The following is a 72,089-nucleotide window of genomic DNA, read 5'->3' on the forward strand; positions in this document are numbered from 1 at the left end:
TTTTGTAAAAACAAAAAAGTTATACAGTGTACAAAATGTCAAAACCAGTGAGCTTAATATCTTTGCCCACATAGTATAATACCTGCACATCTACTGCTGGCGCAAAAAAAAACTGTTAATTCTGTGGGAATTAGATTTTATATAGTCAGTAAACAACCTCATTGTACAAGATGTGCTCCAAGCTGATTATGTGTTTTGGCACTTTTTTTTTGCCTACTACTTCAAAATTTAAAAAAATACTGCACTGAGAGAAAAGGGAAAAGCTAAGAAAGGTCAAATGTATCAAAAAAGACCCCTCCGCCCTTCTTTATGAAGAATTCAAGTATTTACTGAAATAGGCAAGTCAGGATGGCAGTAGCGATCGCTCATCCCCATAATGTGAAGGTGATTGCTACATGCAGAAGGAGCTCCCACCTCCTCTGACGAGCAGGCAATTATCAGGAATGAGTGGACCCTTCTTGATAATTGCCTGCTCAGTGAGGCAGTGTAAATCTGCCTTTAGATTCTGTACCCAGGTTGAGCCAGCATAGAGGATTCACTGCTGCACCAGCAATGTAACATGGTCTCTAGTTTGGCTCAGATCCCTGGCTCTTTAATAGGTCGGACTTTGGCTAAAAGGATACTTATCATAGGTCGCTCTAAAGATAATTTTCTTTCATCTTAATAAAGAAGTAGTAGTTTTCTAGGGTTAGATACAATGTACACTCACCTAAAGAAATATTAGGAACACCATACTAATACAGTGTTGGACCCCCTTTTGCCTTGAGAACTGCCTTAATTCTACGTGGCATTGATTCCACAAGGTGCTGATAGCATTCTTTAGAAATGTTGGCCCATATTGATAGGATAGCATCTTGCAGTTGATGGAGATTTGAGGGATGCACATCCAGGGCACGAAGCTCCCGTTCCACCACATCCCAAAGATGCTCTATTGGGTTGAGATCTGGTGACTGTGGGGGCCATTTTAGTACAGTGAACTCATTGTCATGTTCAAGAAACCAATTTGAAATGATTCGAGCTTTGTGACATGGTGCATTATCCTGCTGGAAGTAGCCATCAGAGGATGGATACATGTTCTCATTCTGTTTACGCCAAATTCGGACTCTACCCTTTGAATGTCTCAACAGAAATCGAGACTCATCCGACCAGGCAACATTTTTCCAGTATTCAACAGTCCAATTTTGGTGAGCTCGTGCAAATTGTAGCCTCTTTTTGCTATTTGTAGTGGAGATGAGTGGTACCCGGTGGAGTCTTCTGCTGTTGTAGCCCATCCACCTCAAGGTTGTGCGTGTTGTGGCTTCACAAATGCTTTGCTGCATACCTCGGTTGTAACGAGTGGTTATTTCAGTCAACGTTGCTCTTCTATCAGCTTGAATCAGTCGGCCCATTCTCCTCTGACCTCTAGCATCCACAAGGCATTTTTGCCCACAGGACTGCCGCATACTGGATGTTTTTCCCTTTCCACACCATTCTTTGTAAACCCTAGAAATGGTTGTGCGTGAAAATCCCAGTAACTGAGCAGATTGTGAAATAGTCAGACCGGCCGTCTGGCACCAACAACCATGCCACACTCAAAATTGCTTAAATCACCTTTCTTACCCATTCTGACATACAGTTTGGAGTTCAGGAGATTGTCTTGACCAGGACCACACCCCTAAATGCATTGAAGCAACTGCCATGTGATTGGTTGACTAGATAATTGCATTAATGAGAAATAGAACAGGTGTTCCTAATAATTCTTTAGGTGAGTGTATATCATGCCTTAAATGGATTTCAAACTTCCATTTTTACCCAACACACAAAATAAGGATGTCGTCTATGTAACGCACACTTCTATTTGTTCTTGTACTTTTGTGGTGAAGGTTGAAATTAAAGAAGTCTTCAAGGCTCCTGATATTGATGATTTATCTTCAGGATAGGTTATTAATATCCGATCGGTGGAAGTCCAACACTAGGGATGAAACATCCGAAGTAGATTCGCATAGAACTTCGTTCCAATACTGTACAGAGCAGAAGCGCCATACAGTATTAGAAAGTATTTGCTCCGATGAGCCGTAGTTATTGCTTCATGAAGTCTCGCGAGACTTCAGGTAATAACTTCATAAATTAATTTGTAATGTAAAAAAAAACATTTCCCGAACTCGGGTTCGGGTCCTAGGTACCACTTGGGAGTATCTTTATTGAGTTCCTATGTCCATTGGGTTTATTGAAATATATACCATGGAAATGATTTTACAAAACTCTTTAAATCCCTCAGCCTACAAAGTTTTTTTTTTTTTTTGAGTTTATAACCATGGAGACAAATACCGAATGTCCGCGTAGGTGCTGAATACACAAAACAATATAAAATTTTTAAACAAGGCTATTTATTAATTTACAGCAAAAAAATGTGTGAATATACTCAGATATACAATAGCTAAAAATAAAATAGAAAATGAACAATTATTTAACCAGCAACAGTTGATATCGGATGTAATGTATGGCAGAGAAATCACGTATCTACAGGTATGACTCAGCACAACCTGCGCTCTATTAAATGTTGGTGTTCTTCAGTGCCTTTTCGTGTCATTTTATTTCAGTGTAATGAGTGAACTCAACTTTGCTTCCTTTGACTCATCCGACACAGGAAATGTTGCAAAATGCATATTCTGGGTCTACATTAAGGATTCTCTCCAGCGTGACAAAGCCTTATCTCATGGAACAGAAAAATTGAGAAGTTATTTTTATACTGAGGGATGAAAAATATACCAAGTGTTTGCTCAGCACTGCGCCCTTTGTAGTCCTGCAAGAAGACGCGAATATCAAATATGAAGTTTTACCAGAAAACTTGCTTTACTTTTCAGCTGTTTTTGTTTGTTTGTGCGACCAAAGTCAAATCAGGTAAGTACACCGCCACCAGGAGCGCCTCGGAGGTAGCAAGGTGGGGTTTAGGGGGAAATGGGAGAAATTGTTGTAAACACTGTTGAGAAATGTGTAGTGATATTTCTACTTGACTAGTATTAACCCTACTACTAATACTACTACTACTACTACTACTACACAATTACTACTAGAACTAGTACTAATACTCTACAACTAGTACAATTACAACTAGTACTAAGGCTACTACTAATACAACTAGTACTAATATAACTAGAACTAGTAATAATATTGCTACTAAAACTAGTACTACTACTATTATATCTAGTACTACTACTATTAATACTACAATTACTACTAGTACTAATACAATTGCAACTAATTCTACTACAACTACTACTAGCACTACTACAACTACTACTAGCACTACTACAACTAGTATTAATACTACTACAACTAGTACTAACACTACTACAACTACTAGTACTAATATTACTACAACTAATACTAATACTATTACAACAACTACTACTAGTACTAATACTATTGCAACTACTACTAGTGCTAATACTACTACAACTACTGCTAATACAACAACTAGTACTTATACTAATGCTACTACTAACACAATTATGACTAGTACTAATACCACTGCTGATACAACTACAACTAGTACTAATACTACGAATACAACTACTGTACCACTAGTACTAATACTACTCCTAAAGCAACAACTACTACTAATACTAATTATATTGCTACCACTAGTAATAATACTACTACAACTACTACTAATACTAATAATACAATTGCTACTACTAATACAACTACCACAACTAGTACTAATACTACTAATTAGTGTTGAGAGAATCAATGTTAACAAAGTGGAATTCAATCAGAATTTCAGGAAGAATTGGATTTGCCACAAATCTGAATTTCTTGGCACATTTTTCCTGAAATAGTTGTAAAAATCAAACAGAAAACAACATACTCACCTCATCCATTTGATCACGGAGAAGCCGTTGCAGCCATCTTGATTGAAGAGAACGCGCCAATTCGTGCTCACGCTGATGTGTAAAGTCCTCAGTCCACCTCCTTCTCTCCCTCCTCCATTAGGTCCATTACCACCTTCACATCCGGTAAATCATCCACGGATATACCCAACCTCATGCACTCAGCAGCATCATTTAATTTAAAAAATGAATGCCATTTCAATTTACGAGAAAACAGACGCAAATCCTTTACCGAAGTAAATGCATTAAGCCCTGCCATGTGGACCGACAAACTTCAGAACCTGATCAATGAGTTCATTCCATCTCCTTCCATAGGTATACATAGGGTATACGGGCACAGAAAGTATGTCCCAGAAAAATCTAATCCCCTTCCTTAGAAATGCCCCAACCTGGAAAGCATTAAAATTGACAATTTAGAGTGGGTTTGAGTAATCATTGCCCCTTTTATGGTCCATTTCCAGGGCATGTTCCCGCAAAATCCAAACCAACAAGTACTGTATGCTATACGGTTAATTCATTTCATAGTATATCTTTATAGGGATATTATATTGGTTTTTCTGATATAGAGCTCCATGGGGAGAGGTGATATATCATGATGGGACTTTTTAAAGTCACTTTTGATTTGCCTTTGATTTGACGAAGGTTTGACAAACTTATCAAATGTTGCACGATATTTGTTAAATTTTGCGCATCTTTAAACTGTCTACAACTGCAAGTTCAATATTCCTATGCTATCTCCTACGGGAGTGATTTTGTGATATTTTTTTTTTAAGTCTCAATAATAATTCTGGCATGAAATTAACCGTTAGGATACCGGAGGTTTTTTAGTTTTTGCGTTTTTATTTTTCTTCCCTATCTTCCTTGAGCCATAACTTTTTTATTTTTTCATTCACATAGCTGTACGAGGGTTTGTTTTTTTGTGGGACAAGTTGTACTTTTGAATGCCACCATTTAGTATGGCATACAATGTAGTGAGAAGCGGGGGAAAAAATTCTAAATGGGATAGAATTGGAAAAAAAACACATTTCCTCCACCGTTTTGTTCCCACAGCGTTTTGTTTTTGTAAAATGCCCTTCATTACAAGGGCAGGAAGAGCCCAGGCATGCCTCCTGCCACAATGTGTCCACCCACCCCTCCTACATCAGATTTAAGCCATAACTCTGCCCCCTTTTTCATGCTCCCAGCATGAGGGCGCGCCTGGGCTCCTTTCTGCAAGAGTGACGCCCCTCTGGGCACCTTACTGGCTCATTTCTATACCAAATAAACTGGATTTTCAGAGGATAAAAAACATCTATTGCTGGAAAAAAGGCACATCTGGGAATAAGGTACTAAGTGCTATTAGGCCACGGCTTTACTTCAATAACAATTGTCCTGGTGACAGATTTTCTTTAATCACCAATGTGACGTTTCAGCCCTCTTACCAGGACTTTTCTCACACAGTATTTTTACAATGCTTGAGAAAAGTCCTGGTAAGAGGACTGAAACGTTGCATTGAACAACTTTTGGGAGCAGCGTGGAATTTTCTTTTCTAGATAGATAGATAGATATATGAGATAGATAGATATTAGATAGATTACATTATATTTAGACAACTGTGTTCCTGGCAGCAAATAGCTCCTGTACATTCTCTGCAGGATGTCTCCCCTCCTGTTAGTCCGGAGTCTGGACTGTCCAGCTGCACCTGGAGGAGAGAGGGGCCGGCAGCACATATGTCAGGTCATTAGAGGGTGACATTCTGAACTCACCAGTAAACCTCCGGTGCAGAGGAGGCCATTACCTTGACAGTGCAGGGCCTCCGGTGAGAGAGAGGAAGGGGGAGGGGCCAAGTCTGCCTGACTGCAGTGGAGCCGGTGCTATGGATGCAGCACCCAGCTCCATAAGTATCCTGCGGGCTACAGTGGGTGGGAGACCAGGGACCAGCGCTCCTTGCTCTGCTGTCTGTGCTCTTCTCAGGTGCGGCCACCAGCTCTCTTCCACATCTGTCTGGGCAGCTGAGCATGGGGCCCCATTAAGGGAAGGGGGCTGTAAAGGGGGAATATTAATCGCCAATATTTATGCAAATATCAAGAATTAATATTCATAAATGGGAGGAGTCAACTATTGATAACTCCGCCCATTTATGCCTTTATATAACAATAACATACTTTCGCTATGCTTTACACTAATCACTATGCTAGCTGCATGCGCCTTACTAACTAACTATCGCCAATAACTACACGTTACACAGATAGTTACAAGTAACACAGTATTTATTACTTACAATACACTACGCACGCAATACACTAACAATACAGCACTAAATATACAATCCTAAACTACACTACACATTCCCATATTCCACCCATACACTAACTAGACAATTCACACATACAAGTAATATTCACAACCCACCCATCTAGTCCTATACTATCCCTATTGGTACGCCGAGGGTTAACGGTGGCCTTACAGGGGTGTAAGCCGACCACAAACACAAAGGGTTAACAATGGGGATAAAATCAGAACTGTACAGCAATGCAGGGGCTAAATACCCTGCAAGTGTACAGTGAGGGGGGGTGTGTGGCAGGGTTTAAGCAGGGGTTACCACCAGGGGTTAATCAGGGTAGGGAAAGGGTATATCAGGGGTTTCAGGGGCAAGGGTAGCCAGGGTGCACAGTAGGCAGGGACCAGGGTCAATCAGGGGTTACCAGCACACAAGGACCAGGGTAACTACCAGGGGTAATGCCTGGCAGGGAAAGTGGTAATAGTTGGTGGGATAAGGGTTGAATCAGGGCCCAAGGTGCACATCAGGGACACAAATATAGGGGTTACAGGACCAGGGGTGATATGTGAGGGGTAGGTAGGGGCTACACAGGTATACTTAGGCCTTTCAGCGTTCCCGGTGGTCATCATGGAGCTGCTCTCTCCCATGCATCTCTGATTCTAGTCTGGTTGCAAGAGAGGGCACCTCTGTCCGGTTTGGGTTATTATAGCCCCAAAACAGCCCCCTCCTCCTTCCTCAGGCATGTGACATCATAGTGTGGAAACAGGTTTTTGATGTCTCTGGTTAGAAGGTCCCCTCACAAACGGTGCCAAAGAGTCTGATTGCTTTGGGCCTGAACAAAAGGGGACTAGATGCTAATCAGCTATTATCCTACAGGCTATCAGCACAAGTTTTTCTCTAAACAACTCTGTTGATAACAGTTGGAATTGCATGCTGACATAAGTGTATATACATAGACACGTGTGCAAATACATACACACATATCTATATATACACACACCCTCGCATATATCTGGGGCATCACATACAGGGGACATGCATATGTCCCCACTTGCCATACAGGGCCAATATGTACACGGTCATACAGGAAATATATACTAACTATAAGGGGACACATATAAGGGGGCACATATATACTAATATAAGGGGGATTATAAGGGGGCACAGCTTCCAGGGACGACATATTTCCCACAGGGGCCACCATGAGCCCCTGGGGATCACCATGGGCAGACGTGCGCAGATGCTGGGCACATCTGCGCACATCACCCCATGATGCGGTGGTTAATGTATGCATATCTATACCATACATGCCCGCACGTGTTTGCAGGCATGCATGGATATATATGCATACGTCTCAACCCTTCCTCAACAATCCCCCTGTTGTCGGACTATATAATACGACAATATAATGGGGGAACGGGTTGAGATATATTTGCCCCCCTTCAACCCCATCTTTGGTGGAAGTTCAGGAAGAACTGTAGTGCACACTGATCTTTAGGTACTTAGACATCCCTAATCCAGCTTCCTCCGACCTGCCCTTCACCGTAACCTACTCCTCCGTCCACAGGATACACCGTCTTCTTTACACCTCCACAGTCTCTTTAACAGTCTTTTAGTGTCGGCCACCCCCACTTTGGAGTGACCACACCCCCACAGTCTCTCGGTAATTCTGCCGATCTTCAGGTATCTTTGTCCCCCCCAATTCTGGAGCGGGTTCACCCTCACAGTCTTTAACTGGCCTTTCTTTAACAGTCTCTTGGTGTCGGCCACCCCCACTTTGGAGTGACCACACCCCCACAGTCTCTCGGTAATTCTGCCGATCTTCAGGTATCTTCGTCCCCCCCAATTCTGGAGCGGGTTCACCCTCACAGTCTTTAACTGGCCTTTCTTTAACAGTCTCTTGGTGTCGGCCACCCCCACTTTGGAGTGGCCACACCCCCACAGTCTCTCGGTAGTTCTGCCGATCTTCAGGTATGGCCCGCCTCCAAGGCATCTGGAGCGGGTTCACCCTCACAACCTCAGTCACAACTTTCTTCTATCCAACGTCTGTTTCCATCTTGATGGGTGCTGTTCTCCCGTGGACAGATTAATAGGTCTTTACAAGGCAGGTCAAACTCTTAAGCGGTGATGTCATAGTACCTAAATTCTACTGCGGAGAACACCTCCACCACACTACACCTCCAGCCCTTCCCTTAAGAACCTCACCGTTCCAGGGTTCAAGGTGGCAAATGAATGATGCCTGTCCCTATCGTGACCTAACCTTATCCCCATTCACACAAAATACAGGTCACATCCCTCCCAACACCACCAAAATCATTATATGTATGTGTACCCATAGAGACTCATGCAACCTGGCATATCTCTACACCTCCAAAGACACAGGTAGGTCGCAGACCCCTGTGTCAATGGGAAACGACTATAGGATGCAAATGTGTACAGCCAAATATAGGCTGTCACACATTTGTACCTAGAGTGTCCATGGGTACACAATCAACCGACAAACAAAATCAATAAATACAATGTGCTATGGGGTTTCAGGGTAGTACAAGTTATACGTCCTGAACCCTCATAGGAAACAAAGTGTGTCCATACAATATTTGGCTACAGGAACAATGTTTGAGTTATGTCCTGAGCCTCCTCCTTTTGTTAGTTCGGTAAAGTTCTGTCAGGTTCTGGTGTATTCGGTCAATAAGTCCCTTGACCCTCCGATGACCAGAACCAGAAGAAGTTTCACTGGGTGAAACAAGTGAATAAGTTCTTCCACCCGAACGTCTCCCAAGTGTTCCTCCAGAGCCTTAAATAATGCTCCCGCTGGATTGTGGCAGTCTTTCATTTCTAGAACACCTCTAGGCAGAGGTCGCTTAGTTGCCAAAATCCAGTGAGATCCTCTGGAGCTTCACGACAGTGTCAGGGGGAATAGCTGGCCTCTTCTGTGGCATCTCCTGGGTTTTTCTTCCGCTCCATATAAAATCACACCTATGGCAGAAGAAAACACCAGGTGCTCCCGGGGGAATTTCTCCCCTAACAGTGCAATTAAATGTGAAAATTTCCAGCACCAATACCTTTGACCCATGGGAAGAGAAAGGTATTGGGCTGCCCTTTGTCTCACAGGGCTCCTCATCATCCCAACACTGGTGTCTGAACACCCTACCTTCAGAGGATTGCATCCTCTGCTACACATCCCTCTGCACCAACAGATAAGGATGGCCACCCTACTAGGTTAGGATAACTGGAGTTCTGTGGACAAAGCATCATCTTGTTATTGATGGCACCGCATCCCTGTCCACTCATGTGTACCCAGGCTGATTTCCCCCTGTGATCCCATCCTGTGGAGGCCCGCAGAACCAATGGCATAGGCATGCCCTGGCTCCCCAGGACCCCACAAGACAAGAACACAGTCCACACTCTGCTGCCAAACATTCTGCGTCCAATCCCTATCAGAGCTGTGCTGCCTGCTCGGACTAGAATTAAGTGCGCAGCACAACATTACACCGATGTTGTCTGTCCGCCCCAGTCCCCAGCGCAACACAGCCCTACCGAAAACCTTCAGCAAAACAGTGTTATCTGTATCGATCTGAGACCCTGGCTGCCCAGAATATTATCACATTATCCTTTGTGTGCTGCATGGAGAAGGTCCTTATGCCTTCTCCCGACCAGCAGGATTTCCCGTGTGATATTATCTGCTCGCGAACCTATACGTTCTCGATCCACAGTATAACACTGTTCCACTCCAAGGGGACACAGAATGAAACAAAGACAGCAGACGGTACTTACAACTACATAAATCAGCATGGTAGAACACATCCGTAGACCAGGACTACCACCAACATCAAGAAAAACTTACCAACAGATAACAAAAACACACAACATGGACATACACAGGGAACAAACTGTGTAACAAATAGTACAGGGGTGTCAAATGTTGCCTAGCCTAGCTTGGCCACTCTGACCCCTCAGCAGCTGGTGATGCTGCCAAGAGGTAACCCCGTTATGGCCAGGCTGACTAGACCCCACTGCACAATTTGTTACCTGGCTGATACTGTTGGACACATTGCAATTACTTGCACAAGGGCAATTCCTTGCAATGTGTCCTTTGTTCCCACACCTGAAACACGTGACTTGGTTTCCTGTCCTGTGTGTTTTGCAGTGTCTCGCTATGTGACCTAGGCCACCACATGCAAAACATCTGATGTTTGCTCTGCATGGCCCAGGTCCATCTACACTGCAGCCGTGCTCCCTTCTCCTGAATTGTTACATCCTCAGGGACGCACTCTTCACGACAGTTCTTTTTCCCAAAGTCAGGGAAAAATCTCTGTTAGTCTGGACCGGCTTGACCTGATGATTAGACCGGTCACAGACTACTCTCCCCCCTTGTGGCCCTGCACAGGGCAACATTTTGGGAGATTCCGACCCTGGCTTTACGGAAAAAGAAAGGGCCGGCACCAACTTGGTGATAACCTGTTGCATGCCAGACATTAGCTGGGACCTTACAGCAACCTCAGCCTTCAATTTGGCTACCGTCACGTTAGTAGAGGCAGTCCGCTCCTTGAAGGCCTTGACCTCAGTATAAGACTGAGTCAACTTAGCCTCAATTTCCTCCTTCTGCCTCTGCAGCTCTACTAACTGTGACTCTATCCTAGCCACCTGCGCATCTCGGTCAACAGTAGACTGCACATTCTCTGCCAGCTGTGCCTGCAATGCCGAAACCTGGTCCGAATTACTGGTACAGCACTGGCAGTGAATGGCCGGAGGAATTGTCTCCGTTGACTGAGACACCAGCGCCACTTCCTTTGGCTTACAGATGCTAGCCTCTAGTGTGTGAATTCTTCTATAGTTATCAACACAACAATTGCAGTGGAAGTTTGCTTTGTCCGCAACCTCCCCTGCCTTTCTTGTGCTGGCAAGTGTCTCTGTGTGTTCCGCCCTCCAAATGGTATCCTCATAGGAAAGAACCAATTTGGCTAGCATTTGGTGGTCTTGTTAAAGACACTCCTACTAATATAAACCCGGTCATGAGCGTACACCTGGTCCAATAAAGCGGACCACAGCAGCTCAGCGGATTTGTATGTAGTAGGAACAATGGGATTAAAAGTGCTGTTTTTGGCTAAGTGTTGGAGTGTGGGGAAGTCCATACTCACTGTTTGATGAGCGTCCATTTTCTCCTTGGGGCCGTACCTCTTCGTCCTTGCAGCTGCTTGGAAGAAGTCCATTTTCCCGGATCGCTTCTTCCCCAGCCGGACTTGTACGCCGCTCCCACGAAGATGGATCTCCTTCAGTGATGTGTGCTCTTCTACCTTGCAATCACTTGAGCGATGCTTGTTGGTGCTGTACTTTTCCGTGTCTTCTTCTCTTACCCCAGCGACGGTGACCGTGTAAAGCAAATACAAAAATATTAATTCACAGAACAATTATAGATTCTCTGCAAAAGATTTTGTTTTATTTCTGGTACTCTAAGGGAAGTATCGCTTCTCCTGTCCGAATTATCGGGTCCTAGACGCTCAGACACTCCGCTGACCGCGTCTCTCCTGCCCGCTAATTCACAGTACTAGCGACCCTCAGCCTTAAGACCAAAAATAAGCACAAAATCCACGCAGTGGGCCTGGCTCGCCAATGTAAAGGGGGAATATTAATCACCAATATTTATGCAAATATCAATAATTAATATTTGTAAATGGGAGGAGCCAACTATTGATAACTCCGCCCATTTATGCCTTTATATAACAATAACATACTTTCGCTATGCTTTACACTAATCACTATGCTAGCTGCATGCGCCTTACTAACTAACTATCGCCAATAACTACACGTTACACAGATAGTTACAAGTAACACAGTATTTATTACTTACAATACACTACGCACGCAATACACTAACAATACAGAACTAAATATACAATCCTAAACTACACTACACATTCCCATATTCCACCCATACACTAACTAGACAATTCACACATACAAGTAATATTCACAACCCACCCATCTAGTCCTATACTATCCCTATGGGGTACGCCGAGGGTTAACGATGGCCTTACAGGGGTGTAAGCCGACCACAAACACAAAGGGTTAACAATGGGGATAATATCAGAACTGTACAGCAATGCAGGGGCTAAATACCCTGCAAGTGTACAGTGAGGGGGGGTGTGTGGCAGGGTTTAAGCAGGGGTTACCACCAGGGGTTAATCAGGGTAGGGAAAGGGTATATCAGGGGTTTCAGGGGCAAGGGTAGCCAGGGTGCACAGTAGGCAGGGACCAGGGTCCATCAGGGGTTACCAGCACACAAGGACCAGGGTAACTACCAGGGGTAATGCCTGGCAGGGAAAGGGGTAATAGTTGGTGGGATAAGGGTTGAATCAGGGCCCAAGGTGCACATCAGGGACACAAATATAGGGGTTACAGGACCAGGGGTGTGGGTTAACCAGGGGAGAGATATAGCTTCGGGGGTCAAGGGATATACTTAATCCTTCCAGCGTTAGTAGGCCTTTTCCAGGCGGTCATCATGGAGCTGCACTCTCCCATGTGTCTCTGATTCTAGTCTGGTTGGAAGAGAGGGCACCTCTGTCCGGTTTGGGTTATTATAGCCCCAAAACAGCCCCCTCCTCCTTCCTCAGGCATGTGACATCATAGTGTGGAAACAGGTCTTTGATGTCTCTGGTTAGAAGGTCCCCTCACAAACGGTGCCAAAGAGTCTGATTGCTTTGGGCCTGAACAAAAGGGGACTAGATGCTAATCAGCTATTATCCTACAGGCTATCAGCACAAGTTTTTCTCTAAACAACTCTGTTGATAACAGTTGGAATTGCATGCTGACATAAGTGTGTATACATAGACACGTGTGCAAATACATACACACATATCTATATATACACACACCCTCGCATATATCTGGGGCATCACATACAGGGGACATGCATATGTCCCCACTTGCCATACAGGGCCAATATGTACACGGTCATACAGGAAATATATACTAACTATAAGGGGACACATATAAGGGGGCACATATATACTAATATAAGGGGGATTATAAGGGGGCACAGCTTCCAGGGACAACATATTTCCCACAGGGGCCACCATGAGCCCCTGGGGATCACCATGGGCAGACGTGCGCAGATGCTGGGCACATCTGCGCACATCACCCAATGATGCAGTGGTTAATGTATGCATATATATACCATACATGCCCGCACGTGTTTACAGGCATGCATGGATATATATGCATACGTCTCAACCCTTCCTCAACAGGGGCCCTGGGCAATCAGCCTGTTTGTTCCCCCCAATGCCGGCCCTGACTGTCTGCCTTCCTTGGCTTGGGATGTGACATACAATCCCATTTGCATTACAGAATAGATCACTGTGAGCCATTCTTCTAAGACAATCTGTATGTGCTGAGGTTCGCCGCTGTTTTCCTCTTGCTGTCATTCCAGTTCGCAGTTGATCTCCTAGCCACTGAGACACAGAATGTTGAGCAGACATCTCGGCCTAGGCGCTTACCTATCCACCAGTCCCTCAGTTCAGGATTTTGACCCATTGCACAATCATCTCACTTGACTTGATTTTTGAGGTTTCTTGTGGCTAAAAAACTTTCAATCTTCCCTTTATTGCTCTCCAACATGCCACAGATTGGAGCTAGGTGCTTAAAAATTTGACCATTTGCACATCTTAGCGACTCCTGCTACTTTTATAACCTTTCGGCTTTTCCTTCTTGTTTCATTTTTAATGTTGAGGAGTGTATATGGATAGGGTGAATCTTTACAAAAGTTATTTACAGAGGTATGTAACGGAAACAAAATCATGACATACATTTTAGAAGCAGATGCTGACTAAGCCTCAGCTAAAATATCTGCGGTTGAAAAAAATAAAAATAAAGATTTAAGGCTTACAGTAAAGTTCCCCATTTCTGAACAAACAATCAACTGATTGTTTCAGATTTTAGTCCATGTTGGCCTTAACAGTTGTTCAAACTGACCATATAGTACATGTTCAATGAAATCAGGTGGTGGATGAAAGATCTTTCTAGGAATGTTCTTTTAAAGGGCATCTGTCAGCAGTTTTGTACCTATGACACTGGCTGACCTGTTACATGTGTGTTTGGCAGCTGGAGACATCTGTGTTGGTCCCATGTTCATATGTGACAGCATTGCTGAGAAAAATAATGTTTTAATATATGCAAATGAGCCTCTAGGAGCAACGGAGGCGTTGCCATTACACTTAGAGGCTCTGCTCTCTCTGCAAATGCCACGCCCCCTGCACTGCAGGACCATACATGAGAGTACCAGTGAACCAGCTAGTGTAAATGAGATCACAACTGTCCCTGAGTTCTCCTAAAGTCTTGCGCTGCGCCAATGCACGTAAATATCTGACGCAGAGGTTCTTGTACTGCGAGCCTCTTTCTTCTACTGCACCTGTGCTGGATACTAAGGCCTCATGCACACGACCGTATTTTCTTTCCGTGTCCGTTCCGGGGGTTTTTGCAGCCCGCATGCGGAACCATTCACTTCAATGGGTCCGCAACAAAAAATGTAAATTACTCACTGTGCGTTCCATTTCCGTATGTCCGCAAGTCCGTTCCGCTTCTAACATGTCTTATTCTTGTCTGTTTTGCAGACAAGGACAGGCATTGTTACAATGGATCAGCATAAAAAATGGATGCAATACAGACGTCAAATGGATGTCATCCCTTTTTTTGCGGAACGGTCGTGTGCATGAGCCCTAAAACTCATGGTGCAGCACATGACTTTAGGAGAACTCAGGGCCAGGCGTGATCATGTTTGAATTCACTGGCCCTGTCAACCAAAGTGGAGATGGCGTGGCAGTTACAGAGAGAGCTGAGCCTCTAGGTGTAATGGCAACACCCCCGTTGCCCTTAGAGGCTCATTTGCATAAATTAAAACTTCATTTTTCTCAGTAATGCAGACACATATAAACATGGGACCAACACAGATGTCTTCAGTTGCCAAGTGCACATGCAACAGGTCAGCCGGTGTCATAGGTACAAAACGTTTGAAAGATTCTGTCCAGCCATTAGATTGTTTGGTGTTAAATTTTACCTAATGACCAATCATTCTGGTTCAAATTGGCAATTTTTATCAACTTTTGACTAATATGTATAGCCTTTTTAGTGCTATGATAAGTGACAACCTCACAGCCTCCAGGAGGCTTTAAACAGGTCTCATCCATTCCATATTTATGTGATATTTTACAATTAGGCTACCACATGAAGAGCTGCCTCTATCTGTTCTGTCTTCTTACACCTTCACACAGCGTGCAGTCTGACATTCAGCATAAACCATTCCTGTCTTCTAAATAAGAGGACTGTTCTTTGTAGTCTAACTTGTTATTGGTCAACAGGTTGTACCCTCTGTGCAGTGCGCGTGAGTGAGAGATTGTACATGTGATTGATTGGTAAAACTACAAGAATACAAATAGCATGTATAAGTATTAAGCATAAGATAGCATGTACTATAACATTCCCAATGACAGTGAAAGCACATGGTAAAATGGCTGCCTATACATAGCATTGCATGGCTAGCTAACAGTAATAACTCCCTGAGTAACAATTACAACTAGCTGAACAGCTCTGCATAACATGATGTCCCTGAAACAGAGGTAGATCTCTCACCACATATGCTTTTACAAGGATGATGGAGTTTGAGAAGGAGACATGCACAGGACAGCTCTGATGATGTGTCCTGGAGACTGGAGACTTCTCTTTCTCAGGATGCCTTGCAGTAATCCACAATGAATTGCATTGCCCACAATGCAGTAGTCTTTGTAACAAGAAAACAAAGTGTAATACAATTTAACACAGCTAGATGGTGGTATAACCACACTGAACACTCCTGAGATACCCTGACTTAGGCAGAGGTAAAATAAAATGATTTTCTAACCCGGCTGGGCAGAACACTATATCTCTATTATGTCCATTTCAACCTATATCTTATCCTTTTTTTTTTTTCAGATGTCTCGACTGTTCATCTGGGAGAAGTTGTTGTCCTCCACTGTGTCCACTCAATTGAGAACTTCAGTATTGTCTCCTGGACTATGGATTTTCATAATAAGTCTTCCTGTTATTTGTCCACTATGGGAAATGCTACTGAGGAGAGCTGCAACGGCCGAATGCATCTGGATATAGATAACAACAAAACATCTCTCAGGATACACAGTGGCGCAGTCTTCGATGATGGAAATTATACATGTCGTATTGTCAATAGGACAGGAACATTCCTCTACACTGTTGCGTTACAGGTACTAGGTAAGAGAACACTTCCAAAATGTATGCTTTTAGAACCCCCCCCCCAATACTTGACCACATACCTCTTACATCCAGGGACATCTCCTGTCATGTAGACCTTCTCTTTCCTCTTCTCCTCCGTTAGACCGCCATGAGAAATTCTTTCAGCCGCATCTCATCTCTGCAGAGTTTGTAACACAGACACGTTAGATTTCTCAATTTTTCCATCAACCTCTCCATCCTGGTGTCCCCACAGTGTCATCCTGCTGCCACCCCCAATACCTGTGCCCGTTGTGCCCCCCAATGCCCCAGGTACTATACTGCAGAAAAAATAGTGACCCTAATAGACATAATTGGAGTCCTTTATCAAACTGGTGTAAAGTACAACTGGATTTCCAAAAGAGCTGTCAAAAATGAAAGGTGGAATCAGATTATTTGCTATGGGCAACTAAGCCAGTTCTACTTCACACCAGTTTGATAAATGACCCCAAATGTTTCTATAGTGTCCACAGCAGCTATAACGTCCCCTAGAATGCCCCCAGTAATAATAATAACACCCTATATTGTGCTCCAGGTAATAACCCCTCTATAGTGTCCCAAGAAATATTAGACTGGTCACTACAGTGCCTCCCCAATAGCAAGGCCCCCATGCTGCCCCCACACAGTAGTGTCCCCCACACAGTAATTTCCCCCACACTGCCCCCACACAGTAGTGTCCCCCACACAGTAATTTCCCCCACACAGTAGTCCCCCCCACACAGTAATTTCCCCCACACTGCCCCCCACACAGTAGTGTCCCCCACGCTGTCCCCACACAGTAGTGTCCCCCATGCTGCCCCTCCCACACAGTAGTGTCCCCCATGCTGCCCCTCCCACACAGTAGTGTCCCCCACGCTGCCCCCACACAGAAGTGTCCCCCACATTGCCATCCCTCCCATAATAAATTGCCCCCCCCCCCACTGTGCCACACAGTATCCCACCATATTCCCCCCATGTCCTCCTGTGTGCACCCCCCTCATGTCCCCCAAAGTTGCCACATTATAATATAAAATAAAAGTTTGCCCCCACACGTCCTCTGTGCACCCCGGCCCCCTTATGTCCCCCCAGTTGGCACATAAAAGAAAAAAAAAAAAAAGAAGGAAACCCTAAAAGCTAAATACTTACCTGCGCTTGCTTGCAGAGTCCCGGCACTGTGCTGCTGAGTTCCGGCACAGGCGTGCACGATGATGTCATCATGCGCACCTGTGCCGGGATTTCGCTACCGCATAGGCTTCAGGCCTACTAGGCATGAAGCCTATGGCGGTGATCGGCGGCGGGGCAGGGAACTATGCACTCCGCTCCCTGCCCTGCCGCAGAAGAACATGCTGTAAACAAAGTTTTGTGCCTCTAGGGTCACCAGACCTATTGCAGCTACTGAAGTAAGGTTTGGTAGAGAAAGGGACAGACTGGCCTACAGAGAACGAGCGAGAGGCCTGAAAAGTGTCATCTTTGAAGTTTGATGAAAAGAGCCATAGTAGCCAGTTAGTATATGTTGTGGAGGGTTTGGAGCACCATGAGGCGCCGAGAGCAGTGGAACCAAATTGCGTACATTTGGGTGAATAGCCACCATTCTGAAAAATACCTTTAAGTCTCACTGAATAAAACAGTAACATTTTTTGTTTGCAGTCCCTGTGGGTTATCCCTTCTTTTGTTTACCAGTCCTGGACTCAGGATTGGCAGCAGCACAATAGTCACATTACTTGCCACTACCAGCCCTTGTAGTGCCCTGGAGCAAGAATACTTTGGACAATGGAGATTTGAAGATATTTGCCCTTATTGATACAATGTAAGGCCTTCAACTCACTACTTTATTGATTTATGCTGTTGTGTGCACTTATACTGTTCCTCAGGGCTCAGTACTAGGTCCTCTACTCTTATCCCTCTATACAGCCCCCATTGGACAGACTATCAGTAGATTTGGCTTTTGATACCATCTCTATGCTGACGACACCCAACTGTACACTTCATCCCCTGACATCACCCCTGCTTTACTCCAGTAATTGTCTGGCAGCTGTCTCTAACATCATGTCCTCTCTGTATCTAAAACTGAACCTCTCAAAAACTGAACTTCTTGTCTTTCTCCCATCTACCAACTCACCTAAACTTGATATTTCAATTTCGGTCTGCAGCACTATCATAACTCCTGTGCAACATGCCCGCTGTCTTGGGGCCACATTTGACTCTGATCTTTCCTTTGTTCCCCATGTTCAATCACTTACACGCTCTTGTTGTCTGCACCTCAAGAATATCGTCAGAATCCGCCCTTTTCTTACAGTGGAAACGGCAAAAACTCTTGTTGTTGCCTTGATTCATTCTCGTCTTGACTTCTGCAACGCATTACTAATCTATCTCCCTCTCACTAAACTATCCCCCCTTCAGTCTGTTCTAAATGCTGCAGCCAGGCTCATCTATCCATCCAACCGCTACACTGATGCTACTAGTCTGTGCCAGTCACTTCACTGGTTGCCCATCCACCACAGAATACAGTTCAAACTTCTCACCCTCATCCACAAAGCTCTGCACAGTGCTGCACCTCCATACATCTCCTCCCCCATGTCCATCTACCACCCTACTCGTGCTCTCCACAGTGCTGCACCTCCATACATCTCCTCCCTCACTCCATCTACCACCCTACTCGTGCTCTCCACAGTGCTGCACCTCCATACATCTCCTCCCTCATCTCCATCTACCACCCTACTCGTGCTCTCCGTTCTGTTAGCGACCTAAGATTAATAACCTCCATAATTCGTAACTTTCACTCCCGTCTTCAAGACTTTTCTCGAGCTGCACCTACTCTCTGGAATACTCTGCCCCGGAATATTAGGTCAATCCACAACTTCTCCACCTTCAAACGTGCCTTAAAAACACATCTTTTCAGGCAGGCTTATCAAGCTACCTAAAATTAGAGATGGCCTTGCAGTTTACCTGGCGGTCTTTCGCGGCGAACTTTGCGCGTTCGCGATTCGCCAAACATGCGAACATATGGAGATATTCGCGCCCGCCATATTCTTTTACATTGTGAAGAACTTTGACCCATGACACATCCATCAGGTGGTACAGGACAGCCAATTGAGACGTTTCAGCACATGGACATACCACCTGCCTTATAAATAAACCTGATCTGGCCGCCATTTTACATTCAGTCTTTTGCCAGTGTAGGGAGAGGTTGCTGTGTGGAGCAGGGACAGGCTGTTAGGGACACCAAACGCTAGGGACACAAAAGTCCTTTTAAGGACCGGTATAGGTGTGCTATCGATAGGTGTGATACACAGAGGGGTGTAATATACTTATAATATACTTTCTAACATAGAAAGTATATTATAGTGCATTTGTATTGCGCAGCAGTTGTGTGCGGTTCTGCTGCGTTACCGCAGCTATAAAAACGCTATTGGAACAACTAATTTCTACTGGTTTGATTTAACAGTTGCCCCCCCAAAAAAAATTATTGAAGCAGTACCAATAATATACTTTCTCTATAGTGCATTTAGGTAGTACGCCATTTGTCTGCGGTTTTGCTGCGTTACTTCAGCTACACAGAGTAACAAACACTATTGGAACAAATAATTTTTACTGGTCCGAAAGGACGTTCAGCGCAGCAGGGGAATCGTGACCGATAAGCGCACTCGCCTAGCTCGCGACAGTGTGGACTACCTCACATTTCTAAAAATAAATGAGGCATGGATTTCGGAGGAATTCAACACATGTGACGAGTAGACAATGTTTGATTGAATTGCCTCATGACAGCCCACAAATATCCGCCACCACCCAGAACAAATCATGGTCCCTGTCTTAGGTAAATACAGCGGCATAAAAGGCCTTTTATGTCCGTTGAATGACTAATTTTTGTGGCCTGTACTGGCCGACAGTTACATATTTATCCTATGACCGCCTAATGTACCTCCAGCCACAGAATCCTACAAAGTCGTGAGCTGTCAGGTGAATGCCTATTGGCTAATTTCTGTGGCCTTTTGTAAGCTCTTGCGAGCAGGGCCTTGACTCTTAGTGTTTCAGTTGCATATTAGCCAGTCACTTTTGTTTTGTACATGAACCCTATGAATTTGTAAAGCGCTGCAGAATATTGTGACGCTATATAAATAAATGTTATTATTATTATTAACCCCTTCAACCCCGGGCCTTTTTTCACCTTCCTTTTTTGAAAATCTGACATGTGTCACTTTATGTGGTAATAGTGTCACGGCTGAGGATGGGGAAAACCCTCAGCCGTGCGATGCCAGAAGATGGAAAGGTCGCTACTTGGCCAGAACCACAGAATTAGGGAGCAGGTCACCTCCTAGAGCTTCCCTAATCTGACCCTGACTCCTAGCTGCATGAGCCGCCCTTGAAGGTAGGAGGACTCATGCTCAGGAACCTCGGATCCCTTCTGACCCTCCGCCGATCCATGAACTAGGAGCTGGGTAGACAGCCCGTTCCTCCTGGACGCGGAGACACAGGAGTCTAAAGTGGCCAAGCTATAAAGAAAGGGGAACAGAAACAGACATATGGCAATGGCAGGTAAGTGCAACTAGTACCACACCTACCTGCCACAGACACAGAGACAGGAACCCAAGTATAAGTGCTGCTGTCCACAACAACACAAGAGACAGAGCACACACCACACAGGAACCCAGGAAACCATACGCTGCAATAAATAAGCATAACACAAACACATCTTCATAACATCGGGTATCACATTCTATGACCACAAGGGTGGCCCTCACTGGCAGATGGTATCTGAGACCAGGAGGGTGCCTCCAGCCCACTACAAGGCTGGAGTACCCCTCAGCTTCTGAAATATTCATTACCCTGATTAGGCGGTTTACAGAAACACACCACATGTGGTCGTAAACCGCTGTACGGTAACACGGCAGGGCACAGTAGTAAAGGAATGCCATACGGTTTTTGGAAGGTAGATTTAGCTGAACTGGTTTTTAGATGCCATGTCCGATTTGAAGCCCCCCTGATGCACCCCTACAGTAGAAACTCAAAAAAGTGACCACATTTTGGAAACTACGGGATAAGGTGCCAGTTTTATTGGTACTATTTTCGGGTACATATGATTTTTAATTGCTCTATATTACGTTTTTTTGTGAGGCAAGGTAACCAAAAAAATAGATGTTTTTTTTAACAACATTCATCTGACAGGTTAGATCATGCACTATTTTTATAGAGCAGGTTGTTACGGATGCAATGATATCAAATATGTCTACTTTCTATGATGTTTGTTTCAGTTTTACATAATAAAACATTTTTGAAAACAAAAATTAGGTTTTTGTATCTCCATTTTCTGAACGCCCTATTTTTTTCATTTTTCTGCCGATCGTCTTGTGCAGGGGCTTATATTTGCTGGAAGAGTTGACGTTTTTATTGGTACCATTTTTGGGTACTTATGATTTTTTTGATCATTCATTATTACACTTTATGGGTAGGGTGACCAAAAAATTGGTTGTTTTGGCGCAGTTTTTATTAAATTATTTTTACAGCGTTTACCTGAGAGATTGGGTCATGTGACTTTTTTATAGAGCAGATCGTTATTGACGTGGCAATACCTAATATGTCTACTTTTTTTATTTATTTAAGTTTTACACAATAATAGCATTTTTGAAATCACAATAATGATATTGTAGTGTATCCATAGTCTGAGAGCCATAGCTTTTTTATTTTTTCACCGATTCTCTTAAGTAGGGTCTTATTTTTTGCAGGATGAGGTGACGATCTGATTGGCACTATTTTGGGGGGCATACACCTTTTTGATCACTTGCTGTTGCAATTTTTGTGATGTAATGTGACAAAAAAGGCTTATTTTTATTTTTAATTTTTTAACGGTGTTCACGGATGTAACGATACCTAATATGTATACTTTTTTTAATTTATTTCACTTTAGCACAATAATAGCAGTTTTGAAGCAAAAATAATCATATTTTAGTGTCTCCATTGTCTGAGAGTGATAGCTTTTTTTATTTTTTATCCGATTCTCTTAGGTAGGATCTAATTTTTTGCGGGATGAGGTTACGGTCTGATTTGTACTATGGGGGGGGGATACGCCTTTTTGATCACTTGCTGTTGCAATTTTTGTGATGTAATGTGACAAAAATTGCTTCTTTTTTTACATTTTTTTTTACGGTGTTCACCTGAGGGGTTAGGTCATGTGATATTTTTATAGAGCTGGTTGTTATGGACGTGGCGATACCTAATATGTATATTTTTTTTATGTATTTCACTTTAGCACAACAATAGCAGTTTTGAAACAAAAAAATTATATTTTAGTGTCTCCATGTTCTGAGAGATATAGTTTTTTTATTTTTTGGGCGATTGTCTTAGGTAGGGCTCAATTTTTGTGGGATGAGGTGACGGTTTTATTGATACCATTTTGTGGGACATACGCGTTTTTGATTGCTTGGTGTTGCACTTTTTGTGATGTAAGGTGACAAAAATGGCTTTTTTGTACACCGTTTTTATGGTTTTTATTGAACATGTGATGTGAAGTGGCGATACCTAATATGTGTGTTTTTTTATGTTTTTTATTATAATAAAAGGGGAAAGGGGCGTTTGTTTTTTCATTTTTTACTTTATAAATTTTAAAAATGTATTAATTTTATTAAAAACACTTTTTTTAACTTTTTTCTTTTTACTTTATTTCTGATGTTTACTTTTGAGGGTCTGATCCCCTCTGAAATGCATTACAATTCATCTGTATTGTAATGCATTGCCTGTTAGTGTATGACACTGAGTCATACTCTAACAGGTTGCCTAGGAGACGGGTCTGAGGCTGGATCTCCTCGGCACCCGTAGAAGGCAGTTCCCAATGCCATGCAAGGCATTGGGCAGCCTCTGCACAGCATCGGGCTGCCTTGTCACACATCGGGTCTCCGCCACAGCAGCGCGGGGACTCGATCCGCTCACTCACCCGACACAAACCCCTTCTATGTCGCGGTCAGCGCGGACCGCGGCATAGAAGCGGTTAATCCGCCGGCATCGGCTTTTACAGCGATGCCACCGGATACAGCAGGGGCCCAGCTACCAGGGACTGCCGGGCCCCTGCAGTGATCGCGCGCACCGCTCCGATGCCCGCGCGATCACCATGATATACTATTACGTCAAATTGCGGGAACGCAGTGGTTCCCATGACGTAGTAGTCAGTCATGTGTCGGGAAGGGGTTAAACTGCATTCATACTGTTATATTTATTGTAATATTTTCTGTTCATTTGCACTGTTATTACACTATAACTGCACTGTGGAAAGGGTTAATGCACAGCAAACTAATACTGAGAGACTTTATGACTTTCTACCTATGCAAAGTTTTGGAGGGGGAAAAAATAGACAAATTGACCTTCTGACTGTCTGGTTTAGCTCTGTTGTTTATGTTTGAAGACTTGTTTACGTCTGGAAAAACTGCTTATTCATTCCCATTGACTTGCATTCAAGCTCTATACAAGTCTATGATAGAGAGACATTGTAACAATGTTTCTGTTTAGACTGTGCTTCTCCACTCCCCCTTCCCACTAGAAGGTTCTAGTTCAGCTGGTATAGACCAGTGTTTAGTAGGATACACCCTGCCAGACTGCATGAGTGACCAGAAGAGGGTGCTGAGATGGGGACATTGAACCACAGACCCAGCCCTATGACCAGGGAGCCAGCTGGATGACTTAGCCACAGACCCTGGGCCACTAGCCTTTGACCAGGGTAAAAGTCTTCTAAGAGAGAGAGAGAGAGAGAGAAGGACAGCTAGCTCAGGCCTTTCCTCAGCATGAAACTTTCAGGCAGGGAGGAGATTGGAGAATCCAGCTTAGTGCGTTGCCTGTATTGTTTTGCACTTGAGTTTCTTCAGTAATGAAGCACACTGGTTTACTGCAGATTCTCTGGACTTATATATCATTGGGTTGCACCACACCTTACCATCCCTTTCAGAGAGCAACAACATGTGGAGCATAAACGGTGTCCAGGAGACCCAGTGTAGATTTGGAGCCACCCCACACCCAGCCTGCTGCACCCTTTGCCCATTACAGGTATATCAATTCCAGCTTCTCTTGTAATGGGCAGATATGTCACTCTACCATTATTCATTATCCTGTATAAGCCACACAAAAGAAACAGGGTTCTGTTTTTCATGGCCCTCACTGTCCAGACCTCCTTTTATATGATTAACAGCCAGTTCTAGAATCTTCTAGAATATGACCTGGACACATCTGGTTGCTCCCTATGATTTTCTAGCACTTTCTGGTTAACTCTGGTCAACATTCATAGATGTAGCTGGAATATCCAGCATTTTTCTTCCCCACTAGCCACTGTACCACCTACTGGACGGCTGTCACACATTTCTTAGGCAGTTGATAACTATTTGCTGCCTTTGATGTTAATGTACCTTTGTCCAGATAGACAGTACGTGCTCATACTGGCTTTTTTTGAGAGGACACTAATTAACAGAAAGTTGCTGAAAGCCTTAAATATGTCCAGGGTACCAATACAATATATGGCTTATATTATTTTCGTAAAAATTAATACAAATCTGTATTTTTTACACTGTCTAAGACAATGTATCCAAAATCAGGCAACATTCACAAACCTAATTAATAGAGGGTGTCTCACGAGGGCAACCAGCCTTCATATGCCATATTTGAGCATATGTACATTATATTATAGAGGTCCTACTTCCATGATACCACTACAAAGGTAAGCCCTGAGGTTTCAATATCCTGACTCGTGGCAATCTGTTGATATAGCAGGTCTACTGTATATTTGAAAATGGTTTGTTCGTGGGACACCTCCTTGAAGCCACTATGTTTCAGAACATTCTGTGTCTCCATAACTGCTCTAGTGTATGCTCACTTGAGCAGAAGTGCAGCTTGACATAAAGCCTTATACACATGGCAGAGCCAAAGTCTCAATGCTATGCATCGGATTTCATAGCAGTAACACTTAAAGGTGTTGTCCCACGAGAACTATTCTGCAGTATTCAAAACAATATCTGGATCTTTAGCAATAATTCAGTAAAACTCGTTTTTCGGACAGGTGTAGTATCTCCGGGAGCTCCTTTTCTTTAGTCCCCAAATTTCTCAGTGTAAGAATTCCAAGCAGTAGTAACCGCTGTCATATTGGATGTAACTCTAACATGTTGGATATATTACTGCTCTATACACTAGATTTGTAAAGGCCTGGATGGGTTTGCCTCTTATTGGTCTTATCAACATTATTTTGCCCAAACTGTTATAATTATATAGGGTGGCCGCATAGTCTTGCCATATCTTGCCCCATGGTCTTTGCTGCTATTGATAAATTGCTAACTCCATTTTTGGTGGCCCTATCTGTCTCCTAGGTTGGCCACAGATACTTCATATCTGTGAGGAGGCCTGGCTCTCCCAAATGTGTACAGTGATCCCTCAAGTTACAATATTAATTGGTTCCAGGATGACCATTGTATGTTGAAACCATTGTAAGTTGAGTAATCTTTTCCAAAGCCCCAAAATGTCATCCAAGATAAGAAAAATTGAAGATTTTTAAAAGATAAGCAGAAAACCATGACAGATAAAACATATCCTTACATCTAACAGTCAGGGATAGCTGCTAACTAGTAACTAATCCAGCTATTTTACCAGAGAAGTGACCTTGATTGGTTGGATCTGAGTCTGAGACATTGTATGTTAAGTCTAGTTTCAATTTACGGTGGGTCAGAAAAGACCATTGTATGTTGAAAATATTGTATCCTTAGGCCATTGTATCTTAAGGGATCACTATATATGTAATATATTGCCACACAACTGACCTGGTGCTGGGTAGATTAGAGCAGTCTCCAACAGTCCAAGAAGCTGCAATATTGAGATCTTATGAAGTCCTCAATACTCACATCTCATGAAGAAGTGCCGCTTGATCTTCTGGATCCCATTTTTAATATATAACAAGGCCCCCTCTGGAATTATAACATGCAATTATCGTGATCTACACTTCTGCACTACCATCGAAAGTCTTACCACAGCTGTTGTCTTACGATTGATCATTTGGTCATTGGGACCCCTCAGACACCAGGGCCCTGATCGGACTATTACCTCTTCATCTCTTTTTCTTTTAACTTTTAGCTGAACCTTTTTTATCAATGAAGACTGATGAAAATGGGAATCCGGAGTGCCGTGCAGTCGGTGGAAAACCAGCAGCAAATATTTCATGGACTCCAGAGTCTACAGATGACGTAAAGACAAGGAGTAATAGAGAATTGAACGGAACCACTACTGTGATCAGCTCATATAACACATCGAACAAAGACGTGACCTGCATAGTGTCTCACCCGACTTTTACAAGTCCTATGGAAAGACGCTTATCAAAACTTACACTGGGTTTGTATCCTGGGTTCCTCCACAATCCTGAAAATATATCCAATGCAAATGATAACTAAAGCTGAGAAATTATGGTTGTTCTCTCATAATTTATTGTACTTTTTTAATGTCGGATTCTTTAGAAATTTTTGGATCCCACGCCTTGAAGTAATTTGGTAACTGGAGATAACTCCTTAACCTCTATGGAAGAGTGGTGTGGGCATTCTCTGTGACCTGCGCAGAGATCATTGTGCATGGGGGGGGAAGAGGAGCTGTGTCACCATCTATTGTGAATAGGGATGAGCGGACCCGTGGATGTTCAGGTTCGCTGGGTCCGGCTGAGCTTCGGGTCAAAGTTCGGGTTCGGGACCCGAACTTGACCCGAACTCGAACCCCATTGGAGTCAATGGGGACCTGAACTTTCGTGCACTAAAATAGCTGTAAAATAGTCATAGTAAGGGCTAGAGGGCTGCAAAAGGAAGCAAAATGGGGGTAAGAGCAGGACAGGTGCGCTGCAAACAAATGTGGATAGGAAAATGACTTAAAATAACATGGAATAGAAAAAAATAAAAAATAATAATCTTGAACTAGGAGGAGGAGGTCAAAGTGGAGTAGGAGGTTGAAGAGGCGGTGGGCGTGGCAGTGTAGGTGGAAGCGGCGGTGAAGGAGGTAGCCAACACAGTTTTTGTTGGGTTTTTTTGTTGGTTTTTTTCCCTTTATTTTTTTTTTTTTTTTTTTATAAATCTGGGAAGACCCCTGTGGCAAAACCAACCTCGCCACTGGGTTTTGGAGAGGACTGGCTGCTGGCCTCTTGCCCCTGGATTATGGGCCATATACTAACGTTTAAACCCCTGAACCTATTCAAGTAAATTTTGGATAGGTTTGTCCCCACGTTATACTGTTTGAATTAATGTAAGTTATATGTATGGCCAATGTAAACTCACAAAGTTGTAACAATTTATAATAAGTGTAACTTGTCAACTTGGGAGGAATATGCGGGTGTTTTTCTATTGTGCCATTGTCCCATTGTGTGTTTAAATGGTGATGTCTGTTCTGTTGTCCTCACATGTGTATTGGCGATCTCCCTTTGTCCTCAGAGATAATTGGATTGCTCCTCAGGTTGTCTCCGGAGAGAGAGGAGGAGACCATGATGCATTGTGGGGATATGTTGTATTTGTCCTATGTCACAGTCTTCATTCTGGTCCTCTGGGGGCGTGAATGATTGGTTGCTGTAGTTACATTGTATGTGTTGTAAATTACTGATTGGTTATATTTCAAACCCCTGTGGGCAGTACTATGTTTGTGGTTTATGAATAAAAGAGGCTGTACGTGAAGTACAGGCAGACCACTGCTTGACCCTCAACACGGAGCCTTGTCTCGTTATTGGGGGGATTCACTGTATGCTGTTAGAGGACCGATTGCCAGAAGTGTAAGCTGATCCCTGTTCGTCTGCTAGCAGCTATTCGTGAGGTTCCAGTTTGGAGTGCTATTTTGTATCCAGTTCGGTCGTTTGGTGTTCTGCAGTAGCTGTGCCTGTCTCTCAGAAAGGGGCTTATCGCCTAAACGGATTTTAACCCCTTGTCTGCTAAAACGGTGCCGTTACAACCCCAAAACATTGGGAAATAGAAAAGAGAATGCAAAGAGAAAGTGCGCTGTAGTATAACAATGGCTGGTTAAGGCCGGTATACATGTCTATTCTGCACAAGGTACGCACAAGTCCTGTGGGATCCATGCCTGGTTCATTTTAATGAACGTGAGCTTGTCCACGTTGGCTGTGGACAGGCGGCTGCGCTTGTCTGTGATCACCCCCCTGCCGTGCTAAACACATGTTCGGACAATACACTGGCCGCAAGGCAGGCCAGCACCTCCAAGGCGTAAAGGGCAAGCTCAGGCCATGTGCCCAATTTGGAGACCCAGAAGTTGAATAGGGCAGACCCATCAGTCAGTACGTGTAGGCGTGTGTACACATACTGCTCCACGATGTTGGTGAAATGCTGCCTCCTGCTAAGACGTTCCGTATCAGCTGGTGGTGTTGGTTGTTGTGGCATGCTGACAAAGTTTTTCCACATTGCGGCCATACTAACCCTCCCTTCTGAGGTGCTGGCGGTGCCCCAGCTGCGTTGGCGACTTTTTCCTCATCCTCCGCATTTTCCTTGTGCTTCCACTGTGCCCCCGCTGTCAGGTGTGAATGCTATCAGTAGTGCATCTTCCAATCACGCTCCAGTGATGGATTTAAGGACAGCACGTTGTCCTTGTAGCGGGGATCCAGCAGGGTGGCCATCCAGTAATCAGCACTGGTTAGAATGTGGACAACTCAGCGGTCGTTGCGCAGGCACTGCAGTATGTAGTCGCTCATGTGTGCCAGGCTGCCCAGAGGCAACGACAAGCTGTCCTCTGTGGGAGGTGTATCATCTGTGTCCTCTGTATCCCCCCAGCCACGCTCCATTGATGCCCATAAACTGCTTTGGGTACCACCCTGCTGTGAACACGGTTCCTCCTCATCATCATCCTCCTCCTCCTCATCCTGCAGAACTGTGTCCTGGCTGGACAGTTGTGTAACTGGCCTCTGTTGGTGCAGGAACCCATCCTCTGAGCCTCTGAGTCACAATTGTCTCAGAGGATGGGTTCCTCTGAGTCACAAGTGGCTCAGAGGAACCCATCCTCTGAGCCACTTGTGAATGACTGGCCTGATAACCGTGGAAATGATCCCTCTTCCTCCTGTCCCACATCCTCTTCCATCATCGCCCGAAGCGTTTTTTCAAGGAGACATAGAAGTGGGATAGTAACCCTGAGGACGGCGTAATCGGCACTGGCCATGTTGGTGGAGTACTCGAAACAGAGCAACACGACACACACGTCCTGCATAGAGGCCCACTCATTGGTGGTAAAGTGGTGCTGTTCACTCGTTCGTGCTGCAGCTGAAACTCCACTATGGCCTGCTGCTGCTCGCACAGTCTCTCCAGCATGTGCAAGGTGGAGTTCCACCTTGTGGGTATGTTGCATATAAGGCGGTGAGCGGGAAGGCCAAAGTTATGCTGCAACGCAGACAGGCGAGCATCAGCAGGGTGAGAACGCCAAAAGCACGCACAGAACAGTTCTGCAGCAGCTCTGACATATCGGGGTAATTTTTCAGGAACCTCTGCACCACCAGATTCAGTACATGCGCCAGGCAAGGGATGTGCGTCAAGCCGGCTAGCCCCAGAGTTACTACGAGATTTCGCCCGTTATCGCACACCACCAGGCCAGGCTTGAGGCTCAGCAGCACCAACCACTCATCGGTCTGTTGTTCCAATGCCCGTCCACAGCTCCTGGAATGCTTTTACTTATCCAAGTCGTTAAGAAATTTTTTCTTGTGACACGTTGTACTTCTTGTTAATGGTAAATTTGAGTCAATATATTTTACCTTTATTTATAAAAAAAAATCCAAAAGTTAACGAAAATTTTAAAAAATTCACTGTTTTCTAAATTAGAATCTCTCTGCTTTTAAGACAGATAGTGATGCCACATAAAATATTCATCAATTAACATTCCCTGTGTGTCTACTTTATGTTGGCATCATTTTAGTAATGTAATTTTATTTTTTTAGGACGCTAGAAGGTTTAGAATAATTTTTAAGAAAATTTCCAAAGTCAAGTTTTTTAAGGACCAGTTCAGTTCTGAAGTTACTTTGTGGGGCTTACATAATAGAACCAACCCATAAATGACCCCATATTAGAAATGACACCCCTTAAAACTATTAAAAACTGGTTTTAGAAATGTTGTTAACCCTTTAGGCATTCCACAGGAATTAAAGCAAAATAGAGGTGACATTTCAAAATGTCTTTTTTTTTTTTGCAGATTTTTCATTTTAATAAATTTTTTCCTGGAACACATCTAGGGTTAACAAAAAAACAAACCTCAATATTTATTTCCTTGATTCTGCAGTTTGCAGAAACACCCCAAATGTGGTCATATACAGCTGTATGGGCACACAACAGGGCATAAAAGGCAAGGAGCGCCATATGGTTTTTGGAGGGCAGATTTTGCTGGAATGGTCTTTGGGCACCATGTTGCATTTGAAGAGACCCTGAGGTACCCCACAGTGAAAACCCCAAAATAGTGACCACATTTTGTAAACTACACCACCCAAGGAATTTTTAAGGGATGTAGCGAGCACTTCACTCAACAGCTGTTTCATCGAATTTTTAATACTTGGGTGTGAGCTGGTGTATTGCACCCACAAAAAATCATTGTAGGTCACCCACAAAACAAATAGCCAGATTCCTAACACTCTCCCTCGCTTCAGCTGCCTGCTTTCTGTCCGTGCACTACTCAAAGCTGATGGGCGGTGCTACATGTGATCCAGCTTGTATAGAGGCTGGGTCACATGATGCACAGGCCAATCACAGCCATGCCATTCCTAGGCGTGGCTGTGATGGCTTCTAAGTGCCCACAGCTTAAAAGCTTGTTGATTGGCTGCCCTGCAGCCTTTCAAAAGCTTTATTAGATGCTTGAACACCGAATTCGAACCGGCAAAGTTTGGGTTCGGATCCGGGTACCTGAACTCGCAAAGTTCGGTACAGACGCTCAACACTAATTGTTAAGGATGCTATCCTGTGTTATCTACATATCTTCCACTGTAATGATGCCTATGATGATAATGAGATGACTGCTAAGAAGTGATCTCTACAGAATGGGTAATGGTAATCTAGTAACTGCAAGATTGAAGGATTTTTTTTCATGTTGTGATATGGAAAGTAAAGAAAAAAATCCCAAAATATATGTAATATTTAATTATATATTTTCTTAGTAAAAACATTTAAAATTCATTTTAAAAATATTAACATTGGTAGTCCAAAATGCTACAGGGAAAGTACAACTATTACTCAAATGCCATCATTCAGCTGTATCAGTGCAAACTAAGTATAAATTCCAGAATGGAAAATTTTGAAATTGCCCTGAAGCCCCAAACTGGATTGGTTGTAGATGGGTTAACTGCAAAATCTATTCAAATGATCTCTTGTATTGTTAAAAAATGTTTGTACTTGTGCAGCGCCCACATCAGTCTCCGGATGATATTCCTAAACTGGCAGAGCATACAGGCAGGAAGGGTTGTCATGGGGAAGCTGTCAGTAAAGCTCTTCTCATCCATAGTTTGTAACAGAATAAACCAAGAAAGAATTAAAATCAAACACTACCATTTTTCTTGTAGGAAATGCACTTAGTATTTCACTTTTTGCTTTCTTTTTTTTTTTAGGTGCAGGAGGAAATAACTTAATCCTAATCCTTTGCATAATAACAGTCCTCGTGCTGCTTCTTGGGCTCATTTTGTTTTCGAAGCGATCAAATCTCAGGTATTTCTCATCAATTCTAAAATTTATTGCAAATATCTTTTTGGATTAACTTTTATGTTTAATAGTGTATCATTTTATACAAAAAAAAGATAATAAGTGAGTAACAAGAAAGAGTTTAAAAAAAATATCCCAATATAGTTTTAATGGGATGTTCTGTAAATGTTTGGAGCGTCAGCTCAGTGTCTGTGCTGTTCAGTGGAAGCCATTTACCATATTTTTGTGTTATGGGAAATACGTCTTTATTTTTTTTTATTTTCATATTTATTTTAATATTCCGTACGAACCACTATGCCCATGTTCAAACTGATGGTCCCAATCCAGAGAAAAAAAAGCAATTTTCTATTAGGCAAATTAGCCCCTTGTTGCACCCAATCTCAGTGTCTGCTTCACCATCGCCCTCCTCCCCCGCTCTGAACGACAGTGCCAGGCAATGTGGAGGTAATGGCGTCTGTCCCTGACACCTCTCAGATCGCCGCTGTGGATGGAACCTGTGCTGCGCATGCATCCATCCACCCAGGGAGCTTCAGTACTGTGCAGCGCCAGTCAAAGAGGCGCATGTGCAGTTGTGAGATTTCAAGGTCAGGCGCAATTACCTCTACAGTGCCTGGCCCTGTCACTTGGAATGAGGGGGGAACACAGCCAGCACAGAAACTGGTGCAACAGTGATACCCTCTTTGCATTTATCTCTGGACTGGGACAACCAATCAACATGGGACAAATGTGGTTGGATTTAGCTGACAACCACACGTCTCCAATGTCAGCTGGATTTATTTCAAGGAACAGTATGTGGTGACAGGTTCCCTTTAAAGGCGTTGTCTCACATTTTATAAGTGCATAAATTCTCCCCCATCCTAGAAAGATCGATGGAGTCAAGCAAACGTAGGTTCTCCTCGCTACTCAGCTTAGGCTCCTTTGGTCCACCACTCCCTTCACCATGCTCTGGTCCCCACATGTCAACTTCTGCTACAGATGGGGTCACGTGCACCACTGCAATTAATGATTGATCACAATGGTGATGCGTCCCCCAAACCGGGACATGATCCAGTGATGTGCTGTTTGGGGGGCAGGTCATCTGTGGAGCAGCACATGGGACCGCTGTCCATACCAGAAGTTTAAATGTGGGAACTCAAATGGGATGTGAAGAAAACTGAGGGATGAGGAGTAGGTAAGTAGGCTTGACTCCACAGGTTCAGCATGGAGGGAGTTTTTTTTTTTTTTTAAACATATAACAAGTGTGATAACCACACAAGTGTGATAAAACAAAGCACAAAAACAGGAAGGAGAATTTACGGAAAATACTTTGTGATTTTTCCTTTTTTTACTGAACATCTAAAAATTGTCTGACCAGATCCAAAAATCCCCTAAATAAATAAAAATAACAATGTATTTTGCTCTCCAGAACTTGTCTCAACATGAAACATGACATTTCAGCTGCACGAGAAAATCCTGTCGTGGTGAGAACAGATTAACCCTTTCTTCACTATAATTTGCTAATCATTTACAGACTGTCTGCTATTGAGATACAGCGGGCTAATTGATTTTGCAGTTCAAATTAATTTCTGACAAATTAAAAAATAAGGGCTCATCAAAAATGGCTGCAGTAGTATGGGGCCGTTATAGGGTAAAGGTCCATGATCCTGCTACTGTGCTTCCAAATTTATCTGTGAAGGTTCATTCATCCAGGTCACGGTATATCCAGGGGTGCACCATCAATGAGGCCAGGTGGGGCGATCACCTCGGTCTCATTTGGAGACCTTTTGCCTCCGACATCAAATATGCAGTGTCTGGGTTCAGAGTTCACAATAACGCCTGTACAAGCGTCATAGATGCTAGTTCGGGTCATTTTACTCCATGCAAAAAGTCTAAGGCGTACCAATGCTCCTTAGGGTACTTTCACACTAGCGTTAAAGTTTTCCGGTATTGAGTTCCGTCACAGGGGCTCAATACCAGAAAAAACGCTTCAGTTTTGTCCTAATGCATTCTGAATGGAGAGCAATCCGTTCAGTATGCATCAGGATGTCTTCAGTTCAGTCACTCTTACGGTATTTGGCATGGTGCGGTATTTTCTCCGCAAAAAATTCCGAAACACTTGCCGGAATGCCGTATCCGGCATTATTTTCAATTGAAATGTATAAATGCCAGATCCGGTACCAAGTGTTCCGGGAAAAGCATCCGGTTTTCCGGTCTGCACATGCGCAGACCTTTAGAAATGTGAAAAAAATAAATACTGTATGTCAAACGGATACGCATCCGGATCCGGAAACAAATGGTATCCGTTTGCACACAAATTTCTGGATGTGCCTGCCGGATTCCTCTAACACTAGTGTGAAAGTACCCTTAGACTTTATCCTGACATTCATCGGCGCAGGGCGCGCTGTGAATGGCATGGGCAGCGCAGCGATGCTGCCTGTGCCTGCAATAGCCAATAGCAAAGCTCCTCACAGCAAGGAGCTTTGCTATTGGTTGGTTTGGGCGGCTGCTGGAGCGCCTGCAGCAATGGAAACTGGCGGATTTCAGTTTGTTTTTCAATTGAGTGGTACAGTTTATAGGTCACATTCTAGGTGGAAAAAGTTCTGAAATGATTTATCTTTGTCTCATTTTTTTACATCACAGAAACCTGACATTTTAACAGGGGTGTGTAGACTTTTTATATCCACTCTACATCACACACTGCACCATACACTGTGCCACACACATCACACACTGCATCACGGTGATGCTAGAGAGACACGTCCCCGTCACCGCCTGCCATTGGCTGCCCCCCACCTGGACATCGGATGTTTTCAGCCACGCACGGGGAGAAGCTGCAGCGGCGGTGCGGGGACCAGGAGCGGCGCAGGGAGCGGGGAGAAATATTGTGAGGGGCCCGGCAGATGAAGGAGGGGGGGGATTGTTGCTGTTGGATAACACCTTTAAATGTATGACAAAAACATGATGTGAACCCAACCTAACTGACAGGGAACAAGCTGAACAGACAGTCATGGTCTGCAGTAAACCAGTGTCCTTCTCTACTAGAGGAACTCAAGTGCAAAACAATAAAGGTGAGGCATAAAGCTGGCTTCTCCAGTCTCCCCTCGGGTAGCAGAGAGTTCTTTGCTGGGGTAAGGCCTGATCTAGCTGTCCCTCTCTTTCTTAGAAGGTTGGTACCCTCGCCAAAGGGCTAGTGGCCCAGTCATCCGAATGGCTCTCTGGTAAAAGGACTGGAGACCCAGGGTCTGAGTCTCCCCACCTCAGCAGTGGCGACTCTTGGAACAATATATAGGGGGGGCACAAAGATACCACAGTCAAAAATGGGGGGGGCAAAAACAAATTAAGTATATATAAATAAGATTACAAAATACGAGAGAATTGCGGTATGCAGGGATACCTTTATACTAAAACTATTTACTTACAGAAGAAGCTATTCAGTCGTCTGCTGTGCCGTCCTCTGCTCGCTTCCGCGGGTTCTTTCCCCTTCTTTCTGTCTCTCGTCAGTGCGCAGGCGTACTGTTATGGTGGATCTGTGGAAGACACACTGTTATGGGGGCATCTGTGGATGACACTGTTATTATGCCTCTCATTAGCCCCCATATCAGCCCTTATGCCTCATTAGCCCCCATATGCTGCCTCTCATTATTAGCCCCCATAGGCTGCCTCTCATCATTAGCCCCATATGCCTCTCATCATTAGCCCCCCAAATGCCTCTCATCATTAGCCTCCTTATGCCTCTCATCATTAGCCCCCCATATGCCTCTCATTATTAGCCCCCATATGCCTCATCATTAGCCCCCATATGCCTCTCATCATTAGCCCCCATATGCCTCTCATCATTAGCCCCCCATATGCCTCTCATCATTAGCCCCCATATGCCTCTCATCATTAGCCCCCCATATGCCTCTCATGATTAGCCCCATATGCCTCATCATTAGCCCCCATATGCCTCTCATCATTAGCCCCCATATGCCTCTCATCATTAGCCCCCCATATGCCTCTCATCATTAGCCCCCATATGCCTCTCATCATTAGCCCCCCATATGCCTCTCATGATTAGCCCCATATGCCTCTCATCATTAGCCCCATATGCCTCTCATCATTAGCCCCCTTATGCCTCTCATCATTAGCCCCCCATATGCCTCTCATGATTAGCCCCATATGCCTCATCATTAGCCCCCATATGCCTCTCATCATTAGCCCCCATATGCCTCTCATCATTAGCCCCCCATATGCCTCTCATCATTAGCCCCCATATGCCTCTCATCATTAGCCCCCCATATGCCTCTCATGATTAGCCCCATATGCCTCTCATCATTAGCCCCATATGCCTCTCATCATTAGCCCCCTTATGCCTCTCATCATTAGCCCCCATATGCCTCTCATCATTAGCCCCCATATGCCTCTCATCATTAGCCCCCCAAATGCCTCTCATCATTAGCCCCCCAAATGCCTCTCATCATTAGCCCCCTTATGCCTCTCATCATTAGCCCCCATATGCCTCTCATCATTAGCCCCCAAATGCCTCTCATCATTAGCCCCCCAAATGCCTCTCATCATTAGCCCCCTTATGCCTCTCATCATTAGCCCCCTTATGCCTCTCATCATTAGCCCCCCAAATGCCTCTCATCATTAGCCCCCCATATGCCTCTCATCATTAGCCCCCCAAATGCCTCTCATCATTAGCCCCCCAAATGCCTCTCATCATTAGCCCCCTTATGCCTCTCATCATTAGCCCCCTTATGCCTCTCATCATTAGCCCCCTTATGCCTCTCATCATTAGCCCCCTTATGCCTCTCATCATTAGCCCCCATATGCCTCTCATCATTAGCCCCCCAAATGCCTCTCATCATTAGCCCCCTTATGCCTCTCATCATTAGCCCCCTTATGCCTCTCATCATTAGCCCCCTTATGCCTCTCATCATTAGCCCCCATATGCCTCTCATCATTAGCCCCCATATGCCTCTCATCATTAGCCCCCATATGCCTCTCATCATTAGCCCCCATATGCCTCTCATCATTAGCCCCCATTATGCCCCCAGCAACCACATATTTTATAAAATAAAAAAACACTTACCTCTCCTGCTCCTGGACGCCACCTGCCTCTCCTCAGTCGACTGTGCTCTGAACTGGCGCGCACAGCGTGAGGTCACAGAGCGCCCTCACACTGTCCGCAGCCCTGCACAGCCGACAGCCGAGGACCAGGAAGTGGTGAGTACAGAGCGTTCACCGCTTCCTAGTCTCTCGGTTCTAATGAGCGCTTCCATAATGGAAGCGCTCATTAGTATTCACCTGGGGGAATCAGCGGGGGGGGCAACCGGGGGGGCAAAGGACAAAATAGGGGGGGCGATTGCCCCCCCTCGCCCCCCCCCCCCTAGCGATGCCACTACACCTCAGCATCTTCTTCTGGTCACTTGTGCAGTCTGGCAGAGTCTCTCCTATTAAATCCTGTGTCTGCAGGTCAATAGAGGCTCTAAATGCTCTACACTTATACAGTTTCTAACTGATCTAGAACCATCTAGTGGCCGGGATGAACCTGGAGAAACAGAAACAATGTGGCCGTTCAGGGATGCCATATACATATATTGGGCCTCAATATGAATCAATGGGAATAACCAAGCAGTTTTCAGCCTTAAAACAACAATTTGACAGAGCTAAACCAGATGGTCAAAAGTAGACCGTGCCTGGCTTTTCCCTCCAAAACAGCTCTGCAGTGGAAAATGACTAGTTTCTCAGTACACAAGCTGGAAATTCCCAAAGTCTCATAGTATAAACTGGCGGCACATTAAACCTTTCCACAATTAAGTGCAAATACAGAGCAACAACAGTACAAATGAACAGGCAGTCCAACAGCATAAACCAGAATAGGTGCAATCAAAGACATAAATCATAGTGCAAGTTAACCCTTCAAAGTGTACTAAAGTAGGGAGTGCATTGCTTTGCATAGCAGCAGTAGGGGCAGATGTCCACAAATGCTCAGACTCCAATGTACCCTTGCTCCAGTGAAACATCTTCAAAAGAAAATACAAGTCCACTTATTATTTTTTTCTGTCAAATCCCAAAAGAAAGGCTCCATGAACTGCAACACTGTGAAGATGTGCATGGCCACCTGCACACGTTGTAGAATACATACGTTTTTTTCTGCGTGGATTCCTGAGTGGAAAAATCGCAGCATTGTCCAGTACCAGCAAAGTGCATGAGATTACACAAATCTCGTGTACACTTTGCAGATTTTTTCCGTGCAGAAATTGTCCTACCCTGCGGATTTCACCCTTTTCAATAGAATGCTGAGATCTGCAGTAAAACCGCATCAAATTCACACCAAACCCACAATTAGACATTGATGATTTTGGTGCGGATATGCTGCAGAAATGCACTTAAATACGAATGTATCTTATGTGCGTTCCCTGCACATGCACATGTAAAAAAAAACACAAATTGTGACGCAGACCCAAGCTGGAAAAATTTCAGAATTTAACAAAATGGTCACTGTGCAGAATTCCTCCCAGTATGGCTGCAACCTTAAGGGGGTTTTAAAATGGTCCTGTTTCTTAAAAACTATTCTAGGTTCTCATGGCAACCCTCATAGGTTCCTCAGTCACATTGCATAAGATTATACAATCAATGCGTTGCAAATCGAATTTGACCAAAATTAAAAAAAAATTTGGGCTGACACAATCCAAGTTTTTGTTGATCTGATTTGGGAGAATTTCTCAAAATCTGTCAGCCATTTTTCAAATCAGAAGACAGGAAACATGAGGGAGGAGGATGAAATGACCCCAGCAGGTATCTGTGCATACGCACAGGCAGACATGTAGTGCCCTGGAGCAGGGAGTACTTTGACATTTGGACATTTGTGGACATTTACCTATATCCTCTATGCAAAGTTAAAACCTCTTACTTTATTTCTCTTGAATGGGTTAACTTATACTGTTTATTACTGTGTTAATGCATTTTATATATATATATATATATATATATATATATATATATATATATGTTGTGATATATATCCTGTTCGTTATCACTGGCTCTGTGGAAAGGGTAAATGAATACTGAGAGACTGTTAGGACTTTGATTGAGAAGCTGGTAATTTTTCACAGCTGCCATAGGGTTCAAAGAAGACCATGTTTTGAAGGGAAAAAGCGAGACGTTTACCACCAAAAGCAGACAGCCTGACCTTTTAAATGCCTGGATTTAGCTCTGTTGTTATGTCTGGAAACTTGTTTTTGTCTGGAAAACCTGCTGTGTCATTGCCATTGACTATCACTGAAGTTCTAATGTAAGTCTATACCAGACAGGAGCTGAAACAATGTATCTGTTTGTGCTGAGTTTCTCCACTCCACCCCTCCCACTAGAAAGTTCTAGTCTAGCAAAACTGCATATAAGGAGAGAAGTCAGAGCCCCTGGTGTGCTGCAGTTAGGGATCAGTGCTTGGAAGAGAAGACTCTGCCAGACTACTGAGTGACCAGAAGAAGACGCTGAGATGGGGATACGCTGCTACAGACCCTGGATCACCAGCCTTGGACCAGGCTCCGAGCCTTCTGAAGAGAGAGAGGGACAGCTAGCTCAGGCCATTCCTCAGCATCAAACCCTTCTTCTGCCAGGGAGGAGACTGGAGAAGCCAGTCCTATGCCTTGCCTGTATTGTTTTGTACCTGAGGTCCTCCAGTAAAGAAGCACACTGGTTTAGGGTGCACCACGCCTTACCATCCCTTCCAGAGAGCAGCAACACGTGGTGACACCTCAACGGTGTCCGGGGGACCCAGCGTAGTGTTGGAGTCACCCCAAACCCGGCCACTGCAGACATTCGCCACCAAAAATAGTGTGATATTAAATACTTTTGTGTTAAAAATGACAAAAGAATTATAAGAGTGATACCTTTATTGGCTAACAAAACAAATTATGTTTGCAAGCTATCAGAGCACAGAGGCTCCTTCATCAGGCAGTATTCAAATGAATGACTGTGAGAAAGGTACATCACTGTTTTTAACACAAAAGTAACACGGTACCACACTATTTAGGCTATACATAACCACCAAAAAGAGAATGTTTTTGGACTATTTAAAAAAATATAAAAAAATCTGACAGTGATGTCTCAGCATTAAAGGGGCTGAGTACAGTCCTAGGAGACCTCAGAGTCTCATACACAACTTGTCAGGGCAATACGGGGCACTTTCAGCTCAGAATTTATTCAGACCCAAATTGAATTGGCCAACTGATTCGGTAAAATTTAATGTCAGTAAATTCGTTCATAGAAGTTATATCTACATTTTTATATGACCTATCTATGTATGCATTGTGCCAGCAAATATCTAATTAGAATTTTTATTTTTGCCATTTCATCAGATGGTGGAGGAAGTGGAGCCGTATGCAAGTTTTACTGAAAAAGTGAATACCATTTACAGCTCCACCTATGACCTTGCGGAATATAAAGGAGCTCAACGAACAAGACAGAAAACTTAGCAATGCAACCTACAGACCCTAAACTTCTGGATGGAGCCATTAATTTATTCATATTTTTTTCTCAGAATTAATAAATCAGCAAAGATATGACTTTTTAAAATTTTTTATTTTTTATTTTATTGTAGCCTTTGAGACGAGCGAAGTTTGGAAAAATTTGATTCAGATGATTCAGTTCTTCAAGAAATTTAATTAGTTATGAATTAATTTGTCACAAATAGCAATAAATAAGTTATACCCAGGCTAATCTGCCTAATCATATTCATCCCATTTGGTGGCCTAATCTCAGTGGGAAGGCTCGGAACTTAAAGAGGACCTTTCACCGATTCTTACCCTATGAACTAACTATACAGATAGGTAGAGCGGCACCCGGGGATCTCTCTGCACTTACTATTATCCCCGGGCGCCGCTCCGTTCTCCTGCTATGTCCTCCGGTATCTCCGTTCCCTAAGTTATGGTAGGCGGAGTCTGCCCTAGCGCTGGCCAATCGCACTGCAGAGCTCACAGCCTGGGAGAAAATAACCTCCCAGGCTGTGAGCTCTGCGCTGCGATTGGCCAGCGCTAGGGCAGACTCCGCCTACCATAACTTAGGGACTGGTATCTCCGCCTACTATAACTTAGTGAGCGGAGATACCGGAGGGCATAGCGGCAGAACGGAGCGGCGCCCGGGGATAATAGTAAGTGCAGTGAGATCCCCGGGTGCCGCTCTACATATCTGTATAGTTAGTTCATAGGGTAAGAATCGGTGAAAGGTCCTCTTTCAACTGCAGGGAGAGTGTATCGCCGTGTGCACTCCGTTCTAGTGCACCCACATTCATAGTGAATCTGTTCTGTAGGTACTGTGCTGTCAGTAATGTATTACAGGTGTAATTTATCGCCGTCTACATCACTGTGCAGGGCACAAAGATTCATAGCTAATCCCTTCTGTTAGCTGCTAAATTACTGTGCATCAGTATTACAGGTCAATAAAAGTGTCAGGTCTAATTTATCACCGTTGACTTAACAGTGCAGTGCCGCAGGATTCAAGAGGTATCCCCATGACAGAGTGGGCATAGTGGCAGCAAAAGTGGCAGTAACCGTGACAACAGTGGCCCCATGACAGAGTGGGGATGGTGGCAGCAGCAGTGGCAGTAACCTTGACAAAAGAGGCCCCATGACAGAGTGGGGACGGTGACAGCAGCGGCAGTAACCATAGACAATTGTCAGTGTTTTGCATCAGTAATTGATCAGTAATTGTAGGCAAATAACAGGAGTGGGTCCAAAACAAATAAAATGGAATTATTAGCATCTGATCTGTGTGTTGGACCCATTCCTGCTTTTGGCTTATAAATTCTGATCAAATACTGATGCAAAACACTGGCCAAACACTGACTAAAATAACATATTAGCTACAATGAATTTGGGTCCAGTTGGTGATTTGTGTGGTTCATTCCAATAACCAATGACGCTCCTCCTATATGGCAATAATTCAACTGCTATGTTTGATCCATTCAGCAAGTTCAGCCCATCTGGCTTTAAAGGGATTCTGTCATGACATTTTAGGCCTATAACCTAAACATATGGCCAGGTCCCTACTAATAAACTGAATCCAAAACTGTCCTTATTAAATCTGCCTGTGGTTCTATTAGCACATAAAACTGTTTTTTATAACCTGTTATTCACCTACCTAAGGTGCCCAAGGGGACGTCGCTTCATACAGTGTGCCCGGCTGCACCCATCTCCGTCTGGTGCCCAGCGCCGCCTTCCCAGTTGAAATCGCCGCCTTCCTCACCTCAGCCCTGCCTCCGCAATCGTCCGGTCCCTCTGCCAGATCACACGCGTGCGCACTAGGCATAACCCGAGGGATTGGACGATTGCGGAGGCGGGGCTGAGGTGAGGAAGGCGGAGATTTTAACTGGGAAGGCGGCGCTGGGCACCAGACGGAGATGGGTGCAGCCGGGCACACTGTATGAAGCGACGTCCGCTTGGGCACCTTAGGTAGATGAATAACAGGTTATAAAAACCAATTGTATGTGCTAATAGGGCCACAGGCAGATTTAATAAGGACAGTTTCGGATTCAGGTTATTAGTACGGACCTGGCCATATGTTTAGGTTATAGGCCTAAAATGTCATGACAGAATCCCTTTAACACTAATACATGGAGTTATTTGACCCCAGGCGTTCCAAGTCCAGCTTCCTTGAGGGAAAAGTGGCGTTCAGCATTAACTGTTCTGTGATGCCCTTATATGTCGGGGGCTGCACTGTAGGGAGCACTGTGTGTCTACCATTTGCCGACAATTGCGGGTTACCTACTCAGCGTCATTCATCATAGAGATTGCAATACGGATGCAGAATATTTCATTAGGTAAAAGACAAATTTTTTCGCTACTAGACTAATGTTTTTAGTAAAAGAAAAAAAAATTAGACAAAAAAAATTACAATTAACTCATGGGCAACTCTGCTGCGCGAAGAATCACTTTATTTGCACTCACAAGGTATTAAATAAGACCACTCTGTAACACTAAATCACGGTAACTGTAACTGAAGTGGTTAAATACCAATGTGGACACACCACAAACAGTAGAATGAGACAGGAGTATCACCCTAATTTGAGATTCAGGGTCTAATAGAATTGCTTATCTATTAATCAATGTGTCTGTAACAGAACAGATTATTATTGGCGCAGCAGGTGAACTTGATAAGCGTGCCGATATATTAGACCGCCTGTTGACAATAAGTTTAATGCACAGTAAGTCTATCTCCAGATTAATATTAAATAGCGCAGCGGGTGAATAAGATGCACAGGACGATTATACTGAGCCCGCGCTGTCCCTGCAGTCTCCCTATGCTCTCCCTACAGTGTCCCTGTATTGTCCCTGCGCATGAGTGCTTGCCAAGTCTCTCCCTGTGCTCAGCTCACAGTGAAATGGCGGGGACTGCGTGGGATGACTACCTTCCATGGGCACAGTGCCAGCGGGCGATAGTGGTAACTATAGTACTGGTAGATGCTTCTCATCTCTTCAATATCTATCTATCTAAAATTATAAAAATTCCACGGCACTTCCAGATAGAGTAGATTAAAATAAGTGTTCCTTAATCACCAGACAGCGACATTTCAGTCGTCTTACTGGGACTTTTCTTAAGCAGTGAGAAAATACAATGGTGCCATGTGCAACTATAAATACATCCTCACAATAAGAGATGAACGAATTTTTCAAAAATTTTATTCGGCCGGTTCGATCCGAATGTATTCGTGGAGAATTGCGTTAAAAAAACTGCTATTTCCTGGCTGCAGAGAGCCTTTATAGTGGTGTAGAAAACTGTGTCTTGCAGTAACACGCATAGGGAGTCTGCTGTGGTAGTGAAACAATATTGTGAGTCCGTATGACATGTAGATGACAGGCGTCGCTCTTAGAATCACTGCACACTTCACTTATTTGGGCAGTCACAGGGCCAAAACTGACCAAATAACTCAAGTATGAACTCAGCCTTACAGGTCAATGTTAGCACCAAGAAGAAGCGCACTCCTTTTACACTGTCGTCAGCTGATTCCACATAGATGTCTACAGAACCTGTTCTATTAGACCCTTATACAAGTAGAATCCCCCCCCCGACAGAGTGGAGAGGGTGTCAGCAGTAAGTTTGTGTTGACCTCACTAATTATTTTGCCCTTCCTCTGATCCGTCAGAACAATAACTCCCAAAAAACGGATCCTGTCTGTGGAGCATCCGCCTTCACTCGGTCAGCATTTGGTCAGTAATCCATCAGTATTGCTAAAGCCAAAATAAACAGGAGTGGATCCAAAACAGAGATGACTGAGTCAACCATTCAAGAACCGCTGAGGTGCTGTCAAGACGCAACCACTAGATGACACTGGGAGCTCAGGCCTCTCGCTGCAACTCCTGCTGCCATGGCCCCGTGCCTGCGCCAGAAACATTTAGGCCTTTTCCACTCCCCTGTGCAGGGCCTGGCACTTCTCTGTCTGACATACTGTTAGATCAGATAAATAATAGGAAATAAAAAAAACTCCAAAAAAGTCTGTAATTTTCTCACTTCAGCACACAACGGCTAATAAGCCCTTTTTTTTTTACCACTAATACACGCAAAAAGGGCTTTAGAACATATAACTGCACCGCTGAATGGCAAATATATTTTTTCTTTTCCCACTAATACAAGTCACAAAAGTTTTTAGAACATATAACTGCACGGCACAAGGGCAAATAAAATGTAGAAATATTTCCTTGCAATAACCCCTGTTAATGGCTGTATCACACAGCACTTGCACCTCAATAACAAGAACGGTTTGCTGGAATTACAGAGCTGTATAATGGTAATTTGGATCCGCAGTCAGTGCAGCAAGGTGTAATAGGATTGTTCCTATTACCCAGACTGTAACCTCCCCTACTGAACCCTGTTCTACATAAATGCTGTGGACTGATTCCTCCCTATCCTTTCCCTACACTTCTAATGCTCTTTCCCTGAACTTCTATTGAGCAAAATATCCGTTTTCAAGTCTTTCCTAGCACTGTCCCTCGCGCCTGCTGACTTCTCTCCCTGCACTAAGTACACTGGAAAATGGCTGAATCCAAAATGGCTGAGGATATTTATAGGGCTGTGACATCACAGGACTGGCTGGCGGCTGATTGGCTGCATGCATGGCATTATGGGTGATCCCTCGTTCCCAGAGTTCCTTGCTCCATGTCCTCACACGTGCAGCAGCCATTTTAGGAAAAAATGTGATTCGTTACCACGAAGCGTGAGGAAATTCGGATTCAGTGCGAATCAAATTTTTCCTGAAATTCGGATCGAATTCCACTTTGTCAGCTTCGATTCGCTCATCTCTAATCGCGATCCATCTGGAACGCACCCCGAACCGCAAGCATCCACATGGCAATGCAGTCACATGATATGTATAATACAAGCGTCTACACAATCATGCAATCACAAGGAAATAGAATTAGATGCCCGACCTATGAATATTAAATAAGATTTCGCATGTCGTGTAACAGCTTCCCTCGTACACAAGACATGCTGGAGGACCGATGCGATTGCTCGATATCTGCTTCACAGACACCAAACACAATCGCAACAGGTCATGCGCTCCTATCGTTTATATGTAAGGAACAATTAAACATCAAAGATGGGATAATAGAATACCCTGATCCGTGACACAATTATGTCACATGAAGCAGGGTAACTGAGGGACTCCACATAAGATCCATGTCGGAAATCCGGCATTCAATCATCATTTCGAGCACCCCTATCCGATTCTATAATGTAATAAAACCTCATTAACTGGATAATACATTATGCCCTAATTTGGAAAAAAATATCAGAAAACATAGAAACTCTACAAAATCGTGATAAAATAGTTTACTAGCATAAAATAAAAAAGTAAACATAATCAGTTGATGGTAATAATAAACACCAAAAGGGTCAATGCTGGTTTCACATATGCGGTATTCTTCATCCATTCTTTTCTGCAAGAGAGAGGAAAAAAATATGTCTCACTGCCTGCTGTGCATAGTGACATAATACTGTGACCGAGCTTCTCTTTATTTCCTTTACAACCTTCAGAAGAGCGCCCCGCAGTGGCTGGTTTTCCCCGTACTCTATTGCATACAGTACCACAGTGCAAACCGAGGTGCACCCAGCTGATATACTGCCTCCTGGCTGATGTTAGAGTGTAGTGCAACCCCCTGAAGTTTAATGGCACCAAGCTTTGTGGTTATACTTCTGATAAGCAGAGGCACAAATTCTGGGTGGTTCTTGTGAGTTAGTAACCAGACCTCTACCTCTTGGGATAGTTTCCCAAAATAGCTGGCAGTTGAAGAACTGACGTCAGGGACACTGGTGCAAGCACCGGAGGCTCTAGGCACATAAAATGCACCAAAACCGTAGTCTAAACAGTCACTTATACTGAATATGGTTACTGGCAGAAGTTGGCTGGAGGAAACTTTGGCTAGATGGCTGGAATGCAGGGAAACCATAGCATAATCAGAATCAGTCACTAATGGAGAGGCGCCTTATATGCGCAGGGACCCTCAGCTGTTGGCTGGGGAAGGTTTAGTGAGCACGCGTAGTGGCCCTTTAAAAGGTCACAGGTGAGCATGCGCATGCCCTAAAGAAACAGAGACTGCATCAGTGGAGACCAGGTATCTTCTTCTTCTCTTGAAGAGTGTGGCAGAGCTTTCTACTTAAACCCTTTAGACTGCAGCTTCCTCTTAGGACTAGCTCCTTATACTACAGAGAGTCATGCTTCTGCTTGGTGACTGCTCTTAGTGGGCCTTCATACACTGCACTCTTTGGACTGTGGGCATGCGGGTCAGTACACTTGGGCAGCAAGTCAACCACTCTGGGACCTCTCTAACTAATAAATACCTTTAGCCATGCCCTGGTTCTAGAAGGCCCTAAGCTTAAAGGGCAACATGCACCAGGTAACCCCCATAGGAGTGATAAGCTATAAAGCCCACTGGAAGGAACGGCATGAATACACACATAATAAAATACTAAAGGGGCTTTCCGAGACCAGGAAACCATTGTCAGGGGGCCGGGCATATACAGTATTGAGATCCCATCTCCAACACTTCCAGTCCTGCTGTAGCAGAAGTGTGACCTGCCATCCATATGCGTATCACTGCTGCCGGCCAATCAATGGCTGCAGTGGTGACCTGTACAGGTGTGAGATGAGGAAACGGTGTCACGTTCAGGTGTCGTAGGGAAACACCACACCGAAAATAGGAGGGAAAGGCATGAGGGAATAAGGCCTGGAAACTAGGGAAAGTAGATGGACACCTCCTAGTAAAACCCTAATCAAAGTCCTGACTAACTACCAGTATGAACAGACCCCAGAGGTAGGTGAGTTTATACACAGGAATACCTAGTGTCCGAACTCACCCTATAGGACCCTGGTACTAATGTGAGGACTGAGACAACCTGTTACTCCAAAAGGAAGGATGAACAGAATCTCCCTCAGGTCTTAATACAAATGACAGGGAAATGCAACACACAAAATAACAAAACAAACAAAATACAAAAGGGAAAGAAAACACTTAACTTCAAGTGGCTATGGCAGCACCAGGAACTCAGCCGAGAGCCACACACCAGCTATCCACAACTCCAACAGAAGCTATAAACCGCACAGCATAGTGGGAGAAACAACAATAAATAGAGAAGGTTAAATAACCATAATAGCCACACCTGGGGAAAGAAGGAGTGGCAAGCACCAGAAACAACACAGACGTCATTTTATCCAAACGGAAAACATGTCAGATCAAACCACGTGTTGCCAGTCTCACCGATTTCCTGCCACCTGTCGCGGGAACGTCCATGACAAATGGTTCTTATTGTGTGAACATTGTATTTGAGTAAAAGGAAGTTAAATGATTTGAACTGAAATTCTGCTGTTTGGCCACAAGGGGCCGCTGTTTCCTAAGCACAGCTAACTGACTGCATTTCGATATTCATGTATGCTGAACTCTCAAGCGGTGGGGTCTCAAGCCTGGAAAAGGAAGTAGTAAAGGAGGAGCCATCTTAGAGTGAGCATGGGAGAAGCTACAGGAGCTATGTGTGAGGAGAATCCCAAGAGCATCCTTCAGGGACCAGAGCTGCAGCCAAGAGGAGCTGATCGTGTCCATGACCCTGTTCTTGTCCAGAGTAAGGGAAATTGCTGCCACAAAGGCTGATGAGAACTGAGGAGTAAAGCTACATACACTGTGGTACTGCACGCTCGTTGAAAAAACCCTTGTTCCATCCACAGTCACCAGCTAATACAGAGCAGACCCGGGTCAGTAACACTGATCGTGCATGCATCTAATACAGTTTTGGCGCCTAGGATCCTAGAGACTCAGACCAGGCCTATAGTCAGTTAGTTAGGTTTTCTGTTTTTGTCAGGCCGCAAGTGTTGTTAACTGCTCATAACAAGGACTTCATGTTTAACCCGTGGGATATCAGCGCCGTATATGTACCGTGCTGAGAACTGGGTCTGAAATCCGAGTGCTTTACAGCTACGGTGCTCTGATCGGACGGGCACGGACGATTAGCTGCAGGGGATCGGCAGTCACTGATAGCTGGACCCGTGCTGTATGTGTCGGCATCGGTGAAAACACAGATGCCGGCACATTAACCCTTGCACTGCCGCGGTCATCTGTGGTATCCTGATGGGTCGCGGGTGTACATCAGGTCCCCGCGCTGCTGTGATGGGACCCGATGGCTTGGAAGGCAGCCTGATGTCTTCCTTAGGCATTGTGGCTGCTTTCCCTGTTAGCCTGTGAGATCTAGGTGCCTGGATCTCACAGGCAAGCAGGCTGAAGTGTATTACTCAGTGTACAGTAATACACTTACAGCCAATGCCTTACAAATCAGATGTATTGTAATGCATTGTAAAGGGGATCAGACCCCCAAAAGTTGAAGTCCCAGAATGGTGTACTGCAGGACAGAGATGCGCCTGATTTGTTAACAGTTTTCCGCCTTTTAATAAATTAGGCACCTCTCACGCCAGTGCAGGGAAATCAAGATGGATACGCCAGTCTTGATACAGTACAGACCAAAAGTTTGGACACACCTTCTCATTCAAAGAGTTTTCTTTATTTTAATGACTATGAAAATTGTAGATTCACACTGAAGGCATCAAAACTATGAATTAACACATGTGGAATTATATACATAACAAACAAGTGGGAAACAACTGAAAATATGTCATATTCTAGGTTCTTCAAAGTAGCCACCTTTTGCTTTGATTACTGCTTTGCACACTCTTGGCATTCTCTTGATGAGCTTCAAGAGGTAGTCCCCTGAAATGGTTTTCACTTCACAGGTGTGCCCTGTCAGGTTTAATAAGTAGGATTTCTTGCCTTATAAATGGGGTTGGGACCATCAGTTGCGTTGAGGAGAAGTCAGGTGGATACACAGCTGATAGTCCTACTGAATAGACTGTTAGAATTTGTATTATGGCAAGAAAAAAGCAGCTAAGTAAAGAAAAACGAGTGGCCATCATTACTTTAAGAAATGAAGGTCAGTCAGTCAGCCGAAAAATTGGGAAAACTTTGAAAGTAAGGGCTATTTGACCATGAAGGAGAGTGATGGGGTGCTGCGCCAGATGATCTGGCCTCCACAGTCACCGGACCTGAACCCAATCGAGATGGTTTGGGGTGAGCTGGACCGCAGAGTGAAGGCAAAAGGGCCAACAAGTGCTAAGCATCTCTGGGAACTCCTTCAAGACTGTTGGAAGACCATTTCAGGGGACTACCTCTTGAAGCTCATCAAGAGAATGCCAAGAGTGTGCAAAGCAGTAATCAAAGCAAAAGGTGGCTACTTTGAAGAACCTAGAATATGACATATTTTCAGTTGTTTCACACTTGTTTGTTATGTATATAATTCCACATGTTGTAAATCATAGTTTTGATGCCTTCATAGTCATGAAAATAAAGAAAACTCTTTGAATGAGAAGGTGTGCCCAAACTGTATATCTTTCCCAATGGGACAGCAAATGGATGCCATCCGCGTGCGGTCCGTTGGTCATGGATGGTTGCAAGGATACGCTGTAATTATTTTTTCACAAATGTGAAAAACGAATGCCATATGGATGGCGGAATGGACAGACATAATTCAGTTGGAGACCATATTGATTCCACATGGATAAAACATTTTTAGCAGATGGAACAGATGTCACCCGTCTGAGTGAACCCTTAGTTCTAGACATCACATGATGTAATATGACAATTGTCCACAAGGTGGCACAATATCATCTCTTCTGCTTCCTACCAGTAGCACATCCTGAGATACAGATGCTACAGGTGAAGCAGAGCCGAATCTGCTGTCTATTCTGACATCTCTGGGTAGCTACTAGAGTTGAGCGAACACCTGGATGTTCAGGTTCGACGAGTTCGGCCGAACTTGAAAAAAAAGTTCGAGTTCGGGACCCGAACTTGACCCGAACCCGAACCCCATTGAAGTCAATGGGGGCCCGAACTTTTGGGCACTAAAATGGCTCTAAAATAGTCCTGGAAAGGGCTAGAGGGCTGCAAAAGGCATCAAAATGTTCTTAAGAGCATGGCAACTGTTCTGCAAACAAATGTGGATAGGGAAATGACTTAAAATAACATAAAATACAGAAAAATTTAAAATAACAACCTAGGAGTAGGAGGTTGAGGAGGCGGTGTAGGTTGACGTGGCGGTGTAGGTGGAAGCGGCGGGGAAGTAGGAATAGGTAGCCAACACTGATTTGTGTTATTTTTTTTAATTTTATTTGGTGTATCCCCCAAAATATTGGGACATATAACAAAATAAAACAAAGAATAAGTGCACTTGAGTACAAGAATGGATGGTTGAGGCTGGTATAAATGTCTATTCTGCACAAGGTACGGACAAGTCCTGTGGGATCCATTCCTGCTTCATTTTAATAAACGTAAGCTTGTCCACATTGGCAGCGGCCTGTGATAATGCTCTCTGCCGTGCTAAACACACGTTCACACTATATACTGGCTGCAGGGCAGGGCAGCACCTCCAAGGCTGACAAAGCTTTTCCAAATTTTGGCCATGCTAACCCTGCCTTCTCAGGTGCTGGTGGTGCCCCAGCTGCGTTGGCGACCTCTTCCTCCTCCTCTGCCTTCGCCTTGTGCTTCCACTGTGCCCCCGCTGTCAGGTGGGAATGATATCATCAGCGTGCGCTTGTAGTCGCGCATCTTCCGATCAGTAACAGATGTTTTCACTAAATTTAGTTCCCTGTCAGCAATGCAGAGCAGGGGTTCATTCACGGCAAAGGGGAGTTCATGTCACCCAGCAATAGAACAGAGGATTTTGAGAGATTTAGGCCCCTGTCATCCAGGCACAGTAGGGGTTCATTCACGGCAAAAGGGGGTTCTTGTCACCCGGCAATAGAACAGAGGATTTTGAGAGATTTAGGTCCCTGTCACCCAGGCACAGCAGGGGTTCATTCATGGCAAAAGGGGGTTCATGTCACCCAGCAATACAGAGGATTTTGAGAGATTTAGGCCCATGTCACCCAGGCACAGCAGGGGTTCATTCACGGCAAAAGGGGTTCTTGTCAGGGCCGTCTTTAACAAGGGGCAAAAGGGGCAGCTGCCCCGGGCCCAGTTGCTTCTGGGGGGCCCAAGGCAGCTGTCTCTTGAGCCCTGCTAGCCACTGCCACGGGTGTCAGGCTGTCAGCTACACAGGGGATGCTGCCATGCCTGCCGGCACTCCAGGCAGCGTACTGTGAGAGCTGTGATTCTCTAGGACCTTAGATGACATCATCACCATGTGACCAGTAACCTAGCAATATTACTGGTGGTCACATGGCTATGAGGTCATCAAGGTCCTACCAGGAGTGTTGTGACAGAAGTTTGCCTTAACTGTGGAGCTTTTTTTTTGTGAAGATTACATCAGAAAAAGGTGACAGAGGCTGTTATGCTAAAATACTGTAAACTACTGTATAGTGGGGTGCTGTATAGTGTGGGGGCCTGTATACTGTGGGGGTCTGTATACTGTGGGGGCCTGTATACTGTGGGGGGCTGTATAGTGTGGGGGGCTGTATAGTGTGGGGGGCTGTGAACTGTGGGGGGCTGGATAGTGTGGGGGGCTGTATAGTGTGGGGGGCCTGTATAGTGTGGGGGGCTGTATAGTGTGGGGGCCTGTATACTGTGGGGGGCTGTATAGTGTGGGGGCCTGTATAGTGTGGGGGGCTGTATACTGTGGGGGCCTGTATACTGTGGAGGGCTGTATACTGTGGGGGCTGTATAGTGTGGGGGGCTGTATAGTGTATATTGTGGAGTGCTATACTGCTGTACTGTATACTGTGGGGGGCTGTATACTGCAGGGGTGCTGTATACTGTATATTGTGGAGTGCTATACTGCTGTACTGTATACTGTGGGGGGCTATATACTGTGGGGGGCTGTATACTGTGGGTGCTGTATATTGTGGAGTTCTATACTGCTGTACTGTATAGTGGGGGGCTGAATAGTGTGGGGTGCTGTATCGTGTATAGTTTGGGGTGCTGTATACGATGAGGTGCTATACTGTTCTACTGTATACTGTGAGGTGTTGTATACTGTGGGGCGCTGTATACTGTGGGCTGCTATACTGTTCTACTATATACTGTGGGGTACTGTATAGTGTGGGGTGCTATACTGCATAATGTGTGGTGCTGTATACTATAGGGTGCGATACTGCATACTGTGTGGTGCTGTATACTATAGGGTGCTATACTGCATACTGTGGGGTGCTGGGGTGCACTGTAACACTAGGGTGAGCCGAGCCCTGGTCTCCTTCCTGCAGAGCGGTGCCCACTTCCAGCCTGAGCCCAGCTGCCCAGAGCACTGACCCTGAGCCGCTGGAGTCTTCAGAACTGGAAGTATTTACAGTCATTCACTGGACTCTACCAGGTGTGTGGATTTTTTGTGTGTGTGTTGTGGTGGAGGCCGTGATTGCCTGCTAAGGTGTGGGAAGGCAGGATCCAGGGGGCCCAAGTAAATTTTTGCCCAGGGTCCAATCAATATTATAGACGGCCCTGGTTCTTGTCACCCAGCAATACAACAGAGGATTTTGAGAGATTTAGGCCCCTGTCACCCAGGCACAGCAGGGGTTCATTCATGGCAAAAGGGGGTTCATGTCACCCAGCAATAGAACAGACGATTATGAGAGATTTAGGCCCCTGTCACCCAGGCACAGTAGGGGTTCATTCACGGCAAAAGGGGGTTCATGTCACCCAGCAATAGAACAGACGATTATGAGAGATTTAGGCCCCTGTTGCAGCGTCCCACTACGTGTGTGTGGGCACTGCTTAAAGGGATTCTGTCACCAGGTTTCACCCCCTCCAGATAAAAATATGGTTATGTTCAGGGAGCTTTCACGATTCCTAATGTGGTCTTATAAATGTAATCTGTAGGCTCATTTTGCTAAAAAAAACGCTATTACTAACCTGTCATTCAACAAAATAAGGTGCCCAAGGGGATGTAAATGGACTGAAGCTGCCGCCCGCACCCGCCGCCGTTCGTGCCCAGCTCCGCCTTTCCCGACCTCAGCGCCCCTCATGATCCTGTGTGACGCCTCCGGCTCTCCCTCCCTCCCCCCTCCTTCTGCTCTAACATCTCGCGCGTGTGCACAGGGCTCTGCCTGATGCGCCCGTGCGGACTTCTCCGTTCGGCTTCATAGAGCGAAGTGCGCATGCGCCGGCACTTCGCTCAACCTCTCGATGACCTGCACACTGGCAGCGCCCTGTGCGCACGCGCGAGATGTTAGAGCAGAAGGAGGGGGGAGGGAGGGAGAGCCGGAGGCGTCACACAGGATTATGAGGCGGCGCTGAGGTCGGGAAAGGCGGAGCTGGGCACGAACGGCGGCGGGTGCGGGCGGCAGCTTGGATCCATTTACATCCCCTTGGGCACCTTATTTTGTTGAATGACAGGTTAGTAATAGCGTTTTTTTTAGCAAAATGAGCCTACAGATTACATTTATAAGACCACATTAGGAATCGTGAAAGCTCCCTGAACATAACCATATTTTTTATCTGGAGGGGGTGAAACCTGGTGACAGAATCCCTTTAAAAGCACTTTTTGTCTTAACAATTGTATTATGCTGTATTGTGGTACTTTGTATTAATGTATCTGCAAAAACTTGTTACCAGGCAGATTAGGTGTAATTTATACATCCAACCACTAGATGGGGATATAGCTTAGGTCCTATATATATACCTAGGTCAGGCCTAGTAAGGGATAGGAGACAGGACAGTGTTGAGTTCAGTTGAGATCAGTGTGGAGATCAGTGAGTAGTAGACTGATGCTGAGAGTGAGAGAGTGCAGATCTAGCACTTCTGCTCTGATTAAAGTTTAGTCTAAAAAGGGACAAGGAATAAGGACTTATCTATCCAAAGGATAAAAGCCACAAGTCAGGCATCAAAGACCTTTGGGATATTCAGGTGAAGGATACCATAGCCTCCGGCCACCTCACCAAATTACACTGATATAGAGAATATTTGGCTAAGCTCCAAGTCAAGCCTAAAAAGCCTAGAAACAGTGGATTTGCAGACCTACTCTGTTACCATCAAGAGACTGCATTTTTGTACTGCTGCAACCAAAGTCATCAACAGTAAAAGTTGTGAGTTGCATCTTACCACTGTCTACCTCATTATTATTACTATTGGTTGTACCACCATTAACGGTACTGCCGTCATGACAAAAACCATCAAGGGACTCAGCCGCAACAAGCACCCTAAGCACCCCTAACATCAAGGGCACCTCAACCACCATCTTGGCTGATGCTCCCTACCACAGAGCGTGCTCCGGAGGATTTCGTGCTGTCCACCTCAACACTGTGCTGCCAGCCCAGGGAGGCTTTCTGCTAACCGTGAGTAAACTGATGAACTGTGTTATTGTTTGGCCCCTCATCGGTCCACCGTGCATCTCACGTGTTGCCCCTGCGCTACTGGCTGGCTGCACTGTCACCCAGGCACAGCAGGGGTTCAAACTTCATTCACGGCAAAAGGGGGTTCATGTCACCCAGCAATAGAACAGACGATTTTGAGAGATTTAGGCCCCTGTCACCCAGGCACAGCAGGGGTTCATTCACGGCAAAAGGGGGATCTTGTCTAGGGTTGCCAGTCCGGGTTTGTAATCCTGTGCCCAGGTACAAGCCTTTCTCAGACCCGGGCACAGGAAGATTCATTTCAAACTGCAGGGACTTCTACGCTAGCCGGCCCTCCCCTGACAGCCGGCGGTGAGTGTCAGTCAGTCAGCGGTGCCGGCGGCGATGAGGACAGGTGTCAGCAGCGGACGTCAGCTGAGCCTGTCACTCACTGCCGGCGCGGCGATCAGCTGAGCCGCTGTGACTGTGCAGGAATAGGTCGGATTCAGTGGTGACCTCTTCGCTGGAGGCTGGAGCTGCAAGCTAGTGTGGAAGCATCAATTCAGATCAGGCGGGCACGATCGTAAAGCTTCACATGCTCATAGGCTGTGATTGCTAGCAGGGCGGGCGGCGCTGTCTTCAGACACTCCTCTTCGTCCTCCCTCCCTCTCCTGCTCTCTGCAGACTGCTAGTGAGTAGAGGAAGTGACATCAGAGGGGGAGGGAGAGGAGAAATCATTCCCTGGCAGCTGCCTGCACGTGGAGCTGCTCCACCCCAGCCCAGCAGCAGTCAGTACTTTCTTCTTCTTTTCGTCTGGGAGGGAGACAGTCAGTAAAAAAAGGTATTTGAAACATTTGAAGACAGTGTTTAATAAAAAATATTAATTGGAAGGGAAGGGGGGGGGGGGGGGTTCAGGCGGCACTTGTTAGTATTGCACATAAAACATGCCCCTATAAAGAAATCCCCCAGGTAACCAGTGACATGTTTTGTGGGGGCATCTTTTATGTGCAATATAATACATATCGTCCAATACAGACATCCAGATTTCATATCTTTACAGGTAAGTAGGCCACAGCACACTATTCGCAGAATGGCAAGGGTGGGTGCACGTCCAGGTTGTGTTCTAAAGCTCCACCTCCAGAACTGTAAGTGTCACAAATATTTAGACAGCACTCCTTAAGTTGTGATAAGTGATGATTTTATTTCATGTTATTTCAGCCGGTATAGGTGGTATGTCAGTTGCAACGTTTCAGGCTTAATAATCGCCCTTCATCAGGCACTCTGAGGACCACACTGTGTGTACAGCCGGCTTTCTTTCCAATCAGGAAGCCAGCTGTCGGGATTTGAACCTGTGACCAGCCACATCCCAGGCGGTAGCCCTGCTTACTAGGCTACCATCCTCTCTGGACATTACTCCCTGAAACCTATTATGTAACCTCAGTCTTGCCAAGCCTTGCTCATCACCCTTGATTCCCCACACCTGGTACTTCCCTATATAAGTCCAGCCCCTTGCACTCTAGCTTGCTGATTATTGAGCTCCTGAGCCTTGATCAAGCTTCTCCTCATCTGCTGCTCCTGCTACTACTGAAAGTCCACTGCTGACCAGGAATTGCCTACCGACTACTCTTCTGCTTGTCCCTACCTACTGAACTGCTACCACCGTTGCCATCCGGATTGTCTGACCACGCTTACTGCCGCCTGCCCTGACCCACCGCCTGCCTACCGACTACTCTTCTGCTTGTCCCTACCTACTACCTGCCTGCGGTCCTTGCCACTGGGCTCCACTCCTACCTCCAGCCAGCGGTCCTCTGACTCAAGTGAGCCTGTAGGATTGTTACAGAATAATCAGCCCCACTATGGAGTCCGCAATGGCCACTCTGCGTAAGCAGGTCTCCGAACTTCAAGAATTTGGTACTACATATCAGGAGAAATTTGCCCAGCTCCAAGGCATAGTCCAAAGCCAACAGAGGGAGATTATTGAACTACAGAGGCAACTCCTGGACGTCCGCGGCACGCCCGCAGACACCCGCATGCCACTCCCATCAAGATTCAGCGGCGACAGACGCCAGTATCGGGGGTTTCTAAACCAATGCCGCATCTATTTTCAGATGTACCCGGCCCCCTTCACCACCGAGAAAAAGAAGGTGCTATTCGTGGTCAATCTCCTGACGGATGAAGCATTAGCATGGGCATCACCATACGTGGAGACTAACAGTCAGCTCCTGGACAACCTAAACAACTTCATCACCGCCATGAGCCAAGTCTTCGATGACCCCAACCACTGTGCGACAGCCGAGGTGTGACTACATGGTCTGCGGCAAGGGAGACGCTCCGTCGCCGAATACACCGCCGAGTTTCGCCGTTGGGTCACGGACACCACCTGGAACCCAGCGGCACAGAGAAGCCAATTCCGGCGAGGCCTGTCAGAATTAATAAAGGACGAACTCGCCAGAGTTGAGGCCCCGGACGATCTGGATGACTTCATTCAGTTATGCATCCGGATAGATCAAAGACTCTCCGAGAGGAAGAAAGAAAGACTCTGGTCCTCGGACCACAGACCCACTTACTCCTTCTCTTCCACCGCCCAGTGCGACCCCCAGTCAGTAACTGAACCTATGCAGGTCGACGCTCTACGTAGGTCTCTATCCACAGCTGAGAAGGAGAGAAGGCTGGCCGAAAACCTCTGCCTCTACTGTGGGGAGCCGGGTCATTTTGCCATCAAATGTCCTCATAAGATCCGAAAGACTATTGCCGTCACAGAGCTAAAGGAGCAACCACAGACTCCAACCCCGCCAGCAGCCCCTGAAAATAACAACACGGCGGCTCATGGATCCCACTTCATCGTCCCCATCCTCATCGACATTGAGGGGCGACAATTCCCCTGTTCAGCGATGTTAGACTCCGGGGGGGGAGGCAACTTCATGGACCTAACCTTCGCCCGCGAAAAGAACATTCCACTGACAATCAAGGCAGCCCCCGTTGACCTGGAAACCGTCGACGGATCCCCACTCTCCTCGGGGCCGGCCACTCACGAGACCACCGAACTACAACTCCTCATAGAACCAGATCACCGTGAAAAGATCCACTTCTCTCTGATCGCCTCCCCGAAGTTCCCAGTGATCTTGGGCATCCCATGGTTGGCCACCCACAACCCCTCGGTGGACTGGGAAACCCGCTGCATACGATTCCCATCTGAGTTCTGCACGCTAAATTGCTCCCACAAACCCGTCCTTCCACCCGAAGACACCACCATCTCAAAACTATCCGTCAAGGATCTGCTACCCCCTCAATACCGCGAGTTCCAGGATGTCTGCGACAAGAAAAACGCAGACAAGCTGCCACCACACCGACCCTACGACTGCCCTATAGAACTGTTGCCAGGGGCCGAAATACCCTTTGGCAGTATCTACTCCCTCTCAGAGCCTGAACTCAAGGCTCTGAAAGAGTACCTGGACGAGGACCTGAGGAAGGGGTTCATCCGGCCCTCCACCTCCCCCGCGGGAGCCCCCTTTTTCTTCGTAGAGAAAAAAGACTCCTCCCTGCGTCCCTGCATAGACTACAGAAAGCTTAGTGACATAACCGTAAAAAAACGGTACCCGCTCCCACTGATTTCCGAACTCCTTGAGAGACTCCGGGAAGCGAAGATCTTCACCAAACTCGACCTTCGAGGGGCCTACAACCTCGTCCGAATCCGCCCTGGGGACGAATGGAAGACCGCCTTCCGGACACGTTATGGTCATTTCGAGTACCTGGTCATGCCTTTCGGACTCTGCAATGCTCCCGCCACCTTCCAGCACTTCATTAACGACGTCCTCAGGGACATGCTGGATCTGTTTGTAGTTGTTTACCTGGACGACATCTTGATCTTCTCTGAAGACCTCGAGCAGCACCGCGAACACGTCCGCAGGGTACTGCAGAGACTCAGACAGAACTCTCTCTATATCAAGCTAGAGAAATGCGAGTTTGAGCGAACCACCACTCAGTTCCTCGGATACATCATCTCCCCAGAGGGCCTAAGTATGGACCCGGGGAAGGTCCAAGCTGTGATGAACTGGCCCGTTCCGAAAAATGAGAAGGAGATACAAAGATTCATTGGCTTCGCCAACTTCTATCGGAAGTTTATCCGGAACTTCTCCAAGGTCATAGCACCAATCACCCAACTCACCAAGAAGGCAGTCCCCTTCTCCTGGACACCCGAGGCCCAGGAGGCCTTCACCAAGTTGAAACTCCTCTTCACTTCTGCCCCAATCCTAATCCACCCGAACCCCGAGCTCCCATTTACAGTCGAAGTGGATGCATCAGACTCTGCGGTGGGGGCAGTTTTGTCACAACGGACAGGGGAGAGGATGCTATTACATCCGTGCGCATATTTCTCCCGCCAGATGTCCCCCTCCGAGAAGAACTATGACATCGGGAACAAAGAACTACTGGCGATCAAGGATGCCTTCTCCGAGTGGAGACACCTGCTGGAGGGAGCCACCAACCCCATAATCGTACTAACTGACCAAAAGAACCTCGAGTTCATCCGCAGCGCTAAGAGACTCTCAGCCAGACAGGCCAGATGGAGCCTATTCTTTTCCCGCTTCAACTATCTCATCACCTATCGCCCTGGATCAAAAAACGGCAAGGCTGACGCCCTCTCCAGAATGTTTTCCGAGCCCTCACAGAGTAACAAGGGCCAAAATAACATCTTACCCGAGAGAAGGGTCGTAGGGGCCACCTACTCTAAAGAACTCCTGGGCACAATCAAAGAAGGATACGAAAATGACCCCTTCCTCGCCCACCCCACAGGGAATGTCAGCCTTACGTTTAAGAACAGTCATTGGTTTCATCAGGACCTACAACTATATGTACCAGAAATCGCACGGCTCGAAGTGCTCAAACTCAACCATGACTCCAAGCTGGCCGGCCATTTTGGCACAAGAAAGACCCAGGAGCTTCTCTCCCGCTCCTTCTGGTGGCCAACATACAAGGAGGACATCAAGAGGTACATCTCCTCGTGCGCGGTCTGTGCCCGCAATAAGACTCCTCGTTCCTCCCCCGTGGGTCTGTTACAACCCCTCCCTATTCCCTCCCGCCCCTGGGGCTCGATCTCCATGGACTTTGTGGTAGACCTTCCTCCTTCAAAAGGGATGAACACTATCCTGGTCGTGGTCGACCGTCTCATCAAGATGGCCCATTTCATCCCCTACAAAGGCATACCCACCGCCAAACAGATGGCCGATCTAATTCTCAGAGAGGTCTTCAGGCTGCATGGGATCCCGAACGACGTGGTCTCCGACCGAGGCGTACAATTTGCCTCAAAGTTCTGGAAGAACTTCTGCCTGGCGCTCGGGGTTAAAGTGAACCTATCCTCCGCTTTCCACTCTCAGTCAAACGGGCAGACTGAGAGAACTAATCAGACCCTAGAGCAGTACCTACGCTGTTTCAGCTCCCACCTGCAGGATGACTGGCTTGACCATCCCCCCACGGCCGAGTTCGCCTACAACAATGCTGAGCATAGCTCAACCAAGCACAGCCCCTTCTTTGCTAACACAGGCTCGCACCCGGTGTTCATTCCCCACCTGCCCGTCGCCTCCACCCTCCCAGCAGTGGCCGAACGCCTAACAACCCTACAGGAGGCACAAAAGAACATTATAGACAACCTCCAGCTCGCCCAGAGGCGTTTTAAACAGGGAGCAGACAGACGTCGCAAACCCACCCCGGGCTTCCATGTGGGAGACAAGGTGTGGCTGTCCACCAGGAACCTCAGATTGAAGGTCCCCTCCAAAAAGTTGGCCCAAAGATACATGGGTCCGTTTCGGATCACCGCACAAATCAACGAGGTCACGTTCCGGCTCGACCTTCCTGACTCCATTAGGGTGCACCCTGTCTTCCATTGCTCACTCCTCAAGCCATACGTGGAGAACACCTTCACAGGCCGCCACTCGCCCCCTCCACCACCCGTGAGGGTACAGGGTGAAGAAGAATACGTTGTCGCAAAGATCCTCGACTCCAGGATCCACCGGGGAAGACTACAATACCTAATTGGGTGAGAGGGTTACCCTCCCGAGGATAACTCCTGGGAGCCAGAAGAAAATGTCCACGCCCCCAGACTGGTAAAAGAGTTCCACCAACAGCACCCCGGTAAGCCTGCCCCTGCGGTGCCCGGAGGTCACCTTGAAGGGGGGGAGTACTGTCGGGATTCGAACCTGTGACCAGCCACATCCCAGGCGGTAGCCCTGCTTACTAGGCTACAATCCTCTCTGGACATTACTCCCTGAAACCTATTATGTAACCTCAGTCTTGCCAAGCCTTGCTCATCACCCTTGATTCCCCACACCTGGTACTTCCCTATATAAGTCCAGCCCCTTGCACTCTAGCTTGCTGATTATTGAGCTCCTGAGCCTTGATCAAGCTTCTCCTCATCTGTTGCTCCTGCTACTACTGAAAGTCCACTGCTGACCAGGAATTGCCTACCGACTACTCTTCTGCTTGTCCCTACCTACTGAACTGCTACCACCATTGCCATCCGGATTGTCTGACCACGCTTACTGCCGCCTGCCCTGACCCACCGCCTGCCTACCGACTACTCTTCTGCTTGTCCCTACCTACTACCTGCCTGCGGTCCTTGCCACTGTGCTCCACTCCTACCTCCAGCCAGTGGTCCTCTGACTCAAGTGAGCCTGTAGGATTGTTACACCAGGAGGTAGGTTATCATCCGCCTTCTGGCTTCCTGATCGGCTAGGAAGCCTGCTTCACTTGTTGCTAGGCAGCCTGGCTTCCTAACCAATCAGCAAGCTGGTCAGTATGTCATGACTCGCGCCCCGGCCTCCTGATTGGTCTGGAAGGTACGCTGCCTAGAAAAAAGTGAATTTACCAAAAAATTGCCGCGAGGTGCTAAAGTGTTCGGGTTTGGCCTGAAAAAAAGGTGGCAACCCTAATCTTGTCACCCAGCAATAGAACAGAGGATTTTGAGAGATTTAGGCCCAAGTCACCCAGGCACAGAAGGGGCTTGTATACGCCAAAAATGGTAAAATGTCACCCGACAATTGAAAATAAGAATTTTTTCAATTTAGGGCACTAAAATTGGCACTTTTTTGCATTAAAATAACTCTAAAATAGTCCTTGAAAAGGCTAGAGGGATGTAAAAGGCAGTAAAATGTGCTTAAGAGCATGGCAACTGCTCTGCAAACAAATGTGGATAGGGAAATAACTTTAAATAAAATAACTAAAAATTACTAATTATTAACCTGCAACTCAGAGGAGGAGGTGAATATGGAGTCGGAGGTTGAGGAGGCGGTGAATGTGGTGTTGTAGGTGGAGGCAGCAATGGAGGAGGAGGAGGTAGCCAACAATGTTTTTTTTTTTTTTTTTTTTATTGGGGTAGGTAGCCCCCAAAATATTGGGACAAATAAAAAAAAAGAAAACAAAGAATCATTGCACTTGACTTGAGTACAAGAATGTATGTTTGATGGTGGTATAAATGTCTATTCTGCACAAGGTACAGACAAGTCTTGTGGGATCCAGGCCTGGTTCATTTTAATGAACGTGAGCTTGTCCACGTTGGCTGTGGACAGGCGGCTGCGCTTGTCTGTGATGACGCTCCCTGCCGTGCTAAATACACTTTCAGACAATACACTGGCTGCAGGGCAGGCCAGCACCTTCAAGGCGTAAAGGGCAAGCTACATTGTCCTTGTAACGGGGATCCAGCAGCGTGGCCACCCAGTAATCAGCACAAGTTAGATTGTGGGCAACTCGGCGGTCGTTGCGGAGACACTGCAGCATGTAATCGCTCATGTGTGCCAGGCTTCCCAGAGGCAACGAAAAGCTGTCCTCTGTGGGAGTTGTATCGTCTGTGTCCTCTGTATCCCCCCATCCACGCACCAGTGATGGCCATGAGCTGGTCTGGGTTCCTCCTCCTGCATCTCCTCCTCCTCATCCTCCACCTTGTCATCCTCCAGAACTGTGCCCTGGCTGGACAATTGTGTACCTTTTGTTTGTGGGTGCAGGAACCCACCCTCGGAGCCACTTGGGAAACCGGAAACCCTACGAAATGATCCCTCTTCCTCCTCCTCCTCTTGTGCCACATCCTCTTCCATCATCGCCAGGAGCGTTTTTTCAAGGAGGCATAGAAGTGGGATAGTAACGCTGAGAAAGGCGTTATCGGCACTGGCCATGTTGGTGGAGTACTCGAAACAGCGCAACACGGCACACAGGTCCCGCATGGAGGCCCAGTCATTGGTGGTGAAGTGGTGCTGTTCCGCCGAGCGACTCACCCGTGCGTGCTGCAGCTGAAACTCCACTATCGCCTGCTGCTGCTCGCACAGTCTGGCCAGCATGTGCAAGGTGAAGTTCCACCTTGTGGGCACGTCGCATATGAGGCGGTGAGCGGGAAGGCCGAAGTTACGCTGCAGCGCTGACAGGCGAGCAGTAGCAGGGTGAGAACGCCGAAAGCGAGCACAGACGGCCCGCACTTTATGCAGCAGCTCTGACATATAGGGTTAATTTTTAAGGAATCTCTGCACCACCAAATTCAGCAGATGCGCCAGGCAAGGAATGTGCGTCAAACCGGCTAGTCCCAGAACTGCTACGAGATTTCGCCCATTATCGCACACCAACCAGGCCGGGCTTGAGGCTGACAGGCACAAACCACTCGGTCTGTTGTTCAAGGCCCGTCCACAGCTCCTGCGCGGTGTGGGGTTTGTCCCCCAAACAGATACGTTTTAAAACTGCCTGCTGTCGTTTACCCCTGGCTGTGCTGAAGTTGGTGGGGAAGGTGTTACGCTGACCGGATGAGGAGGCGGTAGAGGATGAGGAAGCAGAGTAGGAGGAGGAAGCAACTAGAGGCAAACTGAAGCGCCCTGCAATCCTCGGTGGTGGAAGGACATGCGCCAAACTGCTATCCGCCTCAGGCCCAGCCGCCACTGCATTTACCCAGTGTGCTGTTATGGAGATATAACGGCCCTGACCGTGCTTACTGGTCCACGTATCCATAGTCAGGTGCACCTTGCCACAGATGGCGTTGCGCAGTGCACACCTGATTTTGTCCCCTACTTGGTTGTGAAGGGAAGGGATGGCTCGCCTTGAAAAGTAGTGGCAGCTGTGCATGACGTACTGTGGGACAGCCACCGCCATAAGGCCTTTAAAACTATCCGTCTCCATCAGACAGAATGACAGCATTTCAAAGGCAAGTAATTTAGAAATGCTGGCATTCAGGGCTAGGGATCGCGGGTGGGTAGGGGGGTACTTCCTCTTCCTCTCCAGCGTTTGGGAGATGGAGAGCTGAACGCTTCCGTGTGACATTGTGGAGATGCTTGGTGACCCAGGTGTTGGTGTTGCTGGCAGATCCTCTGTTTGTGGGGTGCCAGGTGGCACTGTCACTCCAGAGGTGGATGAAGAGGCCGAGACTGCAGCAGAAGAGGAAGCAGGAGGAGCCAGAGACCTTTCTTGGTTTTTGAGGTGTCTACTCTGCTGCAGCTCGTGCTTTGCACTTAGATGCCTGGTCATGCAGGTTGTGCTTAGGTTGAGAATGTTTATGCCTCGCTTCAGGCTCTGATTGCACAGCGTGCAAACCACTCGTGTCTTGTCGCCAGCACATTGTCTGAAGAACTGCCACGCCAGGGAACTCTTTGGAGCTGGCTTCGGTGTGCTCGGTCCCTTGCTGCAGTGGGCAGTAGGAGGCGTACTGTCTAGAGGACGGCCGCTCCGCTTTTGCACCCTGCTCCTTCTTCTGCTGTGCTGGTGGCTCTGTGCGACCACCGCCTCTTCCTCCGAACTACATCGGTCACTCGCATGACCTTGATTCCATGTGGGGTCGAGGACTTCATCGTCCTCCACATCATCTTCCACCCAGTCTTCACCCCTGACTTCCTTGTCGGTCTGCACACTTTCGAAAGCCCCAGCAGTTGGCACCTGTGTTTCGTCATCATCCGAGACGTGCTGCGATGGTCCTCCCATGTACTCATCTTGAAAAATAAGTGGTTGGGCATCGGTGCACTCAATCTCTTCCAATTCTGGGGCAGGGCTAGGTGGATGGCCCTGGGAAACCCTGCTAACAGAGTCATCAAAAAGCAGAAGAGACTGCTGCATGACTTGGGGCTCAGACTGCTTGGCTTATTTGCAAGGGGGTGAGGTGAAAGACTGATGGACATCGGCTGCAGGTGCCAACTGTGGTCTTTCAGCAGGAGACTGGGTGGGAGACAATGTGAAGGAACTGGATCCACTGTCAGCAACCCAATCTATTATCGCCTGTACTTGTTTAGGCTTTACCATTTGTAGAGCAGCATTAGGCCCGACCAAATATCGCTGCAGGTTTTGTCGCCTACTCGCACCTGAGGAAGGGGTTTCACTTGTGGGTGTAGCTGGCACAGATCGACCACGTCCTCTCCCTGCAACAGGAGCTCCACCAGCAGCACCACGACCTGGGCCACGTCCCTTATTTGACGCTCTCCTCATATTTTTTAAATTTAGGATCTTGCCCTAAATGGGTGTTTAATTAATAGTAGAATAGAACGACAGTATGTAAAGGGTGTATCTCACACGGCCTGAACCAGACTAGACCTCAATAAAATATTTTTTTGCCCCAAATGGCTGTATTTCAAATGCCTAATTCAAACCCCTGTATGTAGAGGTGGTATCTCACAGGGCCTGAACCAGTGTAGACCTGAATTCAATATTGGTGCACCAAATGGCGGTATTTAAAATCTCTGAATGTAACCCAAATGTATTAAGGGTGTATCTCACAATGACATCTACATTAAAGGCTGCCAACTAAATTTTTTGTGCCCAAATGAGTGTTTGTTTAATAACTGAATTTGACAGCAGTATATAAGCCTGTAATTTCACACGTGCTGATGCTGCAAGGCCTGAAAATAGTGTTTTTTGTCAAAAGAGTGTGTTTTTCAAACCCCAGCAAATGATGGTTGTATTTCTACCTTAAATTGCACACTCACATTAGCGTTGTTTAAATCCGGCGTTCAATTCCGACAGCGGAACTGCCCGCCGGATCCGGAAAAACGTGGGAAAATGGATTACATTTGAATCCTGATCAGGATTTTGATCACAATGAAAAAATGCATTGGAAAAAACAGATCCGCCATTTATGGACTTTAACTTTTTTTTTAAAAAGAATTGGGTTTAACATGCAAAAGCCGGATCCGGTTTGACTGAACACACGGCGCCGGATCCGGCGTTAATGCAAGTCAATGGGAAAAAGACCGGATCCGGCGTTCAGTCAAAGTGTTCAGGATTTTTGGCCGTAGGTAAAAATACAACATGCTACGGTTTTCTGAAAAGCCTGATCAGTCAAAAAGACTGAACTGAAGACATCCTGATGCATCCTGAACGGATTACTCCCCATTCAGAATGCATTACGATAAAACTGATCAGTTCTTTTCCGGATTCGAGCCCCTAGGACGGAACTCAGCGCCGGAAAAGAAAAACGCTAGTGTGAAAGTACCTTAATACAGATGTTGTAGATTGCCAAAAAAGTCTTTTTTTGCTAACAGAATATGAAAGCTGTATATACAGTATTAAACTTGAATTTAACACTTGCAGATCTGGAAAATACAGTTTTAAAAAAAAAAAATAGTGTGTTTTTAAAACCACAGAAAATGATGGGTGTATTTCCACCATTAAATTGCACACTGACTAATACAGATGTTGTAGTTTGCCTAAAAAAAATGAAAAATGGTGATTTGCAATGTCCCAAAAGCTCAGATGCAGTGCTGGTGCACTGAGCTTGCATAAAATGGCCGCAGCAGCCACCACCCACCTAACTAACAGAATTCTAAAAGTTATTATTTTTGGTCAATGGCCTCAGGGCAGGGTAAAACGATAGTGCCCTGCACCCACACAACTATTTCTCTGTAGATCGCTGAGTTAGATTCTCTCCTATTCTCTCCCTGAAATCACAAGTCCAGCAGCATCCTCTCCCTACACTTGTAACAGCAGAGTGACGTGCAGCGCTACGTGACTCCAGCTTATATAGAGCCTGGGTCACATGCTGCTCTGGCCAATCACAGCCATGCCATTAGTAGGCATGGCTGTGATGGCCTCTTGGGGCAAGTAGTATGACGCTTGTTGATTGGCTGCTGTGCAGCCTTTCAAAAAGCGCCAAGAAACCACCGAACCCGAACTTTTACGGAAATGTTCGGGTCCGGGGTCCAAAAATCCTGAAGTTCGGGTTCGCTCAACCGTAGTAGCTACATTTCTGTGCATTGTGATGACTCTCTAAGTTATGGTTCAAATAGTTTTTACAAACTTTGACAAATTAACAAGTGATAAGAAGACACAGTTTATAGTTGCAGATTAAAGGGGATGTGCCAGCATTAAATATTATATTAATGTAATTCAACATAAAAATAGAGTTTACTTTCTGCTAACAAAAAAAAACGCTCCAGAGGTGAGATATTCCCTTTCCTATAATGGTGTCTCTTGTCAAAGATTTTGATATTGATGGCCTATGTATAGGATAGGTCATCAATATTTGATCAGTGGGTTTCCGACTCCCAAAACCCCGCAATCAGCTGATTGAAGAGGCTGTAAACGCTGTTGCCTCTTCTTAGGCCAATGACATCCCAGTCCCATTGTATTGAATGGATCTGCAATACCATGCACAACTACTACTCAATGTATGGCGCTGTGCTTGGCCAGAGAGCTGACCTGAGCACCCCAGCCTCTTCAAACAGCTTAGGTTCAGACCCCTACCAATCAGATATTCAACCTTAAATTACAGATGACTCATCTTGTCTACAAGGTAGACATTCGTGGGTGCTCACATCTAACTGATTGCCCAATATAAGATTAGAAAAATGAAAAATTTACGAAGACTGGCACTCTCACTTACCAGCAATTCTGTGTACTACAATGAGTAGATTGATGTGGTTCAGCATAGGGTTAATAGAGCACTTTCATAGTACAATTAAAATTCAATAACATCATTTATTAAACATATAAAAGTATATATATATATGATAGTAACATAGGCTGCTCCTCATCCTCCTCCTCTTCCAGTGGCAGCTCCTCTTGTGTGTAAGGGCCACTCCAAATTGCCATATGCCCTTTCATGTCATCTTGCATAAATCACTGTAATTTCCTTTGTAAATGCTGCTAAATTCCTATCACAGGCTGTTAAAATGCATTACACACTACCAACACTAGAGGTCACTATAGCATCATATATATATTGGTCAGCCATAGGAAGTTAGATAGGAGAGGAGGAGTGAAGAGTCTGGGAGACAGACTTGTCTCTGTTCTCCTGGGCCTTGCCCCAGGAGTGAATCTACCTGAACTTGTGGAGATTAGAGCAGTCCCAGCTTGTGGACTCCACAGCACCAAGTGACCGAGAGAAGCCTAAAAGCACCTGGACACAGCCTGACAACTAAGTACAAAGTTGTGAGTTATCATTCCTTTATGGACTATAGTTAAGACAACCTTTTCAAGGAATGGAGCAGAGAGTTTGCCTGCCATGAGGGAGACCACCCTCGGGTTGTATACTATTCGTACCAGAGGATCCATATTACAGGGAGTGCAGAATTATTAGGCAAGTTGTATTTTTGAGGATTAATTTTATTATTGAACAACAACCATGTTCTCAATGAACCCAAAAAACTCATTAATATCAAAGCTAAATATTTTTGGAAGTAGTTTTTAGTTTGTTTTTAGTTTTAGCTATTTTAGGGGGATATCTGTGTGTGCAGGTGACTATTACTGTGCATAATTATTAGGCAACTTAACAAAAAACAAATATATACCCATTTCAATTATTTATTTTTACCAGTGAAACCAATATAACATCTCAACATTCACAAATATACATTTCTGACATTCAAAAACAAAACAAAAACAAATCAGTGACCAATATAGCCACCTTTCTTTGCAAGGACACTCAAAAGCCTGCCATCCATGGATTCTGTCAGTGTTTTGATCTGTTCACCATCAACATTGCGTGCAGCAGCAACCACAGCCTCCCAGACACTGTTCAGAGAGGTGTACTGTTTTCCCTCCTTGTAAATCTCACATTTGATGATGGACCACAGGTTCTCAATGGGGTTCAGATCAGGTGAACAAGGAGGCCATGTCATTAGATTTTCTTCTTTTATACCCTTTCTTGCTAGCCACGCTGTGGAGTACTTGGACGCGTGTGATGGAGCATTGTCCTGCATGAAAATCATGTTTTTCTTAAAGGATGCAGACTTCTTCCTGTACCACTGCTTGAAGAAGGTGTCTTCCAGAAACTGGCAGTAGGACTGGGAGTTGAGCTTGACTCCATCCTCAACCCAAAAGGCCCCACAAGCTCATCTTTGATGATACCAGCCCAAACCAGTACTCCACCTCCACCTTGCTGGCGTCTGAGTCGGACTGAAGCTCTCTGCCCTTTACCAATCCAGCCACGGGCCCATCCATCTGGCCCATCAAGACTCACTCTCATTTCATCAGTCCATAAAACCTTAGAAAAATCAGTCTTGAGATATTTCTTGGCCCAGTCTTGACGTTTCAGCTTGTGTGTCTTGTTCAGTGGTGGTCGTCTTTCAGCCTTTCTTACCTTGGCCATGTCTCTGAGTATTGCACACCTTGTGCTTTTGGGCACTCCAGTGATGTTGCAGCTCTGAAATATGGCCAAACTGGTGGCAAGTGGCATCTTGGCAGCTGCACGCTTGACTTTTCTCAGTTCATGGGCAGTTATTTTGCGCCTTGGTTTTTCCACACGCTTCTTGCGACCCTGTTGACTATTTTGAATGAAACGCTTGATTGTTCGATGATCGCGCTTCAGAAGCTTTGCAATTTTAAGAGTGCTGCATCCCTCTGCAAGATATCTCACTATTTTTGACTTTTCTGAGCCTGTCAAGTCCTTCTTTTGACCCATTTTGCCAAAGGAAAGGAAGTTGCCTAATAATTATGCACACCTGATATAGGGTGTTGATGTCATTAGACCACACCCCTTCTCATTACAGAGATGCACATCACCTAATATGCTTAATTGGTAGTAGGCTTTCGAGCCTATACAGCTTGGAGTAAGACAACATGCATAAAGAGGATGATGTGGTCAAAATACTCATTTGCCTAATAATTCTGTACATAGTGTATTGCAAGACTAAAAAGCCTGAGCAAGATCAGGAACCAGGTAGAATATCTTTACCACTCCTGCATAAGTTGAGCTGGAACCTACATACAGCACCTCACAGAGCCTGCATCATCTTTACCAACTTCATGTAAGATCAAAACTGACAAGTAAAGTTCCTGTTTGGTTCAACTACTGCCTCTCTCATCATTCCATTTCATCTCCTCATTGCACCTAACGATGCTGGCGTCACAAACACAGGGGCCCAGCTGCCAAAGTACCCAAAGCGTTACCCAATTACCATCAAGGACACCTCAACCAACATCTGGATGGTGTTCCCTGTAATAGAGAGTTCCCCGGAGGATTTAGTGCTGTCTTCCCTTCCACTGCACGCCAGCCCAACTGAACTGTGAGTACTACTACCCCCACTCAGCACATCATCACTAGTACACTCCCAATATACCCTTAGGGTGTCCGGGAGCTGCACTCATCCTCCTCCACCGTGAGACCTTCTTCTTGTGGGTCCCCACCATGTTATAAGGGAAAATAATAATGATCCGGTCCCCATCGCGATCGTCTCCTAGCAACCGTGCGTGAAAATCGCACCGCATCCACACTTGCTTGCGATTTTCGCGCAACCCCATTCATTTCTATGGGGCCTGCGTTGCATGGAAAACGCACAAAGAGGAGCATGCTGCGATTTTCACGCAACGCACAAGTGATGCGTGAAAATCACCGCTCATGTGCACAGCCACATAGAAATTAATGGGTCCGGATTCAGTGCGGGTGCAATGCGTTCACCTCACGCACTGCACCCACGCGGAAATCTCGCCTGTGTGAAAGGGGCCTAAGTGGAGCCGTTCTTTGCAGTAACATCAAATTAATCCATAAACCTATATCCTTAACATCCCACCTTAAAAGATGGGTGAACTGCTAATTTTTGTCTAAATAATTCATCGTACTGGAACCATACCACCAAAGTTACAGTACGCCTCCAGTACGATGTCCAAATGTTGGAATAAACCGCAGCATTTCTCAAGCCTGCAGCAAGTTATTAAAAGAACCAGGCTGACTATGCTTTCTGTCATAGTAACATAGTACATAAGGCCGAAAAAAGCCCTCTGTCCATCCAGTTCGGCCTGTTATCCTGCAAGTTGATCCAGAGGAAGGCAAAAAAAAACCCTGTGAGGTAGAAGCCAATTTTCCCCACTTAAGGGGAATAAAAAATTCCTTCCCGACTCCAATCAGGCAATCGGATAACTCCCTGGATTAAAGACCCCTCTCTAGTAGCTATAGCCTGTAATATTATTACGCTCCAGAAATACATCCAGGCCCCTCTTGAATTCCTTTATTGTGCAGCGTACTCAAGTTGTGCGCAGTAGGTGTTTCTGGGTGATGTAGTGCAATATACACTAACCTGGTACAGCTGACTCTCTGCAAGGGCAGGTATAGGAAAGGAATAGTTCGTGACGCCAGTGCCAAGTAAACGGTGGCACGCCGTTTGCGGATGCAGGAATAATTTGAGGAGACGTAGGATTAAAACAGAACTCAAACTTTAGTAGGTTTTCCAAGCAGAGACAATAAAGGAAATGCAGTTCCTCAGCATACAGTCGATTTTGCAATTCGGTCGATGCAGGCAATTCAGTACAGCAGGGTAATTACAGAGTGTTGAACACAGGACTTGCAGCAAAGGAGCTTGCACTCTAACTCTGTCTGATCCTGGAATGTAGCAATTCTTCACCAAGGCCCATTAACCTAAGTCTGGCTTTATATCCTTGATTATGGCTTAAATAAGTACCTCCTCTGTCTTTCTTAGTACCTCTGACTCTTCTGATCTTTACCTCTGTCTCTCTCAGCTTCTGAATGGTTCCTCAGGCTCTTAGTCTAAGATATTCCTGCTTCTGCATATGGGAATTCAGGAGGGAATCTTCTCCTGAACAGCAGGCTTCAGGCCTGGACTTGTCTCAGACATTGTCTAATCTCCAACTGTAGCTTACAGATACTAGACTCCGTCTCCTTTGCACTTCCCTGTCTGGCCTTATATAAACTAGGGCTCCCTAGCTCCCTCTAGCGACTAAGAGCTGGAATGACACCCCTGCAGGCCTGGACATGCAAGTTTCAGTAACAGGGAAATACACACATTACATTACATTTTATAAAACTGACATATACCAACTTCTCCATAATTAGGAGGGACGACAGCACACCAAGTGACACTTTGGTAGTGACGGGTATTACAGTTCCCGTACACTACATACCC

General features: G+C 45.7%; 1 protein-coding gene across 1 annotated transcript; it reads left to right on the forward strand.

Annotated features, from left to right (window-relative positions):
- Positions 1–2,709: 2,709 nt before the first annotated feature.
- LOC120993190 (cell surface glycoprotein CD200 receptor 1-B-like) lies at positions 2,710–40,766 on the forward strand. Its single transcript, XM_040421749.1, has 6 exons — positions 2,710–2,880; positions 16,093–16,386; positions 26,473–26,727; positions 31,943–32,039; positions 33,439–33,493; positions 40,358–40,766. Exons 1-6 carry the CDS (start codon positions 2,808–2,810, stop codon positions 40,472–40,474), a joined length of 891 nt encoding a protein of 296 aa, XP_040277683.1. The 5' UTR covers positions 2,710–2,807; the 3' UTR covers positions 40,475–40,766.
- The last annotated feature ends 31,323 nt before the right edge of the window (positions 40,767–72,089 follow it).

Source organism: Bufo bufo, chromosome 3 (assembly GCF_905171765.1).
Source record: "Bufo bufo chromosome 3, aBufBuf1.1, whole genome shotgun sequence".
In the NCBI taxonomy this organism is placed as follows: Eukaryota; Metazoa; Chordata; class Amphibia; order Anura; family Bufonidae; genus Bufo; species Bufo bufo.

Bases quoted from the DNA above. Each gene is read 5' to 3' on its own strand.
- LOC120993190 (XM_040421749.1), top strand. From the start codon at position 2,808: ATGAAGTTTTACCAGAAAACTTGCTTTACTTTTCAGCTGTTTTTGTTT. The intron at 16,387-26,472 runs GTAAGAGAACAC...TTTAACTTTTAG, and splicing joins TGTTGCGTTACAGGTACTAG to CTGAACCTTTTTTATCAATG. The intron at 33,494-40,357 runs GTGAGAACAGAT...CCATTTCATCAG, and splicing joins CACGAGAAAATCCTGTCGTG to ATGGTGGAGGAAGTGGAGCC.